The 72,089-nt window shown below is 39.8% G+C and overlaps 4 protein-coding genes and 1 pseudogene across 4 annotated transcripts; 3 read left to right on the top strand and 2 right to left on the bottom strand.

Moving 5' to 3' along the window:
- Nucleotides 1–8,996: 8,996 nt before the first annotated feature.
- LOC121742943 (glutamate dehydrogenase 2-like) lies at nt 8,997–13,233 on the top strand. The gene is made up of 9 exons (XM_042136090.1): nt 8,997–9,348; nt 9,467–9,580; nt 10,588–10,809; nt 10,895–10,969; nt 11,088–11,204; nt 11,290–11,540; nt 12,434–12,509; nt 12,592–12,678; nt 12,847–13,233. Exons 1-9 carry the CDS (start codon nt 9,241–9,243, stop codon nt 13,030–13,032), a joined length of 1,236 nt encoding a protein of 411 aa, XP_041992024.1. The 5' UTR covers nt 8,997–9,240; the 3' UTR covers nt 13,033–13,233.
- Nucleotides 13,234–13,368: 135 nt separating this feature from the next.
- Nucleotides 13,369–14,584, top strand: LOC121742944 (light-harvesting complex-like protein 3 isotype 1, chloroplastic). The gene is made up of 3 exons (XM_042136091.1): nt 13,369–13,739; nt 14,024–14,161; nt 14,241–14,584. Exons 1-3 carry the CDS (start codon nt 13,454–13,456, stop codon nt 14,480–14,482), a joined length of 666 nt encoding a protein of 221 aa, XP_041992025.1. The 5' UTR covers nt 13,369–13,453; the 3' UTR covers nt 14,483–14,584.
- A 3,764-nt stretch (nt 14,585–18,348) lies between these two features.
- Nucleotides 18,349–25,024, top strand: LOC121745827 (annotated as a pseudogene).
- Nucleotides 25,025–44,770: 19,746 nt separating this feature from the next.
- On the bottom strand, nt 44,771–47,034 carry LOC121745825. The gene is made up of 2 exons (XM_042139773.1): nt 46,017–47,034; nt 44,771–45,921 (listed from the first exon to the last, which is right to left on the bottom strand). Exons 1-2 carry the CDS (start codon nt 47,032–47,034, stop codon nt 44,771–44,773), a joined length of 2,169 nt encoding a protein of 722 aa, XP_041995707.1.
- A 19,500-nt stretch (nt 47,035–66,534) lies between these two features.
- Nucleotides 66,535–70,944, bottom strand: LOC121743085 (protein ORANGE, chloroplastic-like). The gene is made up of 8 exons (XM_042136275.1): nt 70,624–70,944; nt 70,421–70,535; nt 70,227–70,343; nt 70,040–70,126; nt 69,391–69,467; nt 68,607–68,734; nt 67,885–68,021; nt 66,535–66,947 (listed from the first exon to the last, which is right to left on the bottom strand). The coding sequence occupies exons 1-8, from the start codon at nt 70,797–70,799 to the stop codon at nt 66,870–66,872; spliced, it is 915 nt and encodes a 304-aa protein (XP_041992209.1). The 5' UTR covers nt 70,800–70,944; the 3' UTR covers nt 66,535–66,869.
- Nucleotides 70,945–72,089: the final 1,145 nt, after the last annotated feature.

Below are 72,089 nucleotides of genomic sequence, written 5' to 3'. Positions count from 1 at the left end.
CTACCAACCCCTTCAATTGGTATCAGAACCAGTCTTTGGCTCTGATTATTTGGATTTAAATTTCGCGAAATTCATGTATGCATGTATTATTTAATTGCGAAGCATGTTCTTGGTGTTGTTGTTATTATTTTATGCATGTTGAACTCAAGAACAATCGAATCAAAGAACTTGAATTATTCGAGCACGCGAGACGTGCGATCCGTCGGTGCTTGCGCCGATACGGATCGCACCCCGTGGGTTTGAAGTAGGGATATCGAAACAGTGGGAGCAACAAGCGGCGATCACGGGGTGACGCGCAGACGAGTGAGGGCTCGTGCGCACCGCCGATCGAGACTCCGATGCCCTGTGCAGACTCCGGAACTGCGTTGGTGACTGGGCTGGCGACTGGGCTGGCGTGGTGCGGTGGTTCGTCCAAGAACTCGGCGAGACACCGCGAGCCACCAGCCCAAGCCCTAGGCGGAAAACCTGGCAGCGGCTTCCAGCTCTGGCCAAGAGCACCGTGCCCAGGCGCGGGGCTGGCTGGTGCAATGGGAGCGGGTGGGGACCGAGAAAGGCGAGACGTGCATCACCTCACTGGCCGAGAGGATTCACGCCACCGTGCGTCCTCCTGGCCTAGAGCAGGCGCAGCCCGACGTCCCGAGACGTCAAGCCAGCGGGCACGAAGCGTGGCCGCTGGCTGAGACGCGTGTGCGGGTGGGCTCGTCGGATACCGATGACGTGTTCGTCAGAGTTTTCATCGTCGTCGATTCTTGCGAACCTTGATCGACGAGATAACAATGAAATATTATTTTATGATTATTTAATTCTTAAAATTAAAAGAAATCATTAAAATATTATTATTTAATGGAAATAAAACATTTTGGGAAGATTTCCCGATATTTTAAGAATATTTTTATTATTGACTATATCTTAGATGATATGGACAAGAATAATTTAATAGTTTCCTAATTATTATATATCTAGAATCCTAATAAGGATATATATGTAGGAATATGTTAAATAATATAATAATTCTCTTCCTAATCTTGAACGAGGAATTAATTTAAGTTTAATATTCATGTTAGTCCAAGATATAAATAATTCAATTTATTTTAGATACATCTTATAGAAGACATGAACAAGAATTGAACTTAAGTAATTAATATAACTTCCTTAAAAGATGAAAAAAGCTTTAATTATCCAGTCAACTAAATACCAACAGAATTTAATTAAGCCTTTTCTGCCTTAAGGCTAAGGATAATTAATGAAACCCCATAACTAAAATGGCTAAGGATAATTAATGAAAAACCATAACTAAAATATCTAACCGATAATTACAGAACCACGTTTTGTATATGGTCTCCATCGATTGGTCCAAAACATATGAAGCCATTTTCTTAATATTATCGTCACCCATGTTGTGGGGACAATAATCCTAAGAAATAGCAAGTTTATATAGGTGGACTTCTCAATTATAAATAGTATGGACTAGAAAGAAGTTTCCAACATTATCGCCACCCATGCTGTGGGGACAATAATCCTAAGAAATTTCAAGCTTCAGAAGTCCAAACAGAATTTATGAGATATCTTGGTTTTGTTATCAACATATGAGCATTGTTATGGGAGTGTGTTGTAGAAACGAAATTCTGTAATGCTAAATCTGATGGTCGTGCTTAGGCAACATTTGGTGGTCATGTCGTGATGCGGTCTCTGGACTATTCGTCGGTGTTGTGACTAGTAAAAATGCTAAAATTTTAATGCATATTGACCTCTGCTTGAGGGTACAAAATTTTAATTTTACATTTGTAAGATTTTGAAAAGTTCTATGATTAATCTCTTCAATTTCATTATATAAGTTTATGACAAATAGTAAATCTTCTGTTTTGCAGTGCAACCTTAATTGTCAAAATGTCATTCAATCCTCTTTCTGCAATTCTTAAAGAACACAAACTCGAGGGCCAAAATTACATAGAATGGAAATAAAATTTGGACATCGTTCTCACAGCCGATGAGTACAAGTTTGTGCTCACTACTCCACGACCTCTTGTACCGGCGGCTAATGCCGCGCAGGCAATACGAGATGCACATAAACGGTGGCATAAGGAAAATGAGATGGCTAAGTGTTATATGTTGGCCTCCATGTCAACAGTGCTTAGACATCAGCATGCTGACATGGCGACTGCTACCGAGATTATGCAAAATCTCACAAATCTTTTTGGTACTCAGAATCGAACGGCTAAGTCTCAAGCCTTTCAGAGTATCATGGCGAAGACTATGAAGGAAGGCACATCTGTGCGGGACCATGTCCTCGAGATGATAAGCCACCTCAATCAAATTGAGGTTTTGTGAGGGACAATTGATCCTGAGTCCTAAGTTACTATAATCCTTCAAAGTCTACGCCCTAGCTTTCAGCAGTTCAAGCTTAACTTTGAGATGAACAAAAGGGACTACACCTTGGATGAATTGTTGACTGAACTTCAGTCGGCGGAGGATCTTATGGTCCAAGCTCGGTGATGGTTAGTTCGACACATCATTCCTCTGGCCCTAGGCCTGGCGCAGGAAAGAAGAAAGTGCCGAACCAGGTTGCCGCTAAGGATGCTAAGGGAAAGAAGAAAAGGAAGGTAAACAAGAAGTAAACTGGTAAGTTCTTCAAGTGTGGACAAAAAGGGCATTGGAAGCCAGACTATCCTAGAAAGGGCAAGGGTACAAATATGCACCAAGCTCTAGTGGTCGAGTCATGTTTGGCTTCGACGTCTACTCATACTTGGGTTATTGACACAGGAGCTACTGATCATATTTGTTTTGATCCTGACTTAATGCAGGTGACAAGGCGGCTATATGATCGTGAGATCGAGGTCCAGCTGGGCGATGCTACAAAAGTGGCAGCCGTTGCAGTGGAAGACGTTTATTGTGTTTTAGTAGTGATAGATTTTTTTTATTTTGAAGAAATATTTTGTTGATACATTCAAGTTCAATGAACGAAACGTACTTATGGCACCTTAGACTTGGTCATGCCAACGAAAGAAGGATCCATTCTCTTGTAGACAAGGACCTAATTAAAGGTCTAAGAATGAGCTGTTCTCAACGTGCGAATCATGCTTAGAAGGCAAAATGACTAAGAGACCTTTTAGGATGAAAGGTAATAGGGCCAAGGAAGTACTAGAGCTCGTTCATACTGACGTGTGTGGACCAATGTCAACCGAGGCAAGAGGTGGCTATCGATATTTCATCACTTTTATTGATGATTATTCGAAAGTCGGACACGTTTATTTAATGCGTTTCAAGTCTGAATCTTTTGACAAGTTAAAAGAATTCAAGGCTTATGCAGAGACACATCATGGAAAACGAATCAAGAGCCTGCGATCCGATCGCGGAGGCGAATACCTATGTGCCGAGTTTTTGGACTACTTGTCAGTAGATGGAATTGAATCCCAATTGACTGCGCCGGGCACACCCCAGCAGAATGGCGTAGCTGAAATAAGGAATATGACCTTGTTAAACATGGTCCGATCGATGATGAGTTATGCACGGCTACCTATTTCATTTTGGGGACATGCCATGCTTTCTGCAAGTCATATTTTAGACAATTTACCATCAAAATCTGTTCCTACTACTCCGTATGAGTTGTGGACTGGGCGCAAGCCCAATCTAGAACATGTCAAGATATGGGGTTGTCCGGCTCATGTATTGGAAAAGGGTCCAACTAAGCTGGAATAAAGGACAGAGGTATGTTTGTTTATAGGATACCCTAAACGATCGAAAGCTTATGAATTCTATAGTCTCCGAGATAAGAATGCCATCGTGAGCACTCACGCGACATTCTTAGAGGAAGACTTTGTAATGAATCATAAACCCAGTAGTGAAGTTACTCTTGAATAGCTAACTTTTGTCACAAGTTTCATTAACCAATAACCCGTACCAAGTGTACAAACAATTCCCGTAACTTCAACTTCTACTCCAATTGTTGTAGTGTCGCGTTACAGTAGGAGGGTCTCACATGAGCCCGATAGATACATTGGTTTGGGAGAATCTATGGATCACTCCTCGGACAGCAATGTATTAGATCCCTGGAACTTTGCAGAGGCACAGGTAGATGTCGATAATTGCGAATGGGTGAAAGCAATGGATTCGGAACTACAATCAATTAGAGACAAAGACGTCTACGATTTGTCCGTCCTACTCGAAGGCTGTACTGCCATTGGGAGCAAGTGGATATACAAATGTAAGCGTGGACCCGATGGACGAGTTAAAGTCTTTAAGGCAAGACTAGTGGCTAAGGTGTATACCCAAAAGGAAGGTGTCAATTACGATGAGACCTTCTCCCCGGTGGCCATGCTCAAATCGATCCGGATACTTCTGTCTATAGCAGCTTACATGGATTGGGATGTATGGTATATGGACGTTAAGACTGCGTTCTTGAACGGTAGTCTTGAGGAGACCATCTACATGGAACAACCTGAATGATACGCCGTGAAGGGCAATGAACACATGGTTTGGAAGCTTAAAAAGGCCAATTATGGCCTCAAGCAAGCATCTAGATCATGGAACCAGTGTTTTGATCAGTCTGTTCATAAGTTTGGATTCGAAAAGTGCCTAAATAAAAATTGCGTCTACAAGAAGGTTGAAAAGGGAAATGTTGTGTTCTTAGTTTTATATATAGATGACATTCTTTTAATTGGAAACAATAAAAAAATGTTGTCATCAGTACAAACTTGGTTGTCAAACCAGTTCGAGATGAAGGATATGAGAGACGCGGGACACATTCTCAGCATCAAGGTTCTTCGGAATCGTGAGAAGAGGACGTTACATCGACATTGTACTTAGTCGCTCTAGCATGCAAGATGCCAAGAAATGTTTCGTACGTTGTAGACATTACATCCTTCTATCTCAAGAGATGTGTCCTAAGACACCATCTGAGCTATAAGAGATGAGAAGGATACCATATGCTTTGGTAGTTAGTAGTCTCATGCATGCTATGCTTTGTACAAGGTAAGATATTTGCTTTGTTGTTGGCATGGTGGCAAGATATCAGTCGAATCTGGGCCAAGGACATTGGGCTGCTGTAAAGAACATACTCAAGTAGCTTAAACGGACTAAGGATTATGCTCTAGTTTACAATACAGCAGAGCACTGCCATTTGGGATATACTGACTCAGATTTTCAAACTGATCAGGACTCGAGAAAATCTACTTCTGGATATGTGTTCACCTTAGGAGGTGGTGCCGTAATTTGGAAGAGTGTGAAGTAGAAATGCATCGCAAACTCTACCATGGAAGTCGAATATGTGGCTGCTTCAGAGGGTGCAAAGGAGGCAGTATGGCTCAAAAACTTCCTTATGGACTTAGGTGTGGTTACGGATCTGCCCAAGAGCATCACCATTTATTGTGACAATTCTGGTGCTATGGCAAACTCGAAAGAACCACGGGCTCACAAAGCGAGCAAACACATAGAGAGGAAGTATCATATCATTAGAGATATAGTGCAAAGAGGAGACATACAAGTGGTCAAGATTGCGTCAGAGAACAACCTGACATATTCTTTTACAAAGGCATTGGCGGTGAAACCGTTCGAGCGCCATGTTGAAGGGATGGGAGTTCGACTCGCTCAAGACCTCAACTCGCTTTCAGTATAAGTGAGAGAATTAGACGTGAAAATAAAAAATAAAAACTCCTTAAGGTTTATCCATGTTTCTATTTCATCTCCATGTTGATTACGAAATGTGAAAATAAAAACTAGAGTGAACTGCACCAAATATCCCTAATTTTTTGACTTCTTGCACCAGTGACTCCTAACAAAAAAAAACAGCGCCGGAAGACCCGAACGTTAAATATAATCACGAATGAAGTTTTTTTAGCCACTTTTCTGACGAAAATGTCCAAATAGGTTAAAGGGCATTTTTGGCAATCCCTAAATTCGCTGACATATGAATTCGGTCACATTTTTGTCAGCAGCTTCTTATGTGATTTCCTAATAAGTTCTGATACTTCATACGGGATTAAAGTTTTGTCAATATTTGTATAAAAAATTCTTATATCCCTCTATTTCTAGTTAGTGGTAACAATATACTAGTTATATCATGTAGGAAATTCATTGAGAAACAAAAATATAAAATTTGAATCAATAATACACAGAATAAAAAATATTTCACATTTAATTAAATGATATTATAATTATTTTATTGAAAACATTGGCATTTAAAATATTATTTCATTATATATCATCGAACTAATTTGTTACTCTAAGCCTAACTTTAAGACGATTTTTATGATTGATATTTTATTGAGAATTTTAATTTAGTTCAAACTGAAACTTTTAACATCATATGAACATTCAATCTTTAGATATAAATTTGCATAGTTTCTTGCCATTCATGATAAAATTGAAACGTGAGTAATATTTTGAAAAAATTCAAGCATGTGATATTAGCTATTTAATCCTTGGAGATTTTTTTATTAGTAATAGTATTTGAAATTAAGACAATGTAAATTTATAAATTAATACAACAAAATTATGATATTTTCCTAATAAATAAAATTGATCCATAAATCAATGAATAAAATAAATTAGGGGAAAAAAACACAGAAAAATGCCAGAAAATGAGTTTTATAAGGAAGAAATGGTTTCATTTTATTATTTTCATAATAATTTATGCAGATAATGATAAATATGTATATTACAAAAAAATTGAAAGTGTAAATAATGATAAAATTTTAATTACGTATGAAGTACCATAACTTATTAGAAAATTACATAAGAAGTTGCTGACAGAAATGTGGCAGAAATCACGTGTCAGCAATATAATGGAGTGACAAAAATGCCTTTTTATGGCCTGATGGTGTTTTGGTCCGAAAAAACATGATTCGTGATTATATCTAACGTTATGGTCTTCTGTCGCTATTTTTTTGTTAGGGGTCACTGGTGCAAGAAGTCAAAAAGTTAGGGATATTTGGTGTAGTTCACTCTAAAAACTAAAATCTTATTGTATTTAATCTTGAACAATACAAAATACCAAGTACTCCCTCCGTCCGCTATTAGGAGTCTCATTTCTTGACGGCACAGGTTTCAAGAAATGTTAAGAAAAATGGGTGGAAAAAAGATAGTGGAATAGGGGTCCCACTTGTATATATTAGTTTTAAGACTAAAGGTCAATTTTGGTTCTTAACATATGACTGAAATATGATTTTTGTCCAAAATATATATTTTTTGAAAAACGGGTCCATAATAAATGTATTCGTGTCGATTCGGTCCTTTTTTAACGGCGCCGTCAATTTTCGATGGTCAACCGTCAATTAGCGAATTGTTGACCAAATTAGGCTTCTGTGATTACTGTAGCAAATATTTTTTTTATTTTTTTAATGGTGAAATATTTTTAAATTCAAAATAAAACTCAAAATTTAAATTTTTAATTTCACCAAATGAAAATGAACATTTTTAATTTTTCCCTCTCTTTCGTCTTCCCTTATTCTTCACCATTGAACCCTATTTTTTTTTCTCTGCAACTCAACACAAAATCTGTCGGACCCATTGGATATCGGTCGTTCGAGGTGTTGCAGGGCTTCCGGCGACAGCGACGACCCATGGACGAAGACGAAGGCGTGAGTTCGGGCTCCTCCGTAGATTCCAACGATGTTGAAATTGAATTTTCAGTTTTCAGTTTTGAATGTACGTCTCTGATTCTAATCTAAGTCCCTGAATTCCAACGATGTTGTAATGCATACGAAAGTTATGAAATTGGATTTGAAATCTGGATTGCGAATTTAAAAATTTGATTTTAGGGTTCTATTTCGTTGAGGACGAAGCTTGTTTGTCGAAGAAAAAACATAAAAATATAACAAAATACCCCTCAAACTAGTCCATTATTTTTTATTATGAATGTGAGTGGAATGAGTTAGTGAAATGTGTGACCGAGACTCCTATTCGCGGACGAAAGGAGTACATCTTAAAGCGTAATACACACAAATCCGAAACCAGGAAAAGTTTGCCACACTTATTTCTCATTCTCGACACAAATCTTCAATAGTTGTTGAGCTTGTTCATTTACCTTTTCTTCTTTATTCTCTATTATTGATTCACTCAATCTTTGAGCTTTGTTCCTCAGACCACCATTATACAAGGTGTTCTTCTCCACCATCACCTTATTGATTACTTTTGCAACCTCCTCTCCTTCATACACTCTTCTCCTACTTCGCGCATTCTAGTAACCCAATATATCTTCATCTACTTATTCGCGCATTCTACCATCATGCAACCTCTTCTCCCTCTCCATGCATATAGTAACCATTCGATCTCATTTCGACACATTCTAGATTCAAAGCGCAGATGTTAATAAGCTCTTAATCCAGATACTACTATGTTTCAAAACGTATAACAGTTATCGAACTTCATATCGCTTCGTCTCCTAATACAGATCTACAATCTCACCAACACAAATCCATCCTTTCGTGTGAGAGGTGGCGCATCGATCAACCATGACATGTGCCAGACGCCAATGATAAGAAGTACATCACCTCTTGCGAGCTTAGAAAGCACAACAAACCCAATGAACTATGGCTCTCGATCCAAGGCAAAGTATGCAACATCATATTGAGAGAAACTACGTCCCAACTGTGATGGTGATGGGGGCCAAGACTAGCCAAATGAAAGGTGACGAGGGCGGTGGTGGGAGTGCGGTCCTTTAATTCATTGGAGTTGCAGATCTAGTTTAAGAATTATGCATTATGCATTACACAAAAATTTGAGATACAAAAGTTCACTCTTTACGAACATAAATCCGACGTTTGTTGGTGACTGTATTAGTCAGAGAGAGATTGACAATAATGTAACATGTGATAAGTATTTTGGGATAGACTAAATTGCCTCTCACACAAAATAGAGTTAAAAAAACAGTAAAAACACATAAATAAAATATGATTAATATACACATATAGAGAGAGTATTAAAATTTAACCACAAAAAAAATTAAGAACCAAATCATGCATTCAAAAACCCTATTAAATTTAGAATTGCCGAGTCAAATTCCATTGATATGGATAGCAATTCTTCCCCTGCATATATCCAAAGAGCCCAACCGATATTTCCTGAAAATAGGTTTATGCAAATACGTCATCACCACACCATGATTCCATTTGTGTATATATACACAGCTCACTGATCGAAACCACACCAGACTCTGTAGTTTATACTCACTCTTTTTTGGTTTTACACACTCTTTTCATTTCTCTCTTACTAGTTTCGTCTCAATTTGAGCTCTTAGTTTTCGACATGAATGCACTCGCCGCCACGAATCGCAACTTCCGTCAAGCGGCGCGCATTCTCGGTCTCGACTCCAAGCTTGAGAAGAGCCTTTTGATCCCGTTCAGAGAGATTAAGGTCTGTTTGATTTTGTGAGTTTTTGTTGTGATCTATTGAAATGGGGTTTTGAAATGATCTATGCCTTGTTTCCATCGTTTTGAGTTGTGAAAGTTTAATTTGTGTGGTTTTTGATCAGGTGGAGTGCACGATTCCGAAAGATGATGGAACGCTGGTTTCGTACATTGGATTCAGAGTGCAGCATGATAATTCCCGCGGCCCCATGAAAGGAGGGATCCGATATCATCCAGAGGTCTCAATTTGCTTTTATCCTGTTTTTTATTATTGTTATATTTTTTTAAAATTTCTTAGATTGTCGTCATCGTATCTTAGATTGGTAAAGCTAATAAGAACGAAGAAATGTAAATTGTTAAAACCTACAATCTGAAGAGTGGCTTAGTGCTGAAAATTGAATGTCTAGCTTAACATAAGATGAGATTACTTCTTTTTGAGATGCTAAAGTGAAATTGACAACTGGCAAGCCCGAATCATGTATGTACCAACCATAGTGGTTCACTGTTCACAGAGTCGGTTTGCAACTCGTGATCTACTACTCTGTCACTCTGTGATAGGGTTTAGAGTCAGGTTGTTGACTTGTTGCTGCCGTCTGGGTTTGCTGGAGCTAAGATGAACACACACTCTTACAGCGAGGACGTTTTCTGTCTTCTCCTCTGAATGCTTGGATGCGTATAGATTAGATTCTTCGACACAGAAATGGCATACAAGTGCCATTTTGATGTGTATAAGGCTTCATGAAAAGCCTTGTGTTTCCAAATCTATCGATTTTGTGCTCTGTCTTCTTCATTTAATAGTTATAGACAACAATTTTTGGCTGATATAACACATGCTCCTGGTTCGTTTCTATTTTGTGTGAAATTTGCATGGTTCGGTATGTAGATTGTGATATAGTTAACTAAATAATTACCTGCCTACTACACCGTTGGGTTTAGTGATGGAAATGCTCTAACAAATTGAAGAGCATCCAAGACGCTAACAAGGAAGTGGTTCATTTTACAACTATCCATTTGTTCATATATAATTTATAAATGAGTAATATACCAAAATTCAGCGTTGATAACTTTGTAATCAAAATTCAAGCATTCGATGATCTTCTGCTTCCTCGTAATATCTTTGGTTTCTGCTTAAGTATTCCTGTGTGATGAGTATTGGATCCTCTGTCCATGAATTATAATATATATTGTCATATAATGCGTGGCTCTCTTCTACTCGTGCTGAAATATACTCAAATTCTATATAAAGGTTGACCCTGATGAAGTGAACGCTCTTGCTCAATTGATGACATGGAAGACCGCGGTAGCAGATATTCCATATGGTGGTGCTAAAGGTGGAATAGGATGCACACCAAAAGAATTAAGTATTAGTGAGTTAGAACGTCTTACCCGTGTCTTCACACAAAAGATACATGATCTCATTGGGGTCAATACTGATGTCCCAGCGCCGGATATGGGCACTAATGCTCAGGTAAATGTTCTGTTTCTTTATTAAAATAGAATGCATTTATCTTTTCCCTTCATAAGAATAAATACAAATTATTTGTGATTTGCAGACAATGGCTTGGATTTTGGACGAGTACTCAAAATTTCATGGTTACTCACCTGCAGTTGTTACGGGAAAACCAACTGTAAGTAGAATTCAAACTATAAACTAGAACTTTGTAAAGTTGATAATTATTTTCCAACTTAAGATATCATCTCATTTTACCATCTTGTGGATCTTGTTTCCTGTAATTGGTATGTCAGGATCTTGGTGGTTCACTGGGTAGAGAGGCAGCAACTGGGCGTGGAGTTGTATACGCAACTGAAGCATTGCTTGCTGAACATGGAAAATCAATTAAGGGCTTGACTTTTGCCATTCAGGTATCAATTAAATTTCACTTCATTTATTCTCCTCAAGTAACATTTGTATAAAAAGTTGAGCATCTAATGTTTGAACATTATACAGGGTTTTGGCAATGTTGGATCATGGGCTGCAAGGCTCTTCCATGAAAAAGGTGGCAAGGTTGTTGCAGTGAGTGATATCACTGGTGCAGTGAGGAATCCTAATGGTATTGACATACAGGCATTGCTTCAGCATAAAGATAAAACAGGAAAGCTAGCCGATTTCGACGGTGCTGATGCAATGGACTCAAATGACTTGCTAAGTCATGAATGTGATGTTCTCGTGCCATGTGCTCTTGGTGGTGTTTTAAACAGGTTTAACATTTTACATTAGCAGATGAACAAATTGTCATAAATGCTTATTAAATCTTCTGCCCTGAATGCTTTTCCCTTCCCTTATCCCATCTACAAGAAAAAGTGCTCCTTTTCTTTTCTTAAAGAGGGGATTGAATTTAAGAAGGGGCCTTTAGTTTCATTGGATTCTTTCCCAGATTATAGGTAATGCAGCAAGTATACTTAGAAACGTTGTGAAGTTTCGTTACCCCACTGAGAAGAGTCCAACATGGATATATCTAACAAAATTTGCTAGTCTTCTCCTGTTTGTGAGATGCTCCTAGAATTGCAAATGGTTTTTTTCCGTGAAACCATTTGAAGTTATATGAAAAACTATGTTCCTGAATGATTATTAAAACCACATATGAAATTTCTAGTAGTTCAATGAGTTTCTTGAGTGAATTCCATCTTCAAACTATGCAAGTAACATGGACCTATGCTTTTGGTGGTGTACTGCCAATATTTGGGGAACTTATGTTTGTTTCTGGATTAACTGAATATATAAATGGTAAGTCTGTGGTACACTTTGTTTCTGTTGTCTCTAATCTATAGAATCACTATATCCATCATTATGGCTAAAGTACCATAATGGGACAACGATCAGCTCTGCACTACATTGATTTAATGAGTATCTTTTGGTTGGTATAGCTTATCTTTTCTGACCTAAAGAAAAGCGTATGACATAGATTAGGAAGAAAATTTCACGAACAGCATAGTTCTTTCATTATCAGGATTCAGCATGGAGAAATGAAAGAGATTAGGCATATGGCTGTACTCGCTGTTTCTAATAATTGTTCATACATTTTCAGTGGTTAGTTATGATTCCTGCATGCTACATTCTGCCTGACTTTTATTGGTTTATTTTCTTGTTGAAGAGAAAATGCTGGAGATGTTAGAGCCAAGTTTATCATAGAAGCCGCTAATCATCCAACTGATCCAGATGCTGATGAGGTCTGAACTAGTTCTCTAGTCTTTCTTAAGGTCATTAAACCAGCATAGACAATATTGTAATGAAATTGTTCCACTTCTGCAGATTTTGTCTAAAATGGGAGTTGTAATACTTCCTGATATATATGCAAATGCAGGAGGAGTGACCGTCAGTTATTTTGAGTGGGTGCAGGTAAGGCTCTTCTGCTCACTTTAATTAACAAAATGCAATTGTAATGCCACATCTTCGTTTGCCTATATTGCTTCAACATTTTATAATCTATCTTTCGTTCCAAATATGTTGATCATTATATAATCAACATCAAATTTTCCTGATGAAACTGCTAATTTCTGTATGCAGAATATTCAAGGGTTCATGTGGGATGAGGATAAGGTGAATAATGAACTTAAGAGATATATGACAAAGGCCTTCCACAATATCAAGGGCATGTGCCAGTTGCAGGATTGCAACCTTCGAATGGGTGCATTTACGTTGGGTGTCAACCGTGTTGCTCGAGCTACTCTACTGAGGGGTTGGGAAGCCTAGCATCCTTGTTCACTTCGCGCCTTTCGAAAAGTTTCTTCGTATGTGAACTTGCATAGAGAAATAAATGTATTAGTTTGATGGGCGACTTTATTGACTCATTTTATCATGCCTCATTGTGCAATCTGGTTAACTACTGATTTATCTGCTTTTACAACCCCTTAATCTGTAAGTTTCGTTTTATATTTTCACAATACTTTCACATAGGATGTGTAGTTTAGGATGAATAATTTTTTTATTTTTTTAATTATAAATTTGCAAGCAAAGTGCATGCACCCATATGAACAGCATGAGGCATGTAGCAGAAGATAAGGTATGGCCTCCTCTGCCACTTGTTATCCTCAACACCCACCCATTAATTAAGAAGAAGAGATACATGAGAGAAGAGCAAAACCCACACTATATTTTGTTGGTTAACTAAGTGATGGCATCGATTGGCATAAGTGCTTCCATACAAAGAGCTTGCAGCTCTCAACATGTCACCAAGAAAGTGTCTGGTAATGCACGGACAAAGGTCGCAGGTCTAAAATTACCGAAAGAACAAGAACACGAACAGCCTTCATTAACATTCGTAAATAACAGCAGCAGCAGCAGCTCAGACCAACATTCACAACCGAGATTTCACGACGCTAGATGGAAGAATGGGACGTGGGATCTAAACATGTTTGTGAAGGAGGGGAGAATGGATTGGGAGTCTGTTATTGTTGCAGGTAATGATCTCCAATCCTATCATTATCCTTTATGGGAGTGTTCTGTTTGTAAGATTGTATTCTGTGATTAAATATGTAGTGTGTTTGGTTCATGAGATTCAAAACCACAACCCAATCTTAGATGGATAATCATGGAATAATTAGTCATAGCTAACCCCCTATGACTAAAATAATCTAACAACTCAATCTTATATTATATCTTGATATTATTTTATCTAGAAAATCAAACACCACCTATATTGATTGATTCTCTAATTAGGGATAGATATTTTCTGTCTTGATAGAGGCTAGGAGAAGGAAGTTTCTGGAAGTATATCCACAAGCCTCAACAAACGAAGAACCGGTGCTGTTCAGGAGCTCCGTTATACCATGGTGGGCTTGGATTCGTCATTCTCACCTCCCCGAGGCTGAACTGCTCAACGGTAACTTTACCTATATAAATCCTTTTCACATATATGTAGATTTAGAAACATTAGATTAGTGATGAATGAATTTTTGCAGGTCGAGCCGCGATGGTGGGGTTCTTCATGGCGTATGGTGTGGATGGTTTGACAGGGCTGGATGTGGTTGGACAGACCGGGAATGTCATTTGCAAGGCTGCTCTTCTGCTTACAGTGGTTGGAGTGCTCCTTTTTCGAAGAAAAGAAGATATCGGCAATATAAAGAAACTAGCTGATGAAGCCACATATTATGACAAGCAATGGCAAGCCACCTGGCAAACTCCAAAAGATTCAGAACAATAATAGCTGCTACTACTATTATGTTGTTCGCATTACATGACTATCATAGGAAAAATTCGAGTTTCAATGCTTTTATGCAGTTTTGAGGTTTTACTTTTCTTTTTATTCAGTTTTTTTGTTATGGTTTTCAATTTTATTCCAATATTTCTAAGGACTTAACATGCAAAATTAACAGGGTTTAATAATGCCAATTCTATTTTATGCTTCAATTCTAACTTTCTATTACTTTGTTTCTACAACATACGCAATGTAGCCTTATTTTGAGCATGACCAATTTTTTCATTTCATTTTTTAAATTGTTCTCTAATTTTATATATCGATATCTATCTATACTACTATAAAATGAAAGTTAGCTATTTTTTAAAATACCACTAAAATTTTTTTGAACTTTTATTTGTCATAATAAAATAGACTATATAAAATTATGATACCATACTGCAAAATTGGAAATAAGGCTCCCAATCTGAATTATGTGTATCAAAAACAGGCCAAGAAAACATGTACTAGTACTATTATTTATGAACAACTAGAGGTTAAGCCATAATTGGCAACAAAGTTTCAGCAAGTCTTCCATCAATCCATTTCTCAACAAATAACAAAATAATAACAAAAAATGTCAACAAAGTGTCAACTGCTGATGTTGTATTGACATTATGTTAACATTGTGTTGACACTGTGTTGACTTTGTGTTGAAACTGTGTTGGGGAGTTTGGAGTTTGTACAATGTATAGAGTTTGCATTTTATCACTACCCTCTATATCTATCTATACTACTAGAATTTTTTTGAACTTTTAAAGCTATTTATAAAATGAAAGTTTTAGAGCTATTTTTTTAAAAGAAAGATTTAGAGCTATTTTTAAAAACACCACTAGAATTTTTTTTGAACTTTTATTTGTTATAATAAAATAGACATGTGGATAGACCTGTGGCTGTTATAATTAGGGATGTTAATTGGGAACCCGCTAGGGTTCGGGCCAATCCACTTGGATTGTTGGGCTATTAGGGTGTGGGTTATTCAGGTTGTGAATTTTTCGGGTTATAAATTTTCGGTCCTAACCATAAATCTTCGGGTTTCGAGCTAACCCACTGGTTATTCGGGTCAAAAGTGATCTTATGTGTTACTTTCTATCAAATTCAATATTCTAACTTATAAAAAAATATATATTGTCGCAAATAGTAAAGTACTATTAAAATAATCAAGAGAAAGAAAATAACAGCGATTGAAAATTAAAACAAAATACATAAACATATCGCTAATTAGTAGCACACATGAATCTGACTAAAGTTAAATGGAAATCATGCATTTCAAAGGAGTTGAATGACATTCTTAATTGCATACCCAAAAAATAAATTCTAAGTAGTTAAAAAAGATAGTATATATAGTAGTATGTCAAAAAATAAACTCTATGGAGTTGAATGACATTCTTTTACATCAATAACTTTTGAAGTTTCAACCGGATCATTGTCTTCGAGAAGAAAGATGTAATCACGTAATGCGGCGTTTAATATAAGTACATATTGATAACATCTATATTTCATATAACCCTAACTTTCAATTTGAGATAGAAGACATAATTACTATATATACTTCATATCAATGTTGCGTTTAATATTGTAATTACCGTATATACTTCATATAAGTATATTACATAAAAATTTTATTTTAAATGCTCAACCCATGGGCTAACCCGCAACCCACCCGGGCAGCCCACATAACCCACCGACCCGAACGGGTCAGCCCGTGTAGCCCTATTCTACATTTGGGTTGCGATTTTCCGGCCCTAACCTTATGATTTTACAGGGTTATTCGGGCCAACCTGCGGATTTCGGGCTAGATTGACATCCCTAGTTATAATTATAAATTTTAAAAGTGTTATATTTAGTGCAGCTAGATAAGACAAAATATTATATAACACGATTAAAAGATGATCAATAACTATATAATATGGCATACCAAAATTTTTTGTGCAAAGTCTTTGCTCCTAAAGCTCTTAATTTTTGTCTACCATTATAAATTTCTGTTTAATTAAAATTGTGATAAAGTAAATATCTCGAAGCCTTTAGTCATAAAGAAAGTATTGACTAATTAATAAAAGAAACTATATATAAAGAAAGTATTGAGTGTATTTTCTTAACTAATAGTAGTAGTAAATTATAAAGAATAGTATTGAATATTCTCTTCGTCCCATAAAAATATGTGTAATTTCTATTTTTATCCGTCCCATAATATTTTTAGAAAGTTATATCAATTTAATAATGTAGGTCTTACTATCCACTAACTCTACTTTAACTAGCATTCTCTTCATCTCTCTTACTTTACCATCTCATTCTCTTCACCTCTCTTACTTTATCAATTTTGTCTTAATTCGCGTGCCATCTTATCCACCCATATTTTTAGGGGACGGAGGGAGTATATTTTAAACCAGTAAACTAATATGCCCAAATCTATGCCCAAACGTATTAAAGTAGTAGAAGAATAACAATGGCAGAGCCGAAAAGTTGTGCTGCCTGAGAATGAATCACTCGCTGATAATGATTCGGATCTAATTCATGGCCTATTAGAAGTAGAAGGCACTCTAGTGGGATCTTCACGGACTGAAAAATATTGCAGTCCGTTTGATGATGATCGAGTTACATTGCTTCTTCGGCTCGAACCGAGTAATCCCTTAGATATGATGCAAAACGGATCTTGTTCTATCTTTGATCAAAGATTTCTCTATGAAAAATACAAATCGGAGTTTGAAGAAGGGGGGAGACAAGGAGTCCTTGACCTGCAACAGATAGAGGAGGATTTATTCAATCACATAGTTTGGGCTCCTAGAATATGGCGCCCTTGGGGCTTTCTATTTGATTGTATCGAAAGGCCCAATGAATTGGGATTTCCCTATTGGTCCAGGTCATTTCGGGGCAAGCGGATCATTTATGATGAAGAGGATGAGCTTCAAGAGAATGGTTCGGAGTTCTTGCAGAGTGGAACCATGCAAGACTAGACACGAGATAGATCTTCCAAAGAACAAGGCCTTTTTCGAATAAGCCAATTCATTTGGGACCCTGCAGATCCGCTCTTTTTCCTATTCAAAGATCAGCCCCCTGGCTCTGTGTTTTCACATCGAGAATTATTTGCAGATGAAGAGATGTCAAAGGGGCTTCTTACTTCCCAAATGGATCCTCCTACATCTATATATAAACGCTGGTTTATCAAGAATACACAAGATTTATCAAAGGGGCTTCTTACTTCCCAAATGGATCCACAAAAATTATTAATAGCATCTTTATTTAAAAATTTAGATTAGGTTGCATTGTTTTCCATAAAAATACACTTCTACGATACATTATTTTTAAAAAGGCTATATTCGCACAAAAATTAATTCAAAAAAGTTGTCCGAGTTTATTTTCATGAAAACATAAGTATACTAGTACTCCTCAGTCAGGCCAAAGTATAACTACTATTAAAAATTTTGTTATTGTTGTATAAATCATATTCCCTCTAACTTATTTTGGGTGTCTCGTTATTGACTCATTTATGTTTTTAGCGAATAATATCTTACTACTCCTATTTTTTAATTTATTCTTGTATTATTATTTATTTATCTCTTATTTTATTTTAGTTCGTAATTTATTTTCTTATTGCACTAACTACTTTAAACTAATGCATTTCTTTTTGTGTAATGGAGTGGGTAATTCGAGCATTGACTTGACAATGAAGGGTATATGGAGGGGCCTTCCCCATCGGCCTCCATCGCCCCATCACTGTAGTAATTAATCCCATAATTCTAATAGGTGGTGTTCCGTTTTCAAAATAAAATAATGAGTAATAAAATATAATCTAGGATTGAGTTATGAGATTATTTTAGTTATAGAGGTTAGCTATGACTAATGATCCAATGATTATCAATCTAGGGATTGAGTTGTGAGATTAAATCTCATGAACCAAACACATTATATATTTAATTCCGGGATATAATCTTCCGAAGCAAATAAGCAAGATAGAGCCACAGAAAAACGACGTCGTTTGGATATCAAAGTCGTACACGCGGACCGATGTCTGTATTGGTATCAGGATGGATCACATTCTCTTCACCGGTTGAGATCCGAAGCAACAAATCACCCGACCCGATTACAGAAATGGCCCGATGATGAGAATCCATGACGCAATTTCTACGGCAGTGGCAGAATTTTATAGTACTAATCAATTCACATAAATATTTAATAATTCGACATATCCAAGCCGCCGCAGCAGCCCGACGAAGCCGAGCGCCGGCTGCGGAGCGCCTGCTGAAGGAGGCACTCCAGGAGATGCAGCACGGCCACCGGGCGACCTCCAGCCCCCTGCGATCACGCCGACGAGTCCTGCGTCGCGCATGCCGTCGGCAACCTGTGCCAGACCTTCCTGCTCTCCTACGGGATCCGCGTCGGTATCGGGATTCTCCTCCGCGCCTTCAAGCTCGCTCGCCTCAAGTCCTATTCCTCTCTCCTTGATATCAAGGTAGTATTTGAAATTCAGATCACGATTGCACCTGATTTTGTGGATGGATTATGCGGGGAGTTGAAATGAAATTGGCATCTGAATTCAATTATTTTGTCTAGTTAAATTAGGTAGTTTGGGGGAATTGGTGCGATCGTTATTCAGTTTCATTTATTCATCGATGATTTTTTGAAGGTGTTGAAGTTCACTGCGTGAATTTCTGCAGCTAGAGTATAATGAAAATGATTCAGTAGAATACATGTTATATCGGGATGATGGAAAGATCAAACGTGCTTTGGAAAATTAATGAGAATTTTGAAAAGCGTATGGGGTGGAATATATCAAGGAAAATGCTTTTGATGCGTATTATCACTCTATGGGTCTTTTGATGGATGAAGATTTATTTAGTAGTGATCCGGTTGCTTTATCACGAAAATCTAACACCTATCTTCCTGCTCTAGTTCGTTTGATGTCTATCTTGCTGAGCCTCTTCATAGCTGGCAAAATATATAGTCCTAGAAGTTCTAGCAGTTTGTCTTTCAGAATTACAAAGTTTGAACTACCATTTCCTTCAATTTCAATATTCAGTGCAGCAACTTGTTGTTTTCTTGTCTTGATTTCCTGTTGGTTAGGGTGTTCTAATTCAAACACTACACAATTCATATTCAGTACAATCTAACTCAACATGTCGTGCTGAATGATAATTTCTTCTCTGTTTCCTAATCCGTACATGTATTTTGTAACTACGTTAGAGATATATGATACCTAATGTTATGGATGGCGTATGGCGGCTTACGGCGGTGAGCCCAAAAACCGCCACAGGGATATGGCGTATCAGTATGGCGGGATATGGCGTATCAGTATGGCGGGATATGGCGGTCGATAAATAAATTAATAAAATATTAGTAATATATGTATATATAAATTCAAAAAATTAGAAAATAATAAAAAATTGTAATATATCAAGTTATCAACTATTAAAACAATAAATAAAGCATAAAGTCATAAGCAATTATATAATATGCCTACCATAATAAGTCTTAGTTCAACAATCAAAATATAAAGTCATCATCACAAATTCATAATACATATCAAATCTAAATTAAAACCATCCTCAATCATCACCATCCCCAACATAGTCATCCTCCACAAGATAGTTATTCTCATCCTCATCGATATCATCGTCCTCCAACGAAGTAGATCCTTCTTCTTCATCCCCAACTTCTTCATCTTCCAATTCTTCATCCACAAGCTCTCTTTCTTCAACCACTGTCGCCAATCTGCCTTTCCCTAATTGGCCTTTACCTTTTCTAGATGTGGTTGTGGTTCTTGAGGCTTTCCTAGAACTTGATGATGTAGAAGCTTCTTTTCTTTTCTTAGACCTAGTATATGTGATAGGCTCTCCAATCCCCGACGACTCGTAGACAGTATCCCAATCAAGTGAATCTCCATCAAAAACTCTATCACTGCCTTCACCATCAGCACCATCCAACTCTCCAACCAACCACTCATTACAGTGATCAATGTAATCGAGTGAAATAGGATCGAGTGTATGTCTTTTGTCGTACCTCTCATTCAATTTTTGGTTATATTTTACGTAAACCAAATCATGCATCTTTTGATGCTCGAGCCTATTTCTCTTTTTCGAATGAATCTGTCACATAAATATAATAGTAGATTTGTAATTATAATATTATATTAGAAGTTTAAAATTGAAAACCAAAATATAATAAAAATCTGCATAGCTACACCTTAATTAAAAATGTGATCCTAAATAAAATTCTGCACAGCTACACCTTAATTAAAAATGTGACCCTAATTATAAAAATCTGATCCTAATTAAAAATCTCACCCTAATTCCTAATTAAAATGGCATGCAAATTAGAAAATTGATAATTAAAAGGGCATGCAAATTAGAAAATCTGGTACAATTTCGGTTACCTTCAAAATCTGGGCAGTGGGCTGCTCTAGACGGACCGGCGGCGGGGGGCGGCGGCGACGTGACTAGGGCAGTGGGACTGGGGGCGCAGCAGGTTGGGTTTGCTTGAGAGGGAAAGAGATACTATGAAAAAAACCCTAGATTTTATCTTAATTGACATTTTATTTCATTATTTGGGCCGGGTTAAGGGTTAAAAATCATTTGGGCCGTGTTATTTGGTAATTGGGCTGAGGTTTGGGGCAGCCCAACCAAAAGTGACGCCATAACTGCCATGGCACCGCCATGGCGCCTCACTCATGGCGGCAAATGGCGGTCGCCATAAAAAAGTTTTGTGGCAGCTCGTGGCGATGGCGTTTTTTCCGAAACCCGCCACGCAATGGCGCCACAGCGGCTCCATGGCCGCTTTTTAATAACATTGATACCCATAAAATAATCGAGGCATTTTAATGTTACTTCAATCTTCTCTTGTCTAAGTGGACTTAGAGACTGATAAGAGTGCAAGTCAGGCTTTTGATGTTTACTTTCTTGACATAACAAAAGGCTGAGCATTATCATACCATTTTATTTGGCTAATCGCTGGTTAAGCTGATTTGATCTTTGTATGATCTATCTCTTCACTTCTTTATTTTCTTATTATCTATTTATAGCCTATACTTTGTAATAGTCTGGTCAAACAATGTCAATTGGTCCAAGTTGGATTGCTCATGTTTCTAATGGATAAAACCTTCCAATGTGGATTGGATATGTTGTGGTCAAGTAAAGTACCATTAGCTGGTATATACTTTACCAGCAAATGGTAGTTTGATAGGGATCTTGGGAGATGAATTTTGGAGACTATATCCAATCCATGTTGGAAGGTTTATCCATTAAAAACATGAGAACAGGGATAGGGATCTTGGAGATGGATTTGATATGAAAATATCTACTATTAATTTGTATTTTTGATGTCTTGGATCTGTCACTATTTCTCCTCTCCTCCACTTGCTCCCACTTCGACGTTTCTCAATCCATGTTGTTCTTTTTCTTTCTCTTACAGTTGTCTATTTATTTTTTAGGTATTTATATTCCACTTGCAAAAATTCCAAAACGAATGAGTTAAAAAGATTGTGAAACATGATTAACAATTCTTAAAATTTTAGATGATTACACACATGTACTCAACCCTCTTAAGAAAAGCTACACAATTTCTAAATAGTATGTTAAGAAAAACAGTAAATAGTATTGTTATTGATGCATCAACCTTGGCCCCTCCTCCTGATCCTCTTTACTTTTGGTTTATATGCATGTTTGATGGAATCCATGATTACTAAAATTTGCGATTTAAGAGTTTATTAGTCTTTTATTCAATTTCAATCATGAATATAATTGCAGCAACTCGTATCAGAGAAAGACCTTATAGTGAGAGAAGAAGCTTGTCGAATTGGCTTGCTTTTTGGGGGATTCACCGGCTCCTACCATGCTTTGAGGTGTTTGCTCAGAAAGACAAGAAAGAAGGAAACACCTTTAAATGCGTGAGTTAATAAAAAGTTCATTCAGTCTTTTTTTTATGTTTCATAAGTTTTGCTAGTTGTGATCTGATTAGATCCATCAACATTGCTTTGTTATTATTGAATTGATTTCAAATATTAGTCTGTTACATCATTATTGAGATTGAGTTTTACTGCATTACTTATCCAATTCCATTTAGATGACTTTGTTAAAGGTGATGATGGACAGAATTTTAGCAGGTGCAGTCTCTGGTTTGCCTATTCTAGCATTAGATGATTCCAGCAGAAGGCGCACACTTGCTTTATATCTTTTGGCTAGGCTTGCTCAGGTACAAGTACCCTGTATCTCATTTCCAAGTTTTGGCCTAATTTATGAGGCCTTATTACTTCTATTTCAATCTACTCTGATTTATTCAATTGTTTGAACAGTGTGCCTATAACTCAGCTAAATCTAAAAACAAATTCCACTTATGGGGAAGTCATTGGAACCATGGAGACACTCTACTCTTTGCAATAGCTTGCGCGCAGGTAATTTACAGACCACACATCTGACTTACTGCTTCTTTGTGTGTGCGTTGAGCATTACATAATTGTCTCACATGTAGTCTTTGGACAGATCTTATTCCTAAGACATGGAACTTGTAGTTTATGGACTTCGTAAAAGGGCTGCTTTTAGTTGCTTTACTAATATTGTATTTCCTCTAATTAAAAGAACTTCTCAGGTTATGTACTCCTTTGTTATGCTCCCTGAGAGCTTGCCAAAATCATATCAAGATTTCATTCAGAAAACAGGCCCTGTTGCAGCTCCCGTCTATAAGGCTGTAAGGGAGTGCTGTAGAGGCTCTCCAGTAGACGCTGCATCACTAGCTGCTTACCTGTCAGGCAGGACATCCAGTGATGTGAAGTTGGATAAGTTTCCTGAACTTATTCCTTGCTCGGTCATTCATCCTGATACAAAGTCATGCTTAGTTCAAAATGCGAATGCTGCAAAGGCTACTTTCAGAAAAAACATCTCCCTTGTATTTCTCTTTGACATTTGTCCTGTTTGTTGTTCTGCGCCTGCAAAAGGTACTTCTATAAGTTATTTGATGATTTTACTTATGCATCCTTCTTCATTACATTGTTTTAATAAATTAAGCATTACTGAAGTGTGAAGTGAACAATGTGGATATAAACTTCACCTAAAGCAAATAGAAATTCATTTGCTTCTGTACTTGTGCTAATTGATAGATGCAAGGGACTTGCAAGATTCAGCAACAATTCACAGAATATTTTTTTTACTTCATACAGTTCATGTCGAAGTTTTAGGTTGGTTAATGTATATTTTATCGTTATTTTCATCCCCCAGTTCATGGATGCTCCAGTTCGTACCTGCCGGACTGCTGTTACAAATGCTGTTCGTTCAACTTCATTCTTGTCCGCCTTTGTTGGTATCTTTCAGGTGTTTTTTTTTCTGGCTAAGTTTATATGCTCTTACATCCAATCATAATTGTACTGATTTAATCTCCCTGTGCAAAAAGGGAGTAATATGTTTGCATAGAAAAGTGGCATTGAAGGACCACAAGTTAGTTAAATGGCTTGCTGGAGGGCTATCTGCCATGTCTATATTATTGGAGAAGAAAGCTAGACATGGGGAACTAGCCTTGTACGTTCTTCCAAGAGCTGGAGAATCATTGTGGTACATTTTGGTGAATCGTCGTTTGCTTCCAGATATCAAGAATGCTGAGGTAATTTTTATGGTCCTTGTGTGGAGTATGGCGTACACTGGTGCACCATTACTATCTCTTACCTCAATCTTTTTGCATTATATATTGCCCAAGTACTAGTAGTGATTATATTACGGTATAACTGGAAATGCTCCATGCATCTGAATTTGAAGGCAGCTAAGGTTAAGTGTATCAAAATGGCTTGCTGGGCTTACTAGGTGCTGCACTGCAGAGCTTCTACTTGAATTTGTACTCAGCTCTTAGGGTTTTAAGAGAAATAATGACTTGTCACAGATATTATGTGCAAATTTATCTTACATAACTAAGTTAAGCTCAGAGAATTTTGCCTAGACTAGATTTACCATCTGTTACTCTAATGCCTCCATGTTTGTCGTTATGCACTGTTAGCCTAGTTGAAATATTGTCAAATGACTACTGTAGTGCACTTCCAAGTCCAAAATCAAGAGTTTTGCATTCAAATATACTTAATCTGTATCTCAACTTTGCAGGTGGCTTTGTTCTGCGCGTGTATGGGTGGAATCATGTATTACCTGGAGCAAGAACCAGATACGATGGCTCCTTTCCTGAGGGGCCTGATTCGTCGATTCCTTGCCAGCAGAATTAGCAATCCCGGGCCTCCAGCAGGCCGAAGCGCATCCTACTCATATCTGCAAACTCTGGATGCCATGAAAAAGCCAGATGCGCTTGAGAACCAAGAGAATGGAACCACATCTTCTGAAAAGTACAATCTGGAATCAATTCCCGGACCCTGAGCATCTTTTTGTCCGCTGACGAGGAGGAGAGAGACGGCTATTCCTTGCTGGAATTCAACTCAAATTTGTTTTTGGGCAGCTGGGTTCTGTCCAACCCAAGAAGATGGTTAGTTATTTTGGTCTTACTCATGAGAAAATTGGATTTGAAGTTTCATCACGTTAATTACGTGTGGAAGTTGTAATTATGATCTGACGTTGGTAATTACCCCGTCCTACTATAAGGGTAACGCATTCCTTTTTGGGTCATCCACTAAAAGTGATATTTCTTTTTATAGCAAAAAAGTAACACTCTATCTCTCTCTTACTTTATCTTCTCTTCTATTTTTTCTCTCTATTCTTTTCTCACTCGACATTATTATCTCTTTATTGAATCACTATCTAAAAATTTATGCCCAAAAGAAATGTATCACATGTGATGGGATGAGGAAGTATGATTTAGGGGTGATAAGTTAATGGTACTTAATTATGTTTCTCTCCAAAAGTAATTTCTTGTTTCCTTTCTATCAAACATATTTTTGTTTTCATTCAAATGCACACATATATTTACAAGTTCTCAATCAAGCCATTAATTTCATGAATTGTAGGTTAAAAATTACAGAAACCTCTTAGCTAACAGTAGTACATTGCATAAACATTACTGATTAATATTATTACACACTTAACATTTTGCTAATAATTTGACATCTCTTTTAGAAGATCCGAATATTTTTCATACTATTGGAATATTACTTATATTTTTAAAGTCTAAAATTACAAGTATTAATGTATTTTTTTCAAAAGTTTTAGGCGTGATTAGCCTGATAGGATAGCGCCAAACCCGAAGGAATAAGATTAGGGTTGACACTTTCCAACTCAAAAAATTCATAACCCGAATAGCCAACATCTATATAGTTACATCATTTTTACTGAACAAATGATTTGGAATTAAATTATAATACAATTTCTTTAAATTCAATTCCATAGATATCTAATTTAATTTCAATTTCAATTCCAATTCCAATTCCAATTCCGTACTAATTTTTAGCACTACAACTACTTGCAGGTATACAAGGAAGAAATAGTATAGCTAAAGGTCAGTACCGAATATCGAACATAGGGAAAACTATCATAGATTGTATACCTTCTATTAAGCTTCTTCTACTATTTGGAGAAAACAAAGAGTTTTTGATATTTTTGAAAATAAAATTGTAAAAGCAACGAAAGCAAGTAAAGATTGCAGATAAAAACACAGAGATAAAAGATGAGATAAGGGAATTTCAGGGATGTGCTTTCACAATTATGGTTTATACAAATTCCAACTACAACACCATAACACAGTTTATACTTCACTAGAACGAGTCACATATTTATTGCTCATGCGGTATAAAGTGGATTACAGACACTAGGGCCTCAATCCTAGATTAGTAACTCCTAAAGGCTCCTAAGACTCTTTATGTTCTCGCTCTTAATTAACAATGCCGTTAAGGGAAGCTAATTGTAACATCAACTAAGCTCTTCTAACTCGCAAACTTCATCTCACAATTATGTTGCAAGCCAATAGTTCATCACAGAATGTGTCACTCGTGAAGAAATTATCCAACACTTAGAATAGAAACGAAGTAATGAACAAAACGATATCAAATAAATAGGAACTATATAAACCAAAGTCATTACTAACACATCCCTAGAATTCTGTGAGTTTAGTTACACATAATGGAATAAGCTAAACACACAGTTTGTAGGAAAAACAAAGAAAACATAAGCACTAAAATGATAGAACCCAAATGGTGAATCTTGTAGCCTTGATCTTCTCTTGATTCCACACTTCAAACTCCTTGGATCTTGATGAACAGTGGAAGGAACTTTCAAATATTATGCTTTGGAAATTATGTAGCAAAAGGTTCCTTTGATGAAGCTTGGTTAGGGTCAAATTTCCTTGATATGGTAAATCCTTCTTCTAGTATGGAAGGTTTTGGAGAGAAAATAGGGCAAATCTGTGCGCCGCATTTTTCCAGCGGGCCACTGCACGTTGTCCAGAGGACACTGCAAATCATCCCGTAGCTTCTGTCTCTTGATCAGCGGTTGCTACACTTGTTTCAGCGGTCGCTGCAAAGTATTCCGTAGCTACTGAATCTCGGAGAGCGGTCGATGCACACTTTCCAGCGGTCGTTGGGCGTGTTCTTCTCTTTAGCTCTATTTTTCCGAAGAGGACCGCTACAGGTACAATGGTCGTTGGCGGCCAGCAGTCGCTGGCTGAGTGGCAGCGATTGCTAGCTGGCTTGAATACTCCAGATTTCAGTCTTCGGTTTTTTGCTATTTTTTAGGCTCTAATTTGCACATTTCTCACAAACCACGTAAAAATACCCAAATAGATAAAATATGCAATTAATGGATATGTAGTGCACCTTTGACACTCAAAACAGACCAAATAATAGCCTTAAAATAGTGCAAAATCCGAGCATATCACAAACAAGTTCTTATATTACATATTGTGTGGTCATGACATATTTTTGAGAGAAGATCTTGTGATGAATGGGGGGGACCTAGAAAGATGAAATATGTAGAGCCTTATCAGCTTGATCCTTAGCCCTGTGGCGGATTACGGTAGCAACACTTTTTGCTTGGACGTGGGTGTTGGAATCTTATTTTAAGATGTCCGGTCAATGAAGTTTGACCAATAATAAATGTGACGAGACATTTAATTTTGGAGAATTAAATGATATAGCGTCGATCTACGTTCCGCATAGATGACCGTAGTATATTCACTTTCTTAAATCCGATTCCCGGTGAGTAAGAAATAGTGGATTAAAGTTGGTCACATTGTAGCTTTTGATAAAGCTAGGAGTTGAAAGTGTAGGGAGTAATTAACTAGTGTTAATTATCCCACATAGGAGATGAGACACATCTTTAAATGTGTATTTATTAAGTGACTTATTACACTTAGTAATTATCGTGGACTAAGATGGGTGAAAGAGCCCACACGCGTGCCGAGCCGAGCCCGTGCCCGCACCCGCGCGCGCCCATGCCCGAGCCCGAGCCCGTGCCCTTGCCCTTGGTCTTGGTCTTGGACTTGGATCTTGGCAATTGGTCTTTGGGTGGTTCTTGGGCTTGTCCCTGGATCCAGACTTAATGTTTTGGACCACCTAGGTTTTGGGCGGCAGCCTGATCAACTTGACATGTTGCGCCTTGATCAGCAGTTTGATCAACTCGGCCTGCTGCGCCTTGAGCGATGGCTTCAGTAGCCTGATCAACTCGAACTGCTGCGCCTTGAGCGAAGGCTTGATCAGCGTCTTGATCAAGTCGAAGTCCACATGTGACGGTTGAACTAGGGCGTGTACAACGTCTAGATTCAAAGTCGACCACTCCAGCTTTCAAACTCGTAACGGCCGGTGGTTACAGCCCCTCCATAATGAGCCATGATGACAGCCATCAAGGCTGAGTTGACCCCTGCAGTGGACCAAGCCTATAAATAGGCTAGTCATTCCTTGCATTAGATATAGCGCACAATCAGAACAAGCACCATACTCTCTGCATAGTCTTTCTTTCCGAAGCTCTGCCCTCTCCTCCATCCAGTTCGCCGGAGCTCTGTTGATTGCGGTGCTGCTTTATCAGAGACGTAGCCGTTTTATCTTTGGGGACGACACGCCAAACCGAGAGCACTACCGGGGCGTATCTCGTCTTGCGGAAAGAGGCCTACTCGACTCGTCTAAGTTTTATTTCTAGTTTACAGTTTCAATTTCATTGTAATTTTCAGTTTTAGTTATTCCTTCTTGGGTTGTATTACGCCCGGTATTGTTTATCTCTTGTAATTCCAGCATTATCCCCAACAATCGCAAGACGAGATATACTTGTCGTTGAAGGTTTCGGACCTAAACTGAACTAAAACTTTCGAAACTTTAAATACCTTTGCTTGGAGATGTCGACCAACGCCAACACCGTAGCTGCCACCACCGCCGCCGCATCTCCATCCACCATGTCGACCACTGCACCGGTCAACACATCGTCGATTCCGATGGTGATGCCCACTCCTGGGTACTATCCATCTTCATCAACAACCCCTTGGGAGTTTGTTAACCCCCTTGGGCCCACTGGTGGATCCACCTCGAGTGGATCGGTTGGTTTCACTTTTAGTGGTTCATTCGGATCCTTTAATGGATCAAGTGTTGGGGCCTTCGGGTCTCACACGAATGCTGGGGCCTTCGGGTCTCACGCAGGTGCTAGTTCCTTCGGGGCTGGTACGACCATGGCGGGCTCCATGCCCAACATGAATGGTGGGGGCTCTATGCCCAACCATGTTGTTGGCTCCTTCGGGGACAACAGAATTGGTTCTTTCCATGGACCAAGTACGACACCTTTGGCACCAAGAGTGATGCCACCTGCCGAGAAGCCTCCAAAGTTTGGAGAATCCGACTTCAAAAGGTGGTACCAAAAGATGTTGTTCTACTTGACAACATTGGGCGTCGCCAACTTCCTCACGAAAAATGAGCCGCCCGCGCCAAGCGATCAAGAGACTAGGCTTGAGGTCATGTCAGACTATGAAGCTTGGAGAAAATGAGATTACCTTTGTAAAAATTTCATTCTAAGTGCTTTAGATGATAGTTTGTACAATGTATACTCCGTTGTAACCACATCAAAAGAGATGTGGGAAAGCCTAGAAAGAAAGTACAGCATAGATAATGCTGCAGGCACTGAACAAGTTGTAGCATCCAAATTTATGGACTACAAGATGGTCGACTCTCGACCCATCATGGAACAAGTTCAAGAGTTCCAAATGATCATCCACGCACTAGTGGCTGAAGGGATGACCTTGCCCGACAAATTCTTAAGGTGCACGATCATTGACAAGCTTCCTCCTAGTTGGAAGGACTTCAAGAGCTATCTCAAGCACAAACGAAAGCAGATGACTATTGAAGACTTGATCGTGAAATTGCGCATTGAAGCCGATGTGCGCAAAAGCGACCAAAAGGCTAAGGACTTTAGCCCACTTGAAGCCAAGGCCAATCTGTTGGAGCGGGGCGGTCCCTCTAACAAACGCCCTCGCCCAAGTCAAAAGGATACAGGGAAAGGGAAGCAGCTTGCAAAGAAATTTGAAGGCGAATACTTCAAATGTGGCAAAACTGGCCACTTTGCCAAAGACTGTCGCAGCAAGAAGAAGAAGCCGGCAGCCCACGTCGTTGAGAAGAAGTTCAAAGACTGGGATGAAATCGACCTCATTGCTGTGGTCACTGAAGAAGCCAACTTGATTGAAAACAAGGGAGGCTGGTACATCGACACTGGAGCAACTGCTCATGTTTGTGCCGATAGGAGTAAGTTTTCAACTTACAGTCATGTTGATGGGAGGAAGATCAACATGGGGAATAAGCATCCTCCGAAGTCCTTGGCATCGGAAATGTGATCCTCATGATGACGTCTGGCGTCACAATATCGCTGAAGGATGTGCTGCATGTCCCGGACATCCGCAAAAACCTAGTGTCAGGATCAATACTAGTTAATAAGGGGTTTAAACTTGTATTTGAGTCTGATAGGTTTGTATTGTATAAGTTTGGAAAATCCCTCGGAAAAGGTTATGTAACCGACGGGCTTTTCAAACTTAGTGTGACAACTCGCAGTGTTGCAAAGCCATTGGCTAATAATAAAGCATCTACTTCCTCTTACTTGACTGAGTGTCAAATTTGTGGCATTGTAGATTGAGACATGTAAATTCAAAAGCCATTAAAAGATTAGTGAATTTAGATTTACTAAAGGCTAATAAAGTGGATACCCAAGATAAATGTGAAATTTGTCTTGAAGCAAAAATGACTAAGTTGTCGTTTCACTCGGTGGAACGAAGCACAAAACCCCTTGAATTAATTCACACGGACGTATGTGATTTAAAGATGGTGCAAACTAGAGGTGGTAAAAAGTACTTTATCACTTTCATAGATGATTGCACAAGGTATTGCTACATTTATCTTTTAAGAAGTAAAGATGAAGCAATAGGAGCGTTCAAAAATTATAAGAACGAAGTTGAGAATCAACTTGGTTGTAAAATCAAAACGATTCGAAGCGATAGAGGAGGCGAATATGTAGCCCCGTTTGAGGAATTATGCAACGCAAGTGGTATAATCCATCAAACGACTACACCATATTCACCACAATCTAATGGTGTTGCAGAACGCAAGAATCGAACTCTAAAAGAGATGATGAATGCATTGCTTCTGACTTCAGGATTACCACATAACATGTGGGGGGAAGCTGTTTTGACACCCAACTATATCTTGAATAAAATCTCTCTCAAAGGAAAAGATGTTACTCCTTATGAGTTGTGGAAGGGAAGGAAGCCATCCTACAAATACCTCAAAGTGTGGGGGTGTTTGGCAAAGGTGATGGTTCATCCGCCCAAAGAAGTTACAATCGGACCTAAAACCGTTGATTGCATCTTCATTGGATATGCACTTAACAGTAGTGCATATCGATTTGTTGTCCACAAGTCTGAAATACCGGCTGTGACCGTGGGAACAACAATTGAGTCAAGAAACGCGGTATTTCTTGAAAGTACATTTCCTTGTAAAAGGAAGGAAAACGTAGCATCTAATTCTGAGACAAGAATTGAGGATGAAACCACCAGTTCTAAATCAACGGATGAGGAACCTGAATCGCGCAAGCGTGCAAGGCCCGATCCAAAGGATACAGTACTAAGACGTGGTAGTAGAGTCAGAACACCAAAAACATTTGGTCCTGACTACATTGCTTTTATGTTAGATGAAGAACCGACATCTATAAAAGTAGCCTTCGATGGCCCAGACGGGCTACATTTGAGAGAAGCTGTTCAAAGCGAAATTGATTCAATTTTGTTAAACAACACTTGGGTGTTGGTAGATATACCTGAAGGTGCGAAACCTCTAGGTTGCAAATGGGTACTTAAAAGGAAATTTAAGGCCGATGGAACAGTGGATAAGTATAAAGCCCGACTAGTAGTAAAGGGTTTTAAACAAAAGGAAGGACATGACTTCTTCGATACATATTCACATGTAACAAGGATTACATCTATTCGAGTGCTTCTTGCTATTGCTGCATTGCACAATCTTGAGATTCATCAAATGGATGTAAAGATCGCGTTTCTAAATGGTGAACTAGAAGATGAAATCTATATGGAACAATCCGAAAGGTTTGTAGTACCTGGACAAGAGAAAAAGGTATGCAAACTGGTTAAATCCCTTTATGGATTGAAACAAGCGCCTTTGCAATGACACTTGAAATTTGATAATGTGATGTTATCAAATGGGTTTAAAATCAACGAGTGCGACAAATGTGTCTACATCAAGAGCACTAATAACGGCCTCGTTATAGTGTGTCTATACGTTGATGATATGTTAATCTTGGGTAGCAACACTCAAGTAATTAACGATACAAAGGCCATGTTAAAGAGAAACTTTGACATGAAAGACATGGGTCTAGCCGATGTAATTCTTGGAATGAAGATTCTAAGAACGTCTGATGGAGTCATCTTAACACAATCTCATTATGTTGAGAAGATATTAAATAAATTCAAAGCCTATGATGGAGCGCCGGTTAAGACTCCAATTGAACTCGACGTTCATTTGAGCAAGAACAAAGGCGAGCCCGTTGCACAAGAAGAGTATGCACGGGTCATCGGGTGCATTATGTACTTGACTAATTGCACTCGACCTGACATTGCTTGTGCCGTGAACAAGTTGAGTCGTTACACGAGCTATCCAAGCAAAGAGCATTGGAGAGCTCTTGTGAGGGTTTTGAGATATTTAAAACATACTCAAGATCATGGGCTACACTTCTCGAGATACCCCCCGGTACTTGAAGGGTACTGTGATGCAAATTGGATATCCGACAATAGAGACTCACTTTCAACAAGTGGATACGTCTTTACTATTGGGGGTGGCCCTGTATCGTGGAAATCCACAAAACAGACATGTATATCCCGATCAACCATAGAATCGAAGTTCATTGCCTTAGATAAGGCTAGTGAGGAAGCCGAGTGGCTTAAGAACTTCCTTGAAGATATTCCATGTTGGTCTAAGCCAGTGCCACCAGTGCTGATCCACTGCGATAGCCAAGCGGCTATTGGAAGGGCAAACAATGGCTTCTATAACGGTAAGTCTCGACATATACGTCGACGACACAATACCGTGAGGCACTTGATCACAACTGGCGTGATTACAATTGACTATGTGAAGTCAATAGATAATCTAGCAGATCCGCTAACCAAAGGGTTAAACCGTGATCAAATGAATAAGTTGCTAGATGGAATGGGTTTGAAATCCACAAACTAAAGAATTATCATAGTGGTAACCCATCCATGATGACTGGAGATCCCAAGAACTTGGTTCAAAGGGACAACTAAGCTATGAGAGTGCATGAGAAACACTCAACTATATCTATTCCCTAGAGAGCAATAGAGTGTTGGAGAACTTGCCTAGTGGTAAAAGATAAGTCTATGACTTTTAATGGTTCTTAAGGATCTCAAAGAGATGGAGTTCTCAAAGAGACCAAGTATGGCAAGGTACTTGACTAAGAATCACCTATGTAAGTGCGAAGTGTGGTCGCTTCATAAAACGTACTTATGAATCCAAAGTGGTGTCCAAGACCGCAATGGACACAAAACGTGAGAATGGATGAGGTTGAGGTGTTTAAGCGTTAACACCATTGTCTCGGTGCACGCCGTGGGGGATTAGTTCAAAGCATCGCGCTACTAAGCCGTCTGTGTATCCGATGGTGCCGACTATGGAGGGTTCAAAGCCAACAACTACCTATCCTTATGCTTATATACCTCGTGAGGGTTGAGCTTGTGTCTGTATGCATATGCATTTGGCTATTTCCACTCATGTGGGGGATTGTTGGAATCTTGTTTTAATATGCCCGGTCAATGAAGTTTGACCAATAATAAATATGATGAGACATTTAATTTTGGAGAATTAAATGATACAGCGTCGATCTACGTTTCGCGTAGATGACCGTAGTATATTCACTTTCTTAAATCCAATTCCCGGTGAGTAAGAAATAGTGGATTAAAGTTGGTCACATTGTAGCTTTTGATAAAGCTAGGAGTTGAAAGTGTAGGGAGTAATTAACTAGTGTTAATTATCCCACATAGGAGATGAGACACATCTTTAAATGTGTATTTATTAAGTGACTTATTACACTTAGTAATTATCGTGGACTAAGATGGGTGAAAGAGCACACACGCGCACACGCGCGCCGAGCCGAGCCCGCACCCGCACCCGCACCCGCGCGCGCACCCGTGCCCGAGCCCTTGCCCTTGGTCTTGGTCTTGGACTTGGATCTTGGCAATTGGTCTTTGGGTGGTTCTTGGGCTTGTCCCTGGATCCAGACTTAATGTTTTGGACCACCTAAGTTTTGGGCGGCAACCTAATCAACTTGACATGCTACGCCTTGATCAGCAGTTTGATCAACTCGGCCTGCTGCGCCTTGAGCAATGGCTTCAGTAGCCTGATCAACTCGACCTGCTGCGCCTTGAGCGATGGCTTGATCAGCGTCTTGATAAAGTCGAAGTCCACATGTGCCGGTTGAACTAGGGCGTGTACAACGTCTAGATTCAAAGTCGACCACTCCAGCTTTCAAACTCGTAACGGCCGGCGGTTACAGCCCTTCCATAATGAGCCATGATGACAGCCATCAAGGCTGAGTTGACCCCTTGATGCGAATCAAATTGTATATTTTTATTCCCCTAACTTTACATGATTTATATAGTTTGATGCTTGCAAAAGTATGTTGTATGGTGTAGGAAAAGGAATGAATGGTGAAAAGAAACAAGGAATGAAGCTCGGATGGTGAAAAAGTTTTGCAAAATTCCCAAGTTGACAGACTGGCCAGAAAGTGCTCAAAATAAGGCACCCGGCCGGGTGTATTTTATGCCTAATAAATCCACCCGGCAGGGTGTGATGTTTAGTACACGAAAATTCCAGCAAGTCCTCAAAATTGGCCACCCGGCCGGGTGAATTTTATGCCTAATAATGTACCCGGCCGGGTGAATGTTATGTAACTGCAATATTGCAGTTTCGTGAGGAGTTTTGGGGGAGAAGTGACGTTTTTGGCAGAGAAGAAAAGAAGAGGAGAAAAAGCTGCTGAAGAAAAGTGACGGATGGGACAGCATCGGTCATTCAACAAAAATTGAGGAAAGAGAAGTTGACTTTTGGGGGAGATTTTAATTGAAAAAAAGAAGAAGTGCCGATTTGTGTTGATGAATTGTTAATTCTTCAAACTTACTCCATGAATCAAAGGGTTCTTTCTTCCATTGTCAATTACTCCTAGTTTGATTATGCTTGACTAAAAATCTTGTGTTGCTTCAAACATGTAATTGGATAATTTGTTCATGTGATTTATGCTATGTTCTTCTTTATCTTATGATCGTCTTTACCACAATTTTAGTGTTTGAATCTATTACTTTTGGTGCACCTTTTGTAGTAGATCTTTAGGCTTATTTGAATGTCTCTTTAACTTTGAATAAGTTGGATCATTGTGGTAATGAATTATCAATTAGATTTGTTCAAATGATAATTTGATAATGGATTTCATGTGCTAATAGTAGTTGATCTCTGATTCTCGCGCATCCGTAGGATTCTTAGATTAACGAAGATAAGTTTTTAGAATATGTGTTCAACTATTCTTGAACTTTTGTATGTCAAGCATGTTCAGTGCTAGCATCGAGAATTGATTTCATAGTCCCGTAATTCATAAGATAAAGTTGGATTTTAGAATAAATCATTGTATTATCCATGAGTGTTTGGAGTAACATGTTCTTCTCTTAAATCGTCTTACTTGTTTTATTTCTTTTTTATTGTTTTTGCATGATCTTTAATTAAAAACCTTCAAATCAAAATACCTCTTAAGTATGTGTTTTTTTATGTTTTAGAGTTAAATAATCTTTCCTTCCGTGTGGATCGACACCTTAAATTACTACACACGAAGCTGTAATCTTGCAGTGAGGTGGTAATATTTGGGTTAATTAATTGAACTTGAGTGTAAAATTATATTGTTATAATAGACCTAAAATTACACATCACCCCTGCAGTGGATCAAGCCTATAAATAGGCTAGTCATTCCTTGCATTAGATATAGCGCACAATCAGAACAAGCATCATACTCTCTGCATAGTCTTTCTTTCCGAAGCTCTGCTCTCTCCTCCATCCAGTTCGCCGGAGCTCTGTTGATTGCGGTGCTGCTTCATCAGAGACGTAGCCGTTTTATCTTTGGGGACGACACGCCAAACCGAGAGCACTACGGGGGCGTATCTCGTCTTGCGGAAAGAGGCCTCCTCGACTCGGCTAAGTTTTATTTCCAGTTTACAGTTTCGATTTCATTGTAATTTTCAGTTTTAGTTATTCCTTCTTGGGTTGTATTACGCCCCGGTATTGTTTATCTCTTGTAATTCCAGCATTATCCCCAACAGTGGGTGGTTGAACTTCGTATTGTTCCCTCAATGATGAAATGAGATAGATCCTCTGACCTGGGGAATGATTATTTGTTGGTCCAGAAATCACAAATAAGCACCAAATCAATGACCTCTGCTATTCCGAGACATCTTTTCTACGTGATCATGCTCGTGAGGGTGTCACTTGTAGATAGCTCTTATGGTCAGCTAGAAACATCTTAGTTCTTTTAGATGAGACCAATGTGCCTTCCGAGGAGGGAGCCACGGCGGGGATCAGACGGTGTCGTCTGGGGAGGCGCACGAGGAGGTGAGCAGAGCTGATTGAGGCGAGGAGTGGTAGGCTAGTTTTCGTCACTTGGATTTGATCACTTTTCGCACTACTTAGTTGAATATTCGCATGAGAAGATGCGTGTTTTGACAGGGAATGAACGGAGTGGCCTGCGAGCATGCTAATGGAATAAATTGTAAATAAATTGATGTATAACGGTAACGAGTGTGAGAAAATATTTTTTATAATTGAAAAAGATATATTTTTATGGGACGGAGAAAAAAGAAAGTGTCCTTATTTTTATGGAATTGAGGGAGTATATAATGGTGCAATTGAGTGATCATTGATAAATCACAAAAAAAGGTAAGGTTAGGCTGGATGAGTATTGATGAAGTAGAAGATGATGTGAAGTATATAGAAATTAATTAAATATTAAAAAAGTGGGCGGTTGGATTGAGTTGAGTTGTTAGAGTGTCCACTATGGGACGCCCGCGGCTATAGCCGCGGGTTGGGGCGGCAGGCGTGTCCACCATAGTGACGGAGTTGTCCGCCCCGGAGGTGGACGCGGCGAGGGGGGAGGGAGGCGGCGGATGCGGGATAGCCGCGTGCGGGGCGAGGACGCGGCGGGTGGGGCTGTAGCCGCGGCTATAGGCGCGGCTACTATAGCGGCGGCCATTAGCCGCGGCGGTTGCATCCGTGAAGTTATTTGCAGAAGAAGATTCAAATAAAATGTTTTTTCGTCCATTTTTCTCTTTCCGAATGGTAGGTGATTTTGTGTGCAAAACTTCTGTCTGTTTCGTGAATTTTCTTCCTACAATTGTCAATAAATGGGCATTTATTTTATTTTATTTTCTTGGGGAAGTGTGGGCATTTATTTGTATTTAAATTTAAATTTAAATTTTATTTTTATTTTTAATTCGTATAATCGACTTCGTCTACGTACGTATAGCCCGATAAATTTGTTCGTAATTATAAAATGAAAGTTGATTATAAAATTTGAGGGCTATTGGAGGTGTCCACTATAGTGGCGGAAATAGAATTTTGGGGCTGTGGACAAAAAACTGGGGCTGTGGACAAAAAACTGGGGCGGGGCTATTGGGCGTGTCCACCTTATAGTGGACACCCTTAAGATAGAAATTAATTAAATATTTAAAAAAATGGGTAGTTGAATTGGGCCGAGTGGTTGAATTTAAACTTTCAACTAAATCCATTTTCAAAAAATTTATTTCTGTTTATATTTCACAAACACAAAATATTATACTCAATCACATTCACTTTGCAAATTCATGTGTATATATGGATTAATATATAGTGATGTAGTATAAACAATTAAACATACATTATTCCAAGAGATGTGCAATCAACCAAATGTGATGTAGTAGTAGTTATTTAAAAGCGTGTAATATTTAAAAAGAAAATTAAAAGTGTAGTTTGAGAATATTATCATAAACAATATTTATATTTACAAATAGTCAAAGTAACGAATGACTGAATTTTCCTTCCAATTTTAATGAACTTTTTAAAAAGTAATGTAATGACTAATAACATGGATCATGGATGAACCAATAGTTAATTTAATGTAGTAAGTTAATTTATTGGCTAAATAGTGTTTGAATGGACTTAAAATGCTCCAACAGTATATATAAACAGACATGCAGATTCTTGAACAATGTCAAAGGAGCCTTGAGCTTGTGCACGCTTTGATGTGGTAATTAATTTTTTAGGTAACCACCAAATTCATATACTTTGACAAATTTCATACCCCCCTTCTTTTCTTCTTTTTGTAAAACTTTTAAATAAAAAAGGAGTGGTTTGTAAACTGTTCTCCCTCCCAAATTTTTCTCTTTCAACTGACATATATATACTCCCTTCGTTCCATAATAGATACCATACTTAAGAAATTATAGGCATATATATACTCAATTCGTTCCATAATAGATGATATACTTGAGAAATGACACGAGATTTTATAAGATGTTATTTTGTGTGTTAAAGTGGTAGCTTATTTACTTTAATACGAGAGAGAACTTTTTCAAAAAAAAAAGAAATGAACATCTTTTGTGAAATAAATTAAAAAAGAAAGTGTGACATCTATTATGAGACGAATGAAGTAGTAGTAATCGGTTATAATATATTTTTCTTTTATATTTAGAGATACAAAATTATTCTTGACTTCAAGTCTCATAACTTTAAAAATATTACCACTACATTTACAATCTCTGGATTTTAATATTTAACGTAGGTGCTTCACATTTTCTCTATTGTTTAACAAAGCATATTTATAATTTTTCAGTTTTCCAAATTTAACAAAATTATAACTGATGGTTGAAGGCAAAGAAGGCAAATGAGACTCTTATCAATTATTGTTTAAATTAAAAAATAAATACTCCTTCTGTTTTATTAATAAATGAAATGAGTATGTTTCTTTTTAGCTATTGTAAAATGAAAACCAAGTCATCTATACTTTTTTTTTCTCTCTTACTTTATTTTCTTTTCACTTAACCACAAAACAACTATATATAAAATCTCATGTTAAAAAATAAATATTTGTATTTAGTGAAACAAGGAAGTATGAAGTTAACAAATTATGGTAATGATAGAAAATGATACTATTAACTACTCCATTATAAAAAAAAAACTAAATAAGATAGTCCGGAAAAAAATTGGATTGGCATGATTGATTTGCAATTAGGTATTTCAATCAATTCAATTAGTAACAAGAGTAAAATGGGGAATTGAAATTATGGAGGGTGCATTAGGCCATCAAGAATAATACCTTGATTTTTAGTCATAACCTAATTCATTTCGGCCACAACAAAATTTTATTTTTTTGTGTTGTAATAAGAAATGTATGGATATTTTTTCTACTTTTTCCATAAGTGTAACATTTTGACTATTTATGAAAATGAATAAAGTTATTATTCATTAATTATATTTCATTCGGCCACAACAAAATTATAATTTTTTTTGTTGTAATAAGAAATGTATGCATATTTTTTCTACTTTTTCCATAAGTGTAACATTTTGACTATTTATGAAAATGAATAAAGTTATTATTCATTAATTATATTTCATTCTACTTAATCTTATAGTAATATTTAATTTAGTAATTATTATTGGTAAAATATTGTCATATATACAGTTCGTCAACCGGTATAAATATACATACACTCCTTTTGCTTCTGTACAGATTTGAACTATTTAAAAACCTTTGCTAGTAAAAAAAAATTGGGGAAAAACATACACTACAAAATTTACTCATGGAAAGCATTAAATTGATACAAGAATGAAATGAAGATGAGGTCCAGACCTCTGATTTCTCAGATTATTGCTACACAGATTCCACATCTAAGGTTTTGATCTTCAGATGGGGGTGAAATAAATGTTGATTTGTGTGATGTGAAATATAAAACAGTATTGCACGAAAGAGGACAGACAGGGTTTGCCGAAGAATATGATGATAGAGAGAAACTCAGTATTCGTGGTCATGGCATATTTTAGAGAAGACAGAGAAAAGGAGGGGAAGGAAGACGAAGTACGTGGAGCCTTATCAGCTTCACATTGGTTCGAACGTCAAAGCCAAAAACTCAACCATCCCTTTTTGGTCGGACGTGGTTTAAAAAGGTACAAACTTTGCCTCAATCCTCTGACCTGCCAAATCTTATTTGTAGCTCCAGAAATCACAAATCAGCACCAATACTGCTATTCCCATACATTTTTTTCTATGCGATCATGCTCGTGAGGGTGTCCCTTGTAGATACCTCTTAGGCCATCCACAATGGGAAGCCCTATGGCCACCACGTCATCAGTTTTATCCTCCTACCCTCACCTGCAGTGGGGCGCCCTAAGGCGCGCCATATGCATTTTTTTAATTGAATATTTAAATAACTACAAAAATTGGAAAAAAAACTTCATTTCTTTATAAAAATTAATACATTACAATACGAATTAAAAAAATATGCAAACTCAGCGACGACCAGTGTTGTTAGGGTCGCTGGGCGCCCCGGGGCGATGAGGGGGGACCCCGGGTGGCGGGGCGATGGGGCGAGAGACCCACGAATCGGGGCGCCAGAATAGCCGAATGCTGATTATATTTGTGTCTCTTTTATAAGTTTGTTGCTTGAATGTTTATCACATCAAATAAATCTACATACATCATTACTCCATATTAAAAAAAGAAGATTAGACGAAAAATATAAATTTTTAACAACATAACATAACTAAGTAACTGAATTTTATTATAAAAAATCATCAAAGTTCTAAAAAGAATTGCAAAATATAAAATAATTAACTAAATAATATCGTAATTTATAAAATGTAATTTATAAAATCGCAATTCTAAATTAAACAAATAAATAAAGCGCCGTTGCAATTCTCTAAGAAATTAGTTATATAGTTAAATAAAAATCAACATACATTTAATTTAATTAGAACATCACAACATATTTAATTAGATTTGAATGTAATTTTGATTGGTAATTAAAGGTATTTTTTTATTTAAATTAGAACATCACAACATTATTATAGTAAAATACATATTTTGTTAGTCAATTTTATGTATACAATTCAATAACGCTAAAATAAAGTATGAAATCATTCTTAAATTCGATTTATATATAATATTTATAATTTTATATTTTAAAATCTAATATTCCCTTGTATTTTCAAATTCATAATAATATAAAAATTAAAATAAGAAATTACTATTTCCACACATTTACACCAGTCAAGAGTGAAGACCAACTAGTAAAACAGAAGTGGCCCCCACCTCATTCTCTCTCTTTCACTTTCCCTATAATCCCTCCCCCATTCTCTCTCTACGCTGGTTCACTTTCCCTGTAATCCTTCCCCCATTCTCTCTCTACGCTGGTTCGTCAGTGAAACCGACGATCTTCTTCTTCTTCCTCGCCCCAGCCGCTCGACCCAGCCGTCTCAGCCGCCCCAACGGCGGCCCCTGAATCTCGTCCCACCCACCCACAATGGGGCGACGTCGGTCTCGACCCTTGCGACCCGCGACCCAAGCGCCCTCGGGGCGCGATTTTAACAACACTGGCGACGACGGTTACATGCTCACACTTCTTCAATCATGTCATTCATGAGCTGAGCATGGTCTTGTTGGTTGCGCATTGAGGCCTGTCTAGATAGAACCTCATTGAAGCCTGGCGGTAATCCTCTAGCGAGGGGCTCAGTCGCCATGCTGGACGAGCTAGATGCACCGTCATCATCATTCCACTCGGTAATGCTCCCACCTTCATGCTCGACTATCATGTTGTGCATGATTATGCACGCATACATGACATCGACGATGACTTCTTTGAACCAGAGAAGAGCCGGCTCTTTCACAATTGCTCACTGTGCTTGGAGCACACCAAATGCCCGCTCGACATCCTTCCGCGCCGACTCCTGCTTTTTGACTCAACTTTATTTTATCCAAATAATACCCGCAAGTGTACGGGGTTATCGTAGCAAATAGCAAGCAAGAGTATATCGTATCTCACAGAGACAATTAAGTGTAAACCTAAGTACCACGAATAAATTTCAACTACTATCCAGACAATCAGGAAATTTGGTTTTGAAACTAACAACTATTGAAAACATGTAAATGCAGAGATTAAATAGAACAATTAAACACGAGAGCGATAAAACAAGTTGTGTAAGATGATGAAGAAATATGCAGAATTCAAGGATCCGATGCACAACTCATAGCTTAACCCAATTAAAACCAATTTACCATTTAAAGTCTCTAGAATTGTTGAATCAATCACAATTGTAGATTAAACCCCCTCCCGATGTGAGAAATCTGTAGATTAGGTGTAATAAGTGAAGTCCCCTTCTAAATGTTAGACCTAACTCCTAAAACTTTGATTAGATTAAGGATCCCACTCATAATCTCAACTCTCCCGAGTTTTATTGAATTAAGGTGTGAATTATTTCTCTTTCAAGATTAATTATTTCATCTCCCGATTACTCTAAGAAACCCTACACTCCCAATTGGTGATCAAGCAATTGATAGGAAAAAGCACAAGAATAATTCAAACAATTACAAGAGCAAGATAAAAATGAAATTAATTGGATTAAAACTATGAATCAATGCATCTTCACCAAGAATTCTACATGAAAGGTTTAGTTACTCATATTCAAAGTAGAAAACAAAAAGAAACTAAGAAAAACAGAGAAAACCATGATACGAATTACAATTGGCGGAGGAATCGAAGCTTGAATCTTCAATCTTCTTCCAAGAGTTCTTGAGAGAGAGTGTGTGTGTGTTTTTGCGGCTCGTAGAGAATGTCTTTTTTTGCCCTAGCTCTTGCCACTTATTTTCTCTCCAAAAAATCGCGTCTGGCATTAAAAAATCGTCAGATTGACGGACCCGGCCGGGTGGAATGATTGCATAGGAAATTCACCCGTCCGGGTAGAACTCTCTGGAGTCTTCATGAACAAAACAAGCGACCCGGCCGGGTAGAATTATTCAACATAAAATCCACCCGGTCGGGTAGCACTCCAGGCAGTCGCGCGCGGCTTTCGTAGATCGGCCATATCTCTCTCATCTGAACTCCGATTGGGGCGTGTGAGGTACCCACGCGAAGCTCTTTCGATGATGAAGACAATGGTATTCTCAAAATAGGATTTGGACCCCATATTGATAGGAATATTAACGTTTGAAGCAGACCCCAGCCTCGACTTGGCTCATTTTTTTACCTATTTTAACTTCAAACACTAGATAAACTCGTCAAAGCACCTTTATAGTGAAATATGGACATAAACTCTAAGATAATGCAATGAAAGCACACAAAAGATCATGTTTAATGTCCAATAAAATAGTTAAAATCTGAGTTTATCAACTCCCCAAACTTAATCACTTGTTTGTCCTCAAACAAGAGACAGAAGACAACTAAATATAAACTCGTGCATATAAGTCGGATATCATAATTGCCTCAGTATATAAAAATGTATCATGTATCAACGACTTCACACACAAGCACATCAAATTGATCACTGCTTCGAGTTACTTTCACGTATGCAACCTTGTCAAATTGCCTCTCACACGATATGTATACGTATGTGTAATCACTCACTCTCAAAAGTGTATATGCAAGAAATAGCTCTCAGATCAATCAAGTATGCATAGTTTACCATAAGCTTGCTCGAAATCTAACCTCTCCTCTACTATGTTGTGACTATAGTTGAAGGATTTGAAAGGTTTTACATTTTGGTTGTAATGTAGGCTTTTTAGTTTGGTGAGGAGTATTTGGCTAAAGTGACTCATAATCCCGAAGAACTACAATACTTCAACTCTTAATCATGTCAACTCCTCAGTAGTCTAATAGACTCTTCCCATCTACCAATTTTCCTCCAAACTTGGCTTTTTCCGTACTTCTAGACTTCGTCTAGCTTATAACTCCTCTAGGATTTGCCTAGCTTATACCACCAAATTATTCTTTTTTTTTTCTTTTTACAACTCATTTTTCAATAATCAGGTATACATCCATCTTCCCAAGATTTTCAACTCTACTCTTTTACCAAATCACAACTCTTCCCCCAAACTTATCCTTTTAGGTACACATCCCCCCTTGATTAGCTATCAAAGAAAAAGGTTTTTAGGCTCAAACTTGGCTAGCAAAGAATTCTAATATAATTTGTATTTTAGGGTGAAGGTCTTAATGGGCTAGAATGGATGGCCTAACATCACTTCCTATCTCTATATTCACTATGTAGACTCAAGGAAGATCGCGAGCAAGTTCTAGAAACATATAACATATTGACGATAAATCACACATTTTAAAAATATAGGCTCAAATCTCACTAGGTATAGGCAATGGACAAGGAAACGAGCAATTCACTTTGATCAGTTCATAATAGAACATACAAGCATGCTTAAAAGTATCAACATGTTTTCGAAGAATTTTCAGCATCATAAGCAACTCATCCAACACATATGCCAGAATTTAACTCTATTGTTCTCCACCCCCATTCAAGTTCATCCAAGGGAGGTTATTTATCCTCAACTAAACAAATCCTACCAAAATAAAAATCTACTAAAAAATAAACTAAAAAAAACAATAAAAATAGTAAACTTCACCATCCACCATATCACCCCCAAACTTATTCAAAGCTACGCAAAGACATAAGTTTGAAACGTTGGTGGAGAGGTGATGCTTACTTAGCAACCACACCAAAATAAATACATAAAACAATAAAAGATACCTTCCATGGGTTGCCTCCCATAGCGCAACTTTTTACCGTCGTATGCCCTACGTCTCTACATATCAACCGAGATCCCCTTTCATCCCATAGTTGCCTCCATGAGGAAATAGATCGTTCCAAATCTTGGTGAGCCACCACTTTTCAGGCTCTCTCGAGATAGGCTCCTTCAGTGTTGGAGCAGTTGTCTTTCTTCCCTTGGCAGCAATTGGTATTTTACCCCCCATCCTAGGGGGTTCAGTAATGATCACCGAGTGCACCGGTGAAGGGCAACTATGGTCTGCATCGATCCATGCTATTGGCTCCGAGTTAGTGGAAGCCATCATCTCCATGTGAAGCTCATAAAAGTCCTTCTGCTTCACTTTTCTGACTGCACTCGATCCTCCTTCTTCAGTAATCACTTGGTGCTTCAGACGCACCACTTTGCACTCCTCAGTTCTTCCATCCATGCTTCTCGGTTTGTGGGAAAACTTCTGACTTTCTTCTCCTATGAAGATTGTCAACTCTCCTTTTTTCACGTTTATATTTGCCTCAACAGTGGCAAGGAAGGGACGTCCTAGCAGTAGGGGGACTCCCTTGTCTTCTTCCATGTCCAAGACCATAAAGTCGACGGGAAAAATAAATTCCCCGGCCTTAATCAGTAGGTCTTCCACGATGCCCTCTGGATAAGCGACAGATCTGTCTGCCATCTGTAGTGTGGCTGAGGTGGGCTTCAAAGTACCGATGTTCAGTTGCTTGAACACTGATAGTTGCATTAAATTAATGCTCGCGCCTAGATCGCAGAGAGCATTCTCCACCTTATAGCCCCCAATGAGGCAGTCGACAGTGAAACTTCCAGGGTCCTTCAGCTTGGCAGGCAGTTTCCTTTGCAGCAGAGCACTGCAATTTTCAGTTAGATTAATAGTGTCAACCTGCCCCCAACTGGTCTTCTGGGCTATCATCTCTTTCAGAAACTTAGCGTACTTAGGCATCTGCTGCAATGCCTCGATCAAAGGAATGTTCACATGCACCTTTCTGAAGATGTCCAGAAATCGAGTGAACTGCTCATCTTTCTTCTTCTTCTTCTTCTTCTTCTTCTGATTCAGTACCTGCGGGAATGACACTTTTACTCCAGAAGTGGTGCCAGTATTCTCCTTTTCAGCCTCCTTTTCCTTCTCTGCCACGACAGCCTTGGGCTCAAGAACGGTATCAGATATGGTCGCAGGCAGTGAGGGAGCTTCATAAATAGTGCCACTCCTTAGATGCACAGCTTTGCATTCTTTGGATTTATGATGGTGTTCGAAGGGAATTTTCCCGATTGCGTGATTGTACTCACAGTCTGGGAAATCTGGCTGATCTGTGTGTCGATGTTCTTCAGATGAATGGCCATACTTTGCACATCTGTCTCAACATTCTCCATCCTTTGATTGTTCTGCTCCATGAGCTTGTTGGACTGTAGCATGTAAGACTTGAGTATGTCTTCCGTGGTCATCTTCTTCGGATCATTAACCACTCCATCAGTAACTGTGAACCCCGGGGGTGGTTGCAGAGCATTATTTGGGTTTCCATAAGAGAGATTGGGATGCCCTTTGTTCCCGAACTGATTATATCCTCCACCCTGAAAGTTGGGGCGGTGATTATTGAAGTACTGGTTGTTGTCCCCTTGATTCACATAGTTCACGTCCCCCATTTTTCCTTGGTGTTCTCGAGACGGTTGCCCCATTGCCATGCAGTCGAATTTCATGGTCAACGCATCCAACTTGTCGGATAGGGCGCTCATAGGACCATGATCTGTAGTAGAGGCCACTCTATGCACCTTACTCCTGTCGTTGCTCCATCGTTCGTCATTAGATGCAAGCTCCTCTATCACTTCCATAGCTTCATTCACTCCTTTCTTGAGAATATTTCCACCTGAGCTCAAATTCAACTCCCGTTGTGCTTCAGGCACGTACCCTTTGAAGAATGTAATGACTTGCACTGTCGGGGTTAACCCATGGTTAGGACACCGCTTCATCAAGGCTTTGAACCTCCCCCATGCTTCTCTAATATTCTTTGCAGGGTTCATCTGAAAGGCAAGGATCTCATGTTGCCTCTTAATAGCCTCACTCGGGGGATAGAATTTTTCCAAGAACTTTTCCACCATAGCATCCCATGTTCTGATTGATCCTGGCTCTAAACTCTCCAACAAGTCCTTTGCTGAATCCTCTAAAGAGAAAGGGAACAACCTTAGTCGAATCTGCTCATCTGTCACTCCATTCAACTTTGTTGTGTTGCAGATCTGAATGAACTTGGTGATATGTTTGTTCGGATCATCTGTAGATTTGCCTCTAAAAGTAATATTTTCTGCCATCTGAATCAGTCATCTCCTCAACTCAAAATTGTTGGCATTGATGTTGTTGTTGACAGGTGGTTGTGCTACTCCATGATAGGCATACTGATTCTGAACAGGCACCACAGCTGGTCTATGATTGACTTGTTGACGCAGTTCCTCCAGTTGCCGTAGAAGCTCGGCATTAGTGGGCGGAGGTGGTGGTGGGCCATTGTTACCCTCTTCGATCTCCATCAGACTAGGAGAAACGGGATCAAACTGAATATGATCCTGAACTGGTGATCGGATGGGTGAAAGATCTCTCTGATCTGAAGATGCTCCTGCGTGGGTAGCCGAAGAAGTGTGAATTTTCTGCGTGAGCCTCCTATATGCGTTCCTCTCCCGGTTCGATGCTTCGATCTCAGAGTCGAAAGGTTCTAGAGGCAAGCCTTTAGAACGTGTGTGCATACACCTGAACAAGAAACACAAATGTGAGAACTCAAAAAAAAAATTAAATGAAAAATAAAGAAGTAAAATCTGAAGTAGTAATCTTGATTATTATCACGATATCAAGCTATATAACACAAAATTATCACCGGCAACGGCGCCAAAAACTTGACTCGACTTTATTTTACCCAAATAATACCCGTAAGTGTACGGGGTTATCGTAGCAAATAGCAAGCAAGTGTATATCGTATCCCACAGAGACAATTAAGTGTAAACCTAAGTACCACGAATAAATTTCAACTACTATCCAGACAATCAGGAAATTTGGTTTTGAAACTAACAACTATAGAAAACATGTAAATGCAGAGATTAAATTAGAACAATTAAACAAGAGAGCGATAAAGCAAGTTGTGTAAGATGATGAAGAAATATGCAGAATTCAAGGATCCGATGCACAACTCATAGCTTAACCCAATTAAAACCAACTTACCATTTAAAGTCTCTAGAACTGTTGAATCAATCACAATTGTAGATTAAACCCCCTCCCGATGTGAGAAATCTGTAGATTAGGTGTAATAAGTGAAGTCCCCTTCTAAATCTTAGACCTAACTCCCAAAACTTTGATTAGATTAAAGATCCCACTCATAATCTCAACTCTCCCGAGTTTTATTGAATTAAGGTGTGAATTATTCCTCTTTCAAGATTAATTATTTCATCTCCCGATTACTCTAAGAAACCCTACACTCCCAATTGGTGATCAAGCAATTGATAGGAAAAAGCACAAGAATAATTCAAACAATTACAAGAGCAAGATAAAAATGAAATTAATTGGATTAAAACTATGAATCAATGCATCTTCACTAAGAATTCTACATGAAAGGTTTAGTTACTCATATTCAAAGTAGAAAACAAAAAGAAACTAAGAAAATCAGAGGAAACCATGATACGAATTACAATTGGCGGAGGAATCAAAGCTTGAATCTTCAATCTTTGATAAGTCGTATTCTAGGCCTTGGTTACTGGTGTGTATGATGTGCATATTTGAACTTTATCTCCAAAACAAGTTGCTTAAGCGTGCAGGTTGAGTGTTCTAGCTAGTAGGCAAAGCTTCAGATATTTCAGGTGAAAAGGGCGTCAGGACGATTACGTACTTACCAGTATACATGCAAAAATGGCTCGAGATGGAGAAGAAGGATAGATGGGACTGATCAACCACAATTAAGGGCAAAGAAGTCATCTCACCACAAGGTTTTACCCTAAAATCAAGGGTAAGCCTCCCTATAAAAGGAAAGCCTCCCTATAAAAGGAAGCCACTTGGAGAGAGAAAGGATCATCAACAGATTCATCATCATCACTCTTAGGTAGAATTCCCTCGGTAGTTCAGTCCTTCAGCCCAGTCCAGAATCTCGTTCCTCGCCACTGCCATGGTCACTTGAAGATCAAGAAGTTCCCAGAGTTCCAGATGTTCTCATCCAGTCATCAAGATCGTAGTTAGAAGTTCCATCGCCCGGCGTGGCAAAAAACTTTTATTTCGCTTTCGTAGTTAAATTGCTTGTTTTTCCTTATGCTGGATCTTTGTTTGCTTTTGAATTTCACCGCCTAGAAGTACTTTGTTTGAAGATCCAAACATGTTTTATGCTATGAAGTTGTTTTCTGTTCAGTTTACTTCGCCGATCTCTTTTCCTTCTGCCTAGTTAGCTTAGATCTACAGTTTCTGGTCGTTTTGAGTATCGAATCGTGTGTTTCCAGTTAGTAGTTTATTTCTTCGAGTTAGCATAATTTGTTTACTTTTATTTCATAGAGGTTTGTTTCATGCAAGGTGCAGTTATGTGTTTCCTGTTTTCTTCCATGCTGATCAGTAGGCGGGATTTCAGTTTCGATGTTTGATTTTCGATTTGGAATGTTTGATTGTAGATCTGTGTTCGTGAGTTATTAATCTGTGTTTTTATGGTGCTGAATCTGGTTTGTTTTCTGATTTTAGTTTGTGTTTGTTGAAGAAGATGATGTCCATATCCAAGTTTGGGACCACTTTGCTTTTTAGACGCTTTTTGCTTTTTGTCCTTCACCTTTAGTACACCCTGCAGATCTGTCAGCCTAGTCACCACAACTACCACTTATTCTCTGCTTTTCTGTTTAGCCTTTTATAGAAACCTAGTACTTTCCGCATATTTTCTGTTACACCGCATCCACCATAATTCCACGTACACCACTACATGTCGACCACCATTCACCCTTCCTAGTCAGTAGGACACCATCTTAATTTCCCGTCTAGGTAGAGACTCAACCCAAGCGTGGTAGCTAACCAAACCATCCAAAATATCACCGCAATCTGTCCAACCGTCACCATCTCTGTGGGATTCGACCCCTACCTTCACTATACTACCCAGTAGAAGAGGGTTGAGGATTCTTTGAAAGCAGGTTCTAGGCTAGCGGGGATTCTTATACTGATCATTAGGATAGATCCTTGCTTGAGCGACACCTACGCAAACCATGCTCTTTCAAATGGCGACGTTGCCGGGGATGGATGTCGTTATTTGAAGCTATTGTGTGTGATACTTTGGCGTATATATTGTGCACAACGTTTTCCTTTTCTTTTAATTTCAGTATATGAGAAGCAGCTCGGCTCCTGACCAGTGGAGGCCGAAGATACTTCAGCAAGGATATATATTCGTAACCACTCGATCCGGCTTGTCGACGGCTTTGTCTGACTTAGGTTCGAGTAGCGACGAGGAGCAATACACCATAGAAGGACCAATACCAGAAGAGATACCACTATTGGAAGGCAACCCAGGGGAGATGGCTGCCAACGGAGATGATGATCCAGAGATCGGTACCCTGAACGCGCATAACGAGGGAGAACCACCGCAAGCCATTGTAGTCACCCCGGGGCAGACTGCCTGTGATGTGAAGCCCCATGTTATCGCAATTCTGCCTACATACTGCGGAAAGAGCTATGAAGGACCTTACGAGTTCCTGCATGAATTTTGTAAGATTCGTAGGGCGCAAAGGAGGCCAGCAGGGGCGACCGAGGATGACTATAGATTGAAGGCTTTGCCGTTTGTTCTAAAAGGGGAAGCCAACACTTGGTTCATGCGTCTGCCATTCAACTCCATTGAGAGTTGGGCCGATTTCAAGTCAGCATTCTTAGGCGAGTTTTTCCCATCGTCAAAGACAAATGCGCTGAAGAGAGAGATAACTAATGTGAAGCAAGGATACGATGAGCCTTTGAGTGATTACTGGGCTAAATATATGAGCCTCTTGGATGCGTGCCCCAACCATCGCATGGCGGATATTGAAGTACACCATGTCTTTTATGAAGGGATGAACAAAGCAACCAAGGATCTAGCGAATTCCTCGTCAGGAGGAAGCTTCACGCAGCTAAGGGTCAGCGAAGCTAAAAGGGTCCTAGGGAAACTGTTGAGCGCAAAAAAGGAGTATGACAATTCCAGAGATGGTTACAGTAGAGAAAGGATCGCCAGCGCCTTGTCTACTGACCAGGAGCAGAAGATAGAACAGAAGATGGATTTGAAGATGGACGAATTGAAGAAGACGCTCTTAAGTGCAATCGAGAAAAATGCGCCACCAACTTCCCCAGCTGGAAACTACAAGGGTGCAGAACAAGGGAACCAAGGGCCGAGCTATGATCAGCCCAATGACTTCGTGAATATGGAGCAAGTCAACGCTGCTGGGTATTACAATTCTAGTGGGCATTGGATCCAAGGGAGACAACGGGATGCACCATGGAGGGATCATCCGAATTTTCGATGGGGAGATGGGAGCCAAAATCAAAACCAAGGTCAAGGTCAGAACCAATACAACCCCCACCCGAACCAGAATTTCAACCGTGGCCCGGAAAATCCAATCAACCAGTTCAACTGGTCAGGAAGGAACCAACAACCCCACAGTCAACAACCTCAAAACCAACACCCACAAAACCCAAACCATGTTTATGTACCACCCCACCAGAGGAACTTTCAAAATTATCAGAGTCAACCTAACCAAGGACCACCACCTCAGCAAAACCCAACCCAGTTCCAAAACCAGAACCAGAACCAATATCATACTGATCAGTACAACCCTCCTGGCCAGTATAACCAATACCCACCTAACCCGAACCAGCAAAATTTCCAAAATTCCCAGTATAACCAGCACCAAGGGCCGAATCAATCCCAATATCCTAGCAGGTCAAGGAGATCTATGGAGGACATGATGGGAGAATTGCTCGCATCGCAGCAAGGTATCAAGGGTGAGTTACATTCCCATAATGAAGTAGTGCAAGGGATGCAGAGTGCCCAGAAGGAGCATAAGGCGAACATGGATATGATGAATAGGCAGTTGGCCCAACTGGCCAGTTCGATGGGTGAAATGAAAGGAAACTCAGGGAAACTCCCGTCCACAGTCCATGTGCCTGAAAAGGCGAATGTGAGCAAAGTCACACTACGATCCGACACTACCTATGAAGGACCCCAGCCAAAGAAGTCTAGTGGAGAACCAAGTGGAGCAACATTATTGGGGGACGTTGTCTCGGAAAAAGAGCTACGCAGACCTCTACCTCAGATGCAGGACCCATTTTTCTTGGGAGAAACACCATGTGGAAAAGGCGAGCCCGAGAACGTACTGGTCAGGAAGGAACCCCATCAAGAGGTAGAATCCAGAACGAAGGAAACTCAGACCCAGAATCTGTCCAAGGAAGGTCCCACGAAGGTTGCTGAGGGACCGGTAGAGGAGAGAAAGGGGGAGAAACCATTCCCTTACCGTTTCGTAACTAAGAGGAAGAAGGAAAACCCAGTGGATTACTTGTTAATTTTCGAGAAACTGGATGTTACCATACCATTCCTCCAAGCTGTGAAGATACCCCCACTTGGGAAATTTATTAAGGAGTTCATAGCCGAGAAAGCCCAGGAGGATGGAAAAATTATGGTAGAAGGGATCGCATCAGCAATAGTGCAGGAGAAGCTACCGCCCAAGAGGGCCGATCCAGGTATGTTCACCCTGCCTATAACAATAAGAGATGTGAAAGTCGAGCATGCAATGTGTGATCTTGGAGCTTCTATTAATGTCATGCCTTTGTCGATCTATAACCAATTGAAGGGGGTTAGATTGTCGAGTACTAGGGTGTTGATCCAACTGGCTGATAGGTCATGCATAAGTCCTGAGGGTGTTTTAGAGAGTGTGTTGGTCAGAGTGCATGAGTTTACCTACCCTGCTGACTTTTATGTGATCAAAATGAGTGAGTCCGAGGCTAGGGAATCTAGTGGAATATTGTTAGGTAGGCCATTTTTTAGAACAGCCAAGACAATAGTAGACATGGCTGAGGGAACAATTTGCATTGATTTTCATGGGCAAAAGTTTACTTTTGATATTAATGAGGCCATGAAAAAGCCTATCGATTCTGAAAATTTATTCCATGTTGATGTGATTGACCCATTAGTCCAAGATTTTCTTGAGACCGAACTATTGCAGGAAAAGCTCCAAGCTTTAGATGTCTATGAGAAAGCTGACGTAGAAGCCGCTGCATGGTGTGATCTGATACGTAGCCAAGGGCTGACTGATGAAGAGATAGAAGGAGCAATTAAGGACTTCTGCCAGAAATCAGAGTTCATTGGAGCCGCATGGGGCTCAACTACCAGTCAGTATAGAGGAATCTCCAGAGGGAGAATTAGAGAAAGGAGGAGAGGCTGAGAAAAACCCTCTACCCGAAGACACACTTCCACCCCAAGTTGAGCTGAAGAAATTACCATCGAATTTGAAGTATGCTTTCCTCGGAGAGGAGAACTCACATCCAGTGATCATCAGCAGCAGCCTTACGAAGGAACAAGAGGCTAGGCTACTGACCGTGTTGAGCAAGAACAAGAAGGCGATTGGATGGAGTCTCACAGATTTAGTTGGAATTAGCCCCGACGTCTGCATGCACCACATTAGGTTGGAGGAAGGAGCAAAGGTACATCGAGATGCTCAAAGGAAGGTAAACCCTAACATGCGAGAAGAGATATTGAAGGAAATCTTGAAGTTGTTGTCGCTAGGGATTATCTATTCAGTGCCGGACAGCGAGTGGGTCAGCCCCATTCACATGATTCCAAAGAAATCAGGGATCCAAGGCGTGAAGAATGAGAAGAATGAGCTAATACCAACGAGGCTAGTCACGGGTTGGCGAACGTGCATCGATTACCGTAAGCTGAACAATGCGACCAGGAAGGACCATTTTCCCTTGCCTTTCATCGACCAAATGTTGGAGAGATTAGCTGGGAAGAAGTACTTCTGTTTTCTGGATGGGTACAGCGGTTACTTCTAAATTTACGTGGATCCGGAAGACCAGGATAAGACCACCTTCACTTGCCCATTCGGAACCTATGCATACCGACGCATGCCTTTCGGTCTATGCAACGCTCCAGGCACGTTTCAACGATGTATGATGAGCATATTTTCCGATTTGATTGAAGACTGCATAGAGATATTCATGGATGACTTCACGGTCTACAGAGACTCTTTCGATTCTTGCCTTCATCATTTGGATATAGTTCTAGAAAGGTGTCAAGCAAAAAGTCTGGTGTTGAATTTAGAGAAGTGTCATTTTATGGTCACCGAAGGGATTGTTCTGGGACACGTGGTTTCAGAGTGGGGAATCCAGGTGGATCAAGCTAAGGTGGATGTTATATCCAAATTACCGTTCCCTACTGATCAGAAGGGGATAAGGGGTTTTCTGGGGCACGCCGGATTTTATCGAAGATTTATCAAGAATTTCTCCAAGATTGCCCAACCCCTTACCCGACTCCTTCAGCATGAAGTAGAGTTTGTTTTTGATGAGCAATGCAAGGCTGCGTTTAACCTTCTCAAGGAAAAGCTGATATCCGCACCTATCATACGGGCTCCTGACTGGGACTATCCTTTCGAAGTGATGTGCGACGCCAGCGATTATGCAGTGGGAGCCGTACTGGGACAGAAGATCGATGGGAAGAGGTACGTAATTTTTTATGCATCTAAGACTCTGAATCAAGCCCAGCGGAATTATGATACCACTGAGAAAGAGATGCTGGCAGTGGTGTATTCTTTCGAGAAGTTCCGGCCATACTTGTTGGGATCCAAGGTCATCGTTTATACTGACCATGCAGCGATTAAGTATCTGATTGCCAAGAAGGAATCCAAACCCCGCTTGATCCGATGGGTCCTTTTGTTACAAGAATTCGATTGGGACGTGGAAGATAAGAAGGGAGTCGAGAACAAGGTGGCGGACCATTTAAGTAGAATAGTGCAAGAGGGAAACAACGACAAAGTGTACGACAAGTTTCCAGAAGAGCATTTATGTGAGGTAAATTTTGAGGCCAGGAAGATTGACTGGGAAGAAGTGATGAAGCTTACTGGCCAGTACGATACTGAAAAAGGAAAAGAAAAGGTAGGGCAAGAGCCGTGGTATGCAGACCTGGCCAACTACCTAGTGACTGGAGAACTTCCAGAGGTGCCGAGTATTACCAAGGCCCAGAGAATGAAAATCAGGAGTGAGGCAAAATACTACGTTTGGGACGACCCCTATCTGTGGAGAGTAGGATCCGATCAAGTGATAAGGAGGTGCGTTCCTGACTGGGAGCAAAGGGACGTTGTGACACATTGCCACTCTTTGGCATGTGGAGGACACTTCGGTCCTAAGAAGACGGCAAGGAAGATTCTGGACAGCGGCTTTTATTGGCCAACGCTCAACAAGGATGCGTACGAGTTCTGCAGAACTTGTGAGCGCTGTCAACTGACCGAAGGAATATCTGCCCGGGATGAAATGCCGCAGGTACCCGTCATTGTTTGTGAGTTGTTCGACATATGGGGAATGGATTTCATGGGTCCGTTTCCTTCGTCCTATGGAAATTTGTACATTTTAGTTGCAGTGGATTACGTCTCCAAAAAGGTGGAGGCCAAGGCCACAAGCACGTGTGAAGCAAGGGAGGTGGCCAAGTTCCTAAAGAGTCATATCTTCAGCCGGTTCGGAGTACCAAGAGCGATCATATCGGACCAAGGTACACATTTCTGTAATCGCACAATTGAAGCATTAATGAAAAAATACGGCGTACACCACAGACTATCAAGCCCCTACCATCCGCAAGCTAACGGTCAAGCGGAGATTTCTAACCGCGAGATAAAGAAGATCTTGGAGAAGACTGTAAATCCTTCTAGGAAGGATTGGAGTGCAAGGGTAGAGGATGCTCTATGGGCATATCGTACAGCCTACAAGACCCCCATAGGAATGTCCTCATACCGGATCATTTTTGGGAAGATGTGCCATTTACCGGTTGGAATTAAACACTGGGCATACTGGGCAGTACAGAAAGTGAATATGGATGCTACAGCCTATGAAGAGGAAAGGAAGCTGCAGCTGCAGGAGCTTGAGAAACTTAGATTGAAGTCGTTTGATTCAGCTATGTGGTACAAGGAGCGAACCAAATTGTGGCACGACCGGAATCTGAGGACCAAGGATCTCCATGTTGGGCAGAAGGTACTACTCTTCCAATCGAGGCTGAAGCTCATGCCTGGGAAGCTCAAGTCGAAATGGACAGGGCCTTATGTCATCACCTCACTCCGTTCCAATGGAGCAGTGGAAATTTCAGGGAGTTTTCCTAACTCTGAACCTTTCATAGTAAATGGACATAGGCTAAAAATATTTAGGGAGGATAGTGAGGTCGGTGTAGTGGATGAAATTCCACTGCAAAACTTACTACGGTTGTCTACTGATCAGTAAGATAGGAATTTGGAGTTCCACGTGGCTAGTTTCTTTTTTTTTAAATAGTTTGCATATACTGGCCAAGTGGAATTCCAAATTGCCTAAGGAAGATGTAAATATTGTAAATACGTAGTTAATCTCTGCATGCAAGATAATTTCTAAAAAAATCAAAAAAAAATTCGGGCCTTAATTTTAATTTGTAATACGTATTGAAAAAATTGCCTATCTGGTGCTATTTCAAATTTTATTTAAGGGCCCATTTGATTTATTTTCCTTATTAGGTAAGTATAGGGGGGATTATGGAGAGGATGAAAATTTGAATTAAAGTCGGTGCAGCTTTTGTAGGGTGGCAGCGGCTGGGAGTGGCGCGTGAGCAGAGAGAAGGGACACGCTGACCAATCAGAGGCCAGCAATCTCAACCGCCTCCCATCTGAAGCGTCGCGACCGGCAACCCCTGATAACCGGTTACAACCACCTGCAACTGCTCTCTCTCATCCAAATTAAACTCACCGTCCCAGCCCTTTTCCCTCACAAACCCTCATTTACACTTTCTCTCCCAAAAGTTTCTTTCCCATTTCCACCAGTTCAAACCCTACTTTCCACCACCAAATCGTAAATTTCCGATCATGGGGAAGAAAGCGTTCGCCAAGAAAATCAAACCTCGCCGCCAAGAAACCCCGGAGGCACAACCACAGCCAAATCCACCACCACCGGCACCGACCGCTCAGCCGCCACCCATGATTTCCATGGATGCCATGATGGCATTTCTTCGCCAACAAGACCCGACAAGGGACTGGACGACGGCCCTGACCAGTTTCGGCCAAATGGGGGGCGTAGGAACCGCACCCAGTGAAATTCCGCCTGCACCGATCAGCCATACAGCAGTACATTCAGAGGAGGGAACTCCCTCGGCGACCTCGCCATCGGAAACCTCAGTACCCAATTCAGCGGAACTTGACGATGTCGCTGCCCATTACGACTCTAACCCTGAGGAGGGTGAGGCCAGGACGAGTCAGGAACATGGAGACAAAGAAGGGAGCGGTGAGACAGAGAAGACACCGATAGCAGAGCCGGTTCCTCAAGGAGTAGTAGGAGAGACCATAGATCTAAATGAGACGGCCAGAAAGCAGGGCCTTATGACGGATGAAGAATTTCAAGCGATTCTGGAAGGGGCATATCGGCAGGAAGAAGACGCTGCCAGGATGGTTGAGGGACCGGACCTCAAATCCGGGGTAGCAGGAGGAATGGTGGAAGACAAGTCAGAAACTCCCCAGCAAGAAAAATGGGCAGTTGAGGAGCATACTGCTTAGAAGGAGACGGTAGAGAGTTTAGAGGAATCTGAACAAGTAGCACCACCCGTGATAAAACCAAAGGTAGTTAAAAGAAGTTAGTGTTGAAGGGAGACCAGAAGGAGGTACAACCGAAGCCGCAAAGGGTATCGCAGCGATGCCTGGGCAAATGGGCAGCTAGTAAGGCGAAGCCGAACACAGAGACAAATCCCGTGGAGATCTTGAGTGAAGAAGAAAGGACCACTCCCACAAAACCTGGGGAGGAGCCTTTACCTGTTACCGACCTAGAGGATACTGCAATGGAAACCAGAGCGGTATCTTCAACACTGAGTGGCCAAGGTGAAGAGGCTGACGGGATGGCTGAGGGTCTGGACCTCGCATCCAGGTCAGTAGGCCACAAGGAGACCAGTCCTACTATCCAGGATCAACTTTCAACACAAGCTGAGAAGGAACCTGAAGAAGAGAAAGACAAAAATGACGGAGAGGAAGTTAGATACCGTGAAGAGAGAAAACGAAAGGGGAAGGCCCCTATGAAGAAGAAGCCCAGCAACAAGAAGCCACGTACAGTAAACACTGGCATAGTCATTACTGAGTCAGTTCAGCAAGTCCAGGAACACCGAAGGGAGCGAAGTGATAGCGAATACGCTGCCAGCGAGGAATCAGCCTCCGACAGCGATATCTCTTTGGAGGCTGAGGAGTACGCAGAACAACATCTTCAGAATGATCATCGAGAGTTAATCCACCCACCGGTAGAGAGACTGAGGTATCGGCGCTGGACAGTGGACCTTACTGATGATCTGGTGGAGGAGATGAAGCTTTTCGACTCGAAGGAGCTACAGAATGCTTTCGATAGCAAGGATGAAGAGAGTAAGCAGGTGAAGAGCGGAAAAGTACTTCACATTCCTTCCTTAGATGAGTTAGGTGCCCGCAAGCAATTTCTATCTTATTTGCACGCGTTAGGATTCGAATGGTTGTTGGAGAATGGGGATCCGAGTGTCCCGGTTAGATTAGCGAAGGAGTTTTTCACGACCTTTAGGTTTAAGGTCACCACTGATCTAGATGAGGAATGTATCAGTTTTAGGTTGTTTGGCGGAGAGATACGGATGAGCTTGATAGAGTGGACCGTGCGTCTGGGAATGTGCAGTTTAGAGGAGGCCATAGGGCCTGAGTAGAGAAGTAGGGAGCGGGAATTCCCCGCAGGCATGTGGAATTTGAGCCTCAGGAAGCCTGGGAGGAACTTACTCACCCTGATGCAGGGCAATTCCAGTCCACTATTTCCCGCTCCGTTCTTTTCAACAACCCAATTCTGCGTCTTGTACAGCTTTACCTGGATTTCAATTTATTGGGGCAGTCAAACTCCGCTGTTAGGACATCGATGACGGAGTTATATCTTCTCTGGTGCGCCAAACAGGGAAGGAAGTTGCATCTGGGTTTTTGGACCGCCTACGAATGCCATCTAATTGCCACCCACCCAGCGAGGAACCTCACTCTCTGCCATGTCTTGGGAGTGTTCGTCAGAAACAACATCATCATCACGGAGGCCGAAGACTTATCCGACCAGATCATGGTGGATCCTCCTGGTCTTTTTGATACACCTTTGTTCGTCCGAACGAACACCGTTTACATGAGGCAGGGCGCACCCCAATTCTACGCAATGGGAGAAGAAGCTATACCGACTGGGAGATCTGCAGCACATCCGGGAACACAAGATCAGGAGCAGAGACAGGAAAAGCTAGAGAATGCTGTGGATGAGATAGCGGAGGAAAACAGACAGATGAGATCAGAAATGACACGGTTAGCATCAGTAATGGAAGGGATCCTGAAGGAGTCTGCAGGACAGACGAGGCAGAGTCAAAAGCAAGAAGCTTTGGAGACGATTGTTACCAGGCTAGGAGAGGAAAACCACCGGTTGATAACAGAAATTGCCAGGATGGCGTCCGTGATAGACGAGATATTGATGGAGTTAACACAACGAGGCCAAGAGGAAACTGTTGAACCAAGTGGCCATGGAGGTCGAGCTAATGAAACACGAGTATCAGCGGAGGTATTAACCGAGACGATAGAAGCAGAGCAGAAACTAGAGGCGGAACAAGAGGAAGGAGATGCCGAAGAGTCGGCAGAATCTGGGAACAAGCAATCCGAGAATGAGGAGGAGAAACCGGTAGAACCACCTGCACCACAACCTGCCCCGCGAAGGAGCAGGAGGAACAAGTGACCACCACACCTACTGACCAGTTAGTTTTTTTTATGTTTTTAGTTTTCCGTATTTCTGTTTGTGTTTTGTTTATTTAGGTAGTATAATTTTTGTTTGTGCGCAAACCCCATTCATAACACTTAGCCTATTTTATAGTCTAAGTGTGAGAAGTTAAGGGTTTGTCTTTTTGGCGCATGTGTTTGTGTTTTCTGTTTTCTTTTTCGTAAGCATGTTGGCTCACACTTAGCCCATTGCATGGCCTAAGTGTGAGGAGTTTTGTATATATGTGTGTTTTGTTTGTTGATTTCTGTTTAGGTTTTCAAACTCTCCCACTTAGCCCATTCCATAGTCTAAGTGTGAGAAGTTTTAGTTTTAATATGTTGTTTTTGTCTGTTTATCTATGTGTCCATCATACTGGCCATTACCTTTTCCACTTCACAGCCCTATCTGAGGGCAGACACTTGTGAAGTGGGAGGGGGGACGCAATGACCAGTATGATGAATGTGTATATGTGTGGTATGTGTTTGTGCTTGTGTTAGTGTCCTGTTAGGTATAGTTTTTTTTTTTTGTTGATTGGGCTTAAAACTCAACTGTCTTGAGCTGACGGTAAGCGGAATTGAGGGAAATAAGACATGCTGGAAAACAGAAACCACCCTCCTTAGTACCTCCTAGCCAGGATAGATGATGTGAGTATGAGATAAAAGCTCATACTTAGAGCCAAACACGAAAGACCTCTTAAAATGTGAGTTATAAGCTTTAAGTGGAACCACTTTCCACATGTTTAGAAAAGAAAAGAGCGGCTGCCACAAATTGCCTAGGGTGAAGTGACTGCATGTAGCAACACTGAAGGCAGTAGGAACCCCCCCCCAAAAAAAAACCACCTTTAGAACCTCTTTTCTAACTCTTTATACCCAGATAAATACTCCTAGCCACTGGGACTGTGTGTGTGCAAGGCATGAAGTGAATGATGCTTAGTGGCTAGAAGGGTATACAAGAAAGCAGAATCCAGCTGGACAAGAAAGTTTGGAAGAAAATCGGCCAGGGAGTCATCCCAGGCCCAAAAAGAAGGTATAAGGGTGGCGAAGCCACGGGGGAAAAAGAAAAAAAAAGAGAAGAAGAAAGAATATGAAGAAAATGGTCAGAAAAAAACTCGGCCACAAAAAAAATGAAGAAGGAATAAGGGTGGCGAAGCCACAAGAAGCTACTGACCAGTTGGAGATCATAGCCAGAAGTGCCAGCCAAGAGAAGCAAAAACCAAGAGCCCAAATGCACACAGTTCCCCCACCTCAATGAAGCAGAAATTTTGAACCTAGAGCCTTAGGAACATCCACCCCAAAACATTACAAGCCAATAGCCCATTTACAAGCTTTTAAGTCCTTCAGTCGCTGCACGAGAGATCTAAGTCCGAAGCATTTTGTGGTCCAGCAATTAGAGAGAATAGTCCTAATACTCCTGGTGAGGTATGAGTGACTGAGTGAACCTAGTGTTCGGCCGAGAGTGTGGGCGATCTTGACAAGCGGATGTACTGACTGGAAAAGAAAAGGGGGGCGGCAGAAGTTCAAGGTTGTCTAAGGCCGGATTGCACCTGATCCCGAGGGGAGGGATGGTTGAAAATATAACCCGATCTTTGTGTTTTAGTCTTTTTATGTTTGTTTGTGTGTTTTTTCTATGTTTGTTCAAGTGTTTTTCTTTGCGTCGTAGTATAGAGTCTAGTTTAGGTAGAGTCGGTCAGGGGAGTAACCAGGCTAGAATTCGACTTATTTCTTTTTTTTGTTTGTTCTTCACGCTTGAGGACAAGCATGTGGTAAGTGTGAGCAGTTTGTTAAGTCGTATTCTAGGCCTTGGTTACTGGTGAGTATGATGTGCATATTTGAACTTTATCTGTAAAACAAGTTGCTTAAGCGTGCAGGTTGAGTGTTCTAGCCAGTAGGCAAAGCTTCAGATACTTCAGGTGAAAAAGGCGTCAGGACGATTACGTACTGACCAGTATACATACAAAAATGGCTCGAGATGGAGAAGAAGGATAGCTGGGACTGATCAACCACAATTAAGGGCAAAGAAGTCATCTCACCACAAGGTTTTACCCTAAAATCAAGGGTAAGCCTCCCTATAAAAGGAAGCCACTTGGAGAGAGAAAGGATCATCAACAGATTCATCATCATCACTCTTAGGTAGAATTCTCTCGGTAGTTCAGTCCTTCAGCCCAGTCCAGAGTCTCGTTCCTCGCCACTGCCATGGTCACTTGAAGATCAAGAAGTTCCCAGAGTTCCAGACGTTCTCATCCAGTCATCAAGATCGTAGTTAGAAGTTCCATCGCCCGGCGTGGCAAAAAACTTTTATTTCGCTTTCGTAGTTAAATTGCTTGTTTTTCCTTACGCTGGATCTTTGTTTGCTTTTGAATTTCACCGCCTAGAAGTACTTTGTTTGAAGATCCAAACATGTTTTATGCTATGAAGTTATTTTCTGTTCAGTTTACTTCGCCGATCTCTTTTCCTTCTGCCTAGTTAGCTTAGATCTAGAGTTTCTGATCGTTTTGAGTATCGAATCATGTGTTTCCAGTTAGTAGTTTATTTCTTCGAGTTAGCATAATCTGTTTACTTTTATTTCATAGAGGTTTGTTTCATGCAAGGTGCAGTTATGTGTTTCCTGTTTTCTTCCATGCTGATCAGTAGGCGGGATTTCAGTTTCGATGTTTGATTTTCGATTTGGAATGTTTGATTGTAGATCTGTGTTCGTGAGTTATTAATCTGTGTTTTTATGGTGTTGAATCTGGTTTGTTTTCTGATTTTAGTTTGTGTTTGTTGAAGAAGATGATGTTCATATCCAAGTTTGAGACCACTTTGCTTTTTAGACGCTTTTTGCTTTTTGTCCTTCACCTTTAGTACACCCTGCAGATCTGTCAGCCTAGTCACCACAACTACCACTTATTCTCTGCTTTTCTGTTTAGCCTTTTATAGAAACCTAGTACTTTCCGCATATTTTCTGTTACACCGCATCCACCATAATTCCACGTACACCACTACATGTCGACCACCATTCACCCTTCCTATTCAGTAGGACACCATCTTAATTTCCCGTCTAGGTAGAGACTCAACCCAAGCGTGGTAGCTAACCAAACCATCCAAAATATCACCCAATCTGTCCAACCGTCACCATCTCTGTGGGATTCGACCCCTACCTTCACTATACTACCCAGTAGAAGAGGGTTGAGGATTCTTTGAAAGTAGGTTCTAGGCTAGCGGAGATTCTTATACTGATCAGTATGATAGATCCTTGCTTGAGCGACACCTACGCAAACCATGCTCTTTCAATCTTCTTCCAAGAGTTCTTGAGAGAGAGTGTGTGTGTGTGTTTTTGCGGCTCGTAGAGAATGTCTTTTTTTGCCCTAGCTCTTGCCACTTATTTTCTCTCCAAAAAATCACGTCTGGCATTAAAAAATCGTCAGATTGACGGACCCGGCCGGGTGGAATGATTGCATAGGAAATTCACCCGGCCGGGTAGAACTCTCTGGAGTCTTCATGAACAAAACAGGCAACCCGGCCGGGTAGAATTATTCAACATAAAATCCACCCGGTCGGGTAGCACTCTAGGCAGTCGCGCGCGGCTTTCGTTGATCGGCCATATCTCTCTCATCCGAACTCCGATTGGGGCGTGTGAGGTACCCACGCGAAGCTCTTTCGATGATGAAGATAATGGTAGTCATATTAACGTTTGAAGCAGACCCCAGCCTCATCTTGGCTCATTTTGACCATTTTTACCTATTTTAACTTCAAACACTAGATAAACTCATCAAAACACCTTTATAGTGATATATGGACATAAACTCTAAGATAATGCAATGAAAGCACACAAAAGATCATGTTTAATGTCCAATAAAACAGTTAAAATCCGAGTTTATCACTTTTGATCAAATAAAACTCTCTTCTCACCAATTGGGCAGCTGATTGTCTTCACAAAAACAGGCCACCGTGGGTATATGCCATCGGCCAAGTAGTACCCCATGTGGTATTGACGGCTGTTGGCAGTGAACTCGATGGCCGGGCCGTTGCCATTGCATTGCTCGGTGAAGAGGGTGGATGAGTTGAGGACGTTGATGTCGTTGTTCGACCCGGCTACGCCGAAGTAAGCATGCCAGATCCAGAGCCGATGGTCAGTGATGGCTTCGAGGATCATCGTCGGGTGGCTGCCCTTGTATCCACTAGTGAATTGGCCTCTCAACGCCGTCGGACAATTCTTCCACTGCCAGTGCATACAGTCGATGCTCCCTAGCATCCCAGGAAAGCCGTGCGCCGTCTCGTGCATCTTCATCAGGCCCTGGCAATCAGTGGCAGTCGGCTAACACAAATATGTGTCGTTGTAGGCCTCCACAACTCCCATACAAAATCTCCTTAGGCACTCCCGGCCTGTTGTATCTCCGACGTGGAGGTACTCGTCGAAGATGTCCGTCGGGGTGCCGTAGGCCAACTGACGGATTGCAGCCGTGAACTTTTGCAACGGTGTAAGGCCGGGTCTGCCAATGCCGTCTTCCCAATACGTCATGTATTCATCACGGGACGACAACGTCCGGACAATGCTGAGAAAAAGGTAACGCGGCATTCTAAACCGGCGGCGGAAAACAGTCGGTCCCCACCGTGGTTGATCGGCAAAATAGTCTGCAACCAGACGTTGGTGAGCTGCCGCGTGGTCACGTCGGACAGACGTCCGACGTCGAATAGGCCTGTTGATCTGCTCCGCCGCCACTGCCTCCTCGCGCTGCATTTCGACTAAGCATTTCGCCATAGCCTCTTCAACGGCTACATCTAAGGCTTCCGAGGTCGAACTACCTGACTCCGAGGAACTAGAACTAGTGGTGTCGTCGTCGTGGTTCATTTTGATATGCGAGAGAGGTAGAAATGTGAGAGATGAGCGAAATGAGAGAGGCGAGATGTTCGTATGAACAAGTGAATGAGAAACGAGGTTTAAATAGACAAAATTCAGAAAAATAAAAAATAAAAAAAACGCGTGTCATCGTCCGCGCCCATCGTCCGCCTAGCCCACAATGGGGCGCCCGATGGCGCGGACGATAGGCCATCGTCTGCGCTTCTTCCGCGGACGATGCATCGGGCGTGGGCGTAGGGCGCGGAAGATGGCGGGCACCCACAATGAAGGCATCGTCCGCGCCCGAGGACGATGACCGCCATCGGACGCTCCATCGTGGGTGTCCTTAGTATTTTATAATGACGATGATGTTAGCCATCGAATTAAATTCTAGGAACATTCTTGAGAAAGTCTCTACCAACATGTGATTGTCAGTTTTCTTGACTAAAACTTGTACACGTATATCAATATTGGGCAAGTACACTTTTGTTCAAGGGTCCAACTAAGAGCATCCACAATAGCGCCTAGCGCACCGCCTAGCCGAGCGCCGGCGCTAGGCGGTGCGCTAGGCGGTCTATTGCAGCCGCCCAGCGATTTTCGCGAAAAAAAACCGCCTAGCGCTCGGCGGTTCCGTGGCGATAGGCGATCCGCTAGGCGCTATTGCAGCGTCCGGATCGCCTAGCGCACCGCCTAGCGCGAATTTTTAATTTTTTTTTTGTTTCCGAAACACTATATATACGCGACTTGCCCGTCATTATGTAATTTTTTTTAATTAATGTACTTTTTAAATTTTAATAATATTATTGAATTTTCTCGTATATGTATCGTAAATTAAATTGCGTATTTTGTGTGATTGTTAATTATTTGTTTTATATAATTTTGAGTGATGTGGCTATTGATGTGGCTGGGCTATTTATGATGTGGCTAGGCTATGGCTGGGCTATTTATGATGTGGCAGGAGGATTTTTAGTGTTGATAATGTGGCAGGAGGAGTTTGTGGCTAGGCTATGGCTGGGCTATTCCTGGGTTATTCCTATTGTGGATAGCCTAAATAGAGTTTTATGAATATATTAAAAATAAAAAATAAATACCAATTTTCATGGTACAATATTATCGTTTTCTAATTTACATTATAAAACTAAAAATATAAAAAGTTAACACAACGTCTTATACTTTTATTCCTTTTAAGATTGGACAATGTGAACATGAAACATCGACCATAAAAATTTTCCATATAAAATATACTTCATCTATCTAAATAATACTCCCTCCGTCCACGAAAAATAGGGCATTTTCATTTTCTGCACTCGTTTTGAAAAAAATGATAATAAATAGTTAAAGTTGAGAGAAAGTAAAGTATGAGAGAGAATAATATAGAGAAGCCTCTTGTCTATTTTATTGCCTCTCTTATTTTTCTTTCTCTCCGCTTTAATTATTTATTATCATTTTTACAAAACGAGGGCAGAAAATGAAAATGACCTATTTTTCGTAGACGGAGGGAGTACTATTAAGGAAATTCGGAGTAAGCTATAGTTACAATTTTTCTAATTCATGAAACACCATCAGGACAAAGACGTAGTATTAGATAATTTTACAAAACAACTAAACAAATAATACAATGTACGCTAATATCACAACAATTATCAGTTTGGAGGGAGTATATAAATAATGAGTTAGCAAGAACTTTTCATAAATGGAAATGAACTATTCTTTATGCGACAAACTATAAAGAAAAGAATCCCTATTTTTATGGAACCGATGGGTTAATATTTATGGGCTAATTTTTAAAAATAGCAATAGTAATAGTTTTTTTATGTATAAATATTTTTTTATACATTTTTAAAAGAAATATAATATGTTGTACATCGCGAATCAATCTTTCTTTTTAGTAATTGAATATCTCTTTAATTGATCAATGTGTAATATTTTGAATCCTCATTAGTAATGGAATCCAAATAATCTCTGGATTGATAAGAAGATGAGTTCAATTGGCTAAAATCCATTACTTGATAAATGTTGGTTGATCTTGATCCTATATTTTTGTTGTAGTTCTATGATTCAAAGGATCATTTCCTATTTGATACGGAAAGTAGAAATGCTTACAATGATACTACACTAGTTTACAATAAAAGTGAAGTTGGATCTAAAGTTACAAAACATACAACGACCTATACTTTTTCCCGTTGCAACCGCCATACGTGTATATCTAAATTTTGTAGTCAAACTCACAAGGTAGGATTTCTGTCTTTCAATTCATGCGAGAGAATGTTCAATATTTTACAACTCACCTAACTCAATGATAGATATATCTCAGACGACGTTTGGATCAAATGTGGTAAATTGTGGAGGACGAAAAGATTCACATTTTAGCAGTCGTAAAACAAGAAAATCAGTCTAAGGGGTCAATCCTTGGATCATGCTCACTCGCCATAGCCATCCCTGTGCATAGACAAGTAGGGCACATGACCTGCGAAAAGACACATGAGACAAACTACATTTATAAGTTCAAGCACCAACTTTCCTATGTAATGACTTGCAACATACTCCCTCTGTCCAGCAATAAACGTCCCATTTTGCCATTTTCGTTCGTCCACCAATAAATGTCTCATTTTCTTTTTTACTACTTTTGGTAATAGACCTCACATACCACTAACTTTATTTCACTCACATTTCATTATAAACTCGGACCCACATTCTACTAACCCTTTCTATTCACTTTTCACTACATTTCTTAAAACCCGTGTCCAGTCAAACTTGGCCTCATATCAGTGGACGGACAGAGTAAGAGAATAACTCGTGTGCATCCAAATCATATGGGTGCAACCACCCTAACTAAATTCAGTTATAGCTCATCAATCCCCCATTAGGGTTTATTTGTCATGACTAGGATTCAATTAAGTCAGATGCATTGTGCATCGGTGTGCCAGAATGTCCATCTCAGAATATTAGTTGTCTGGACGGAATTCGATCTCTTACATCCATCTTCTTTGATTATCTGTATTCTTCTGGTCAGCTATCTTACAATATAGCAATCCACTAACTTCAAACCTCTAAGTATACTAACAAATCACATAAAGGATTATTAATCAGATGGGATTTTAGTCTTGATACTAAACCAGACATTTTCTGAGATTGACATAATTGGTTTAAGGGAATCTAATGCGTTTGACAAAATAAAGCAGATGCACAGACCTCCACTATATATTCTAGGCATACTATGCTTATAACATTAAACTAATGGGTTTATCTTATCTTAACAATTAGTAACATATTTTTGGTCAAGAATGCCAACCCTTTACCATTATATTGTTCAAGTAGTCCATTTACCCCATCTGATAACAGAAATAAGGCACTGTCTTGAGAGAAAGGAATATCAATGTCAACCTGAAGCCCGACGAACGTACCTTTCCTGCCCCCAAACAATTGGAGCACCTCTCTGTCTTAGGTGGTGACAATGGCTGATCCCCACCATTAAACGTTGAGACTGGTTCAATAAGAACAAGAGAGCCAGTACTTGAACAACGAGCACATGCCAGATATCCTGTAAGAAAGCATATTTCATAAGCACCAACAACATTCTCAGCTGTATGTAGCTAGTTTAAATTTTAAATAGGAATCTTGGCTGCTTGCCAATAACAGGACAAGGTACTTTGTGAAAAGAAATGTAGCTGACTGCATAAAGTACTGCTCAACTGGAATAGTTAGCTTACCAAAGTTGTGCAGGGAAGAAAGTCTTAAGAAAAAGCATCGCTCACTCTTTTTGTTGAAATTCTCTTTTTATTGAATGTTGCATATTCCCGAGTTCTATGAAACTGATATCCACTCATAAAATTCATAATTTGTGTAAGCAATCTTCACTGTATCATTCCACTTTTATTGGATGTAATACACCTTAAGGAGGTGTTTTACATTAGGTGATATACTTTGCTAAGATTCATAAAATGATTCCAAAAAGGAAAATAAAAATAAAAAAAAATCATAAAATGATATATAGTCTATTACGTTGATGGACTAAAATTTTCTCACCAGGTAAAATGTTACACTGTCCTCGATACTACACCGAAAGTAAGATTTCTTCCTCATGTAGCATGTAACATAATGAACACAGATGACATCTATTTACTACCTGTGCCGAGACAGTACTTGCATCTCTTATGCTCCTGCAGCTTTACATTGTTTATCTCCACCACCATCAAAGCAGATATTACTCCAACTGCTCCACCCGAGAAAGAAGCCACAATGGGATCAACTTCACTGCAATGTTTATAGAGAGAACTCTCTCAGTAAGAACTTTGGAGCAGAAGGCAAGCTTTGAACTCCAAATTAACGACAAAAAGAAACACAAACAATTTGAAGAAAACTCAAGAATTAATAACCCTTCCAACAGTAGATTACGCTTGTACAGTAACAAAAACAACAATAAATAAATATTGTCTTCTTCATAGAATTCACACGACAAGTGCAGAGTACGTTTTGAAAAAAAAAACACAGCTACGAGAACAAGTTAATTCATCAAGACCAGATGATTGAAGGAAAATGAGTACCTTAGAGAGCTCTAAAGTCCCCAGGTTATGTTAATAAACAAAGAAGATCAGTTATTAAGACTGGATAATTTATTACACAGAAGCTATTAGCAGAGACATGCTAGAAAAGTGCCCAATAATTCTTAAATATGAGCATGGATGAAAAGGCAGAAATATTAAATAGAGTAGTAACAATACTAAATGATCATATATTTTTTCTTTGATATCGTCATACAGTTAGGCTCCATGACCAGCTCATGTGATCGTACAGCTAAACTAATCATGAACTCTAGTAAGAAGAAGGAAAGCCAGATATAGAGCATGGGGACACACTGCACCATCTAAACATGCTAACTGCTAAGGTGATCAAGACTCCACGAAGCATACCTCAATTGCATTGGAAGATGCATACTACTGATAAAATCACTGTATGAAGTCCCTCCAATTCCAAGTTTTAGCTCCAGCTGGAAATATGCAGTAAAAGGTATTACAATGACTTGAAGCCATTCCGGCTTCTTAAGAATACTAGACAAATGGGGGTCACAAGAATCGTACTACATGGATAATATTTTAGTGTTGTTGCATAACAAATGCATAAAACATATTGAAAGGGAATCAAGAAATTCACATAAAATTTAAGGTGAAAAACTGCAAGTGAAAGAATTCTATTGGAGAACACTGCTGAAAAAAATTGTTCCAAATACAAGGAAATAGCATGCTTGATTGGAGTAAGACTAAACTGAAGATAATACAGGGACACTGCATAAATTTTATGCACAAACTTGAAGTGAAGATGAAAGTGCATTTGAATTCTTAGAGAAACGAATCTATATGGGAGTTTACAATCACACTTCAAGAGAAAAGAATCTTTATGGTAGGGTTTGCTGTTGGGGTGGGGGCCAGGAGGGTTACTTCACAAGAAAATTTGTGTACATATAGACTTCTTACTTTTCAACAGAAAAAAGAAACAATATCATAGCATAAAGAGTTGTCACATAATTACAAGCTGCAAGTGCCTTTTCCCGATAGAACTTACAGTGGGTGCTAGAAGTCCGCCAAAAAGCATGAACCCCGCGATAAGAGAAAAACAAGTAGCATAGTACTGCTTAAGGTTTGTGGAGTTCTGCACAGAACATACTTGTCAATTATCAGATGCCACTGTCTGAAGATAGGTTCAGCTGTTAATGCAATACAGACAAGACCATGCAAAATTAGGCGTTTACCAAAGGAGGTAAAAAGGGAATGAAAGATGGGAAGTTTGGAAGCTCATTTTCTTGCTCTTCTTTTACAATCCCAAGCTCGGTGTTTTTAATCCTTTGCTGTATTCTAAGCCGACGAACCTATCAATTTATGTGAAATACGTCAGAACTTTTACAAAGCTTCAAGCAGAAAATTAAATTCAACAAAATAAACGTACCTCCTCCATTAGCAAAAATATCTTATTTCTCCGACCTCGAATATTATCCTGGATCTCCTGTATTTCCATTTTTGCGAAATCCTGAACCGTCTCGGGTCCTTCTATTATGCAAAACCTGCGTAAAATCAGAATAAATCTCAATCAATTACTGGAAAAACAGAACACCAAATAAACGAAAAAACAATTCAATTCGTGTCGCTTACGGAACGGAAGTCTTGTCATCGGATGCGGAAAAGGAGGAGGAGGCGGCGTCCGACGCCTTGGGCGGCCATTTCACGATGGGTTGGAGCTTTCTGTGGAGGTACCGCCTCGATCCCGATGAATCAAACGGCGCGGTGGAGTGAGAGATGGATAGAATTCGACCAGAAGATAGCATCATTTTCCTACGAGTGAATTTGGGGAAGAAATTGAAGGGGTAATTTCATGAGATCAGGGTTTTTGAGAATGGCGACAACAATGTCAACGAGCTATGAGCATCTACTCAAACTCAGCAGAACTGATTCCCACCAGAATATTAGGTGGCACGTGTCCGGCGATGGAGATTCACATATTAAGAGCACTCACGATAGGGACATCCAAAACACCGCATGCCACGTCATAAGGATATTCCACAGCACTGCCCCGTCATAAAGACATCTCACTCCACAATAGCGGACATCCCCAATGACATCCCGGCGGACATCCCAATAATCAAAATTCACTAATTCATAAATATACAATTTTACGGAATTAAAATTTCGACATGAATATGAAAAAAATACAACCATTTTATTTAAAAAAATCATACATATTTAAATTAAAAAAAATACATAGTTCACAAAAAAACACATCCCTAACCAAAAAATGATTCAAACAAAGTACATGTTATGCCTTGAATCTATATAGTTTGCCGCTAGCCGAACGGGGGTCCGGGGGCGTGGAGTGCCCCTGGCCCGACGGTATGATATGTTTTTGTTTTAGGCCTTCATTTTTTACGATAATACATGCGTTAGAGTTTTTTTAAAAATCGTATATATAGAGTTTGCAACGAGCCGTATATATAAAGTTTTTATAAAAAATCAAAATTTGGGACGTCCGTCGGACGTCCGCTGAAACCAGCGGACGACCTCTTGTCCGCAAGGGACGTCCGCGTCTGCCCATTTCGACGCAATAGCGGACGTCTGCCGGGACATATGCTATTGCGGATGCTCTAATATATGTTAAACAAATTAATTATATTGGTTAATTGCATTTAATTATGAATTTGTCGTATATGTAATTAAGTCAGTGCATACAAAATTGCATATGTATCCAAATGAAGTTGGGTGGTTGCAGTTTGATCTAGTGTAATCTTGTAGTATTTTTATAGCTAATATGGATTGATTTTATTGATTATTAAATATTGCGATATTTGATTTGTTTTCTTTATTATTAATACTCATATATTAAGTTCTTAACCAATTTTGAAATTATTGTGATTTTAAACAACTCTCCAAATTTCTTTGTCTTTGTTATAAATTTTAAATTATCGGCATATATTAAACCATCAATAAAGAATTCACATTACATACACGAGCTTTATAATTTATGGATGTAAGGTCACTTTCTAAATTATGAAATCCAATAATGATCTAGATTCTAGAGTTTCTGCATTTAACGAGAAGAGAAGAGGGGATATTATTTTAGGTCC

This window comes from Salvia splendens, chromosome 8 (genome assembly GCF_004379255.2).
Source record: "Salvia splendens isolate huo1 chromosome 8, SspV2, whole genome shotgun sequence".
Lineage (NCBI taxonomy): Eukaryota > Viridiplantae > Streptophyta > Magnoliopsida > Lamiales > Lamiaceae > Salvia > Salvia splendens.
The sequence above is the reverse complement of the archived record's forward strand: the minus strand, read 5'-3'. Positions and strand labels throughout refer to the sequence as shown.

What these genes read in the sequence shown, in the direction of transcription:
- LOC121745825 (XM_042139773.1), bottom strand. Translation starts at nt 47,034, where the DNA reads ATGGCAGAAAATATTACTTTTAGAGGCAAATCTACAGATGATCCGAAC. An exon ending in CCAGATTTCCCAGACTGTGA is followed by an intron (nt 45,922 to 46,016) that starts GTACAATCACGC and finishes CTATTTATGAAG; the next exon opens with CTCCCTCACTGCCTGCGACC.
- LOC121742943 (XM_042136090.1), top strand. Translation starts at nt 9,241, where the DNA reads ATGAATGCACTCGCCGCCACGAATCGCAACTTCCGTCAAGCGGCGCGC. An exon ending in TTGTTACGGGAAAACCAACT is followed by an intron (nt 10,970 to 11,087) that starts GTAAGTAGAATT and finishes TTGGTATGTCAG; the next exon opens with GATCTTGGTGGTTCACTGGG. An exon ending in CTGATCCAGATGCTGATGAG is followed by an intron (nt 12,510 to 12,591) that starts GTCTGAACTAGT and finishes CCACTTCTGCAG; the next exon opens with ATTTTGTCTAAAATGGGAGT.
- LOC121743085 (XM_042136275.1), bottom strand. Translation starts at nt 70,799, where the DNA reads ATGATGCTATCTTCTGGTCGAATTCTATCCATCTCTCACTCCACCGCG. An exon ending in CATCTTCCAATGCAATTGAG is followed by an intron (nt 68,735 to 69,390) that starts GTATGCTTCGTG and finishes TAAACATTGCAG; the next exon opens with TGAAGTTGATCCCATTGTGG. An exon ending in CAAGTACTGTCTCGGCACAG is followed by an intron (nt 68,022 to 68,606) that starts GTAGTAAATAGA and finishes GCTTTCTTACAG; the next exon opens with GATATCTGGCATGTGCTCGT.
- LOC121742944 (XM_042136091.1), top strand. Translation starts at nt 13,454, where the DNA reads ATGGCATCGATTGGCATAAGTGCTTCCATACAAAGAGCTTGCAGCTCT. An exon ending in GGAGTCTGTTATTGTTGCAG is followed by an intron (nt 13,740 to 14,023) that starts GTAATGATCTCC and finishes CTGTCTTGATAG; the next exon opens with AGGCTAGGAGAAGGAAGTTT. An exon ending in CGAGGCTGAACTGCTCAACG is followed by an intron (nt 14,162 to 14,240) that starts GTAACTTTACCT and finishes GAATTTTTGCAG; the next exon opens with GTCGAGCCGCGATGGTGGGG.